The 72,089-nt window shown below is 37.4% G+C and overlaps 2 protein-coding genes across 2 annotated transcripts; one reads left to right on the plus strand and one right to left on the minus strand.

The window, feature by feature from the left end:
- Positions 1–3,358: 3,358 nt before the first annotated feature.
- RNF220 (ring finger protein 220) lies at positions 3,359–33,393 on the minus strand. The gene is made up of 8 exons (XM_089650236.1): positions 32,564–33,393; positions 14,644–14,796; positions 11,628–11,768; positions 11,333–11,404; positions 7,913–8,020; positions 7,219–7,317; positions 5,442–5,516; positions 3,359–4,289 (listed from the first exon to the last, which is right to left on the minus strand). The coding sequence occupies exons 1-8, from the start codon at positions 32,987–32,989 to the stop codon at positions 4,197–4,199; spliced, it is 1,167 nt and encodes a 388-aa protein (XP_089506362.1). The 5' UTR covers positions 32,990–33,393; the 3' UTR covers positions 3,359–4,196.
- A 1,409-nt stretch (positions 33,394–34,802) lies between these two features.
- On the plus strand, positions 34,803–48,076 carry LOC149408999 (uncharacterized). The gene is made up of 5 exons (XM_089650234.1): positions 34,803–35,135; positions 39,948–40,133; positions 41,737–41,944; positions 44,132–44,290; positions 45,120–48,076. Exons 1-5 carry the CDS (start codon positions 34,872–34,874, stop codon positions 48,002–48,004), a joined length of 3,702 nt encoding a protein of 1,233 aa, XP_089506360.1. The 5' UTR covers positions 34,803–34,871; the 3' UTR covers positions 48,005–48,076.
- Positions 48,077–72,089: the final 24,013 nt, after the last annotated feature.

Consider the following 72,089-nt stretch of genomic DNA (forward strand, 5'->3'; position numbering starts at 1 on the left):
GTAAGTCTAAACAAAACATGAAACAGAACAAGACAAAGAAAAATAAAAAGATAACGGTGTCAATTGGGAATCGAACCCAGGATTTGTCTTACAGGGACAACGTCTTTAACTACTCGACCATTGCGATCGAAAAATTTAAAAATGGACTTTTGAAAAATTCAATAGGTTACAAACCAATTCTTTAGAACACTTTAAAAAATCATTCAAAACAAAAATTAGTTGCAAGATAGTATAATAATTATGACTCAATGGTCGAGTGGTTAGGGGCATTGTCCCGGTAAGACATAAATCCTGGGCTCAATTAGTCGTTGAGTCTGTTATATTTTAACTTTTTTTAATTTTATTTGTCTTGTTCTGTTTCATTTTTCATATAGATTTGTTAGTATTATGTTATACTTCAATGATATATTACATTGTTGGGAATAACCTTAAAAAATTATATTATTTAATTAATTAACAATTCTATATTTGAGATGCGTATTTCGTTTGTTTAAATTTTTGACAGATGATTTTCCAAGCTTACTAACAGTGTAAACTTCTGACGACCATCTAATTTATCGACAAAAAAAATATAATTATATTGAAAAGTACATTAAAACCTTCTAAGGCCGTTCCTACACAGAAATACTTTCAAACTGACGCAACCACAAGTAGCCTACCCGTATGCTACTCTTTAAAGCTGACTTCTGTACGCGGCGCTACTCCAATTATACTGACATCGAGTGCAGCTGTAAAATTAATACTGTCTCAAGCCACTCTAGCGACGAAGACAGTAAAATTGTCCAAAGAAGCGAAGTTACCAGTCCACAATGGAGTGCTGATACCTATCCTGATGTGTGGCAGTGAGGTATGCACTCTAGCAGAGGAAGGATGGTAGTAGTAGACTGAGGAGTACGTGCGGTAACACCCATGCACGATAGTGTGAGAAATGTGGAGATACGCAAAGAATGCAAGGTTGATGTAAGCGTAATGAGTGAGATTAAGAAACGGACGCTCAAATGGTTTGGGTAATGTGCCTATATATGTTTGCGATGTTATTGATTGAGACAATACAGAATTTTGTGAGACAGTAATGTGTCTATTTATGTTTGTGATGTCTTTGATTGAGATAGTACAGAATTTAAAGAGATGGTAATGTGTCTATTTATGTTTGTGATGTTATTGTTGTGACCAGTAATGTGTCTATATATGTTTGCGATGTTATTGATTGAGACAATACAGAATATTGTGAGACAGTAATGTGTCTATATATGTTTGTGATGTCTTTGATTGAGATAGTACAGAATTTAAAGAGATGGTAATGTGTCTATATATGTTTGTGATGTCATTGATTGACACAATACAGAATATTGTGAAACAGTAATGTGTCTATATATGTTTGTGATGTCTTTGATTGAGATAGTACAGAATTTAAAGAGATGGTAATGTGTCTATATATGTTTGTGATGTCATTGATTGACACAATACAGAATATTGTGAAACAGTAATGTGTCTATATATGTTTGTGATGTCTTTGATTGAGATAGTACAGAATTTAAAGAGATGGTAATGTGTCTATTTATGTTTGTGATGTTATTGTTGTGACCAGTAATGTGTCTATATATGTTTGTGATGTCATTGATTGACACAATACAGAATATTGTGAGACAGTAATGTGTCTATATATGTTTGTGATGTCATTGATTGAGACAATACAGAATTTTGTGAGACAGTAATGTGTCTATATATGCTTGTGATGTCATTGATTGACACAATACAGAATTTTGTGAGCCAGTAATGTGTCTATATATGTTTGTGATGTCATTGATTGACACAATACAGAATTTTGTGAGCCAGTAATGTGTCTATATATGCTTGTGATGTCATTGATTGACACAATACAGAATTTTGTGAGCCAGTAATGTGTCTATATATGTTTGTGATGTCATTGATTGACACAATACAGAATTTTGTAAGACAGTAATGTGTCTATATATGTTTGTGATGTCATTGATTGAGACAATACAGAATTTTGTAAGACAGTAATGTGTCTATATATGTTTGTGATGTCATTGATTGAGACAATACAGAATTTTGTGAGACAGTAATGTGTCTATATATGCTTGTGATGTCATTGATTGACACAATACAGAATTTTGTGAGCCAGTAATGTGTCTATATATGTTTGTGATGTCATTGATTGACACAATACAGAATTTTGTGAGCCAGTAATGTGTCTATATATGTTTGTGATGTCATTGATTGACACAATACAGAATTTTGTAAGACAGTAATGTGTCTATATATGTTTGTGATGTCATTGATTGACACAATACAGAATTTTGTAAGACAGTAATGTGTCTATATATGTTTGTGATGTCATTGATTGAGACAATACAGAATTTTGTGAGACAGTAATGTGTCTATATATGCTTGTGATGTCATTGATTGACACAATACAGAATTTTGTGAGCCAGTAATGTGTCTATATATGTTTGTGATGTCATTGATTGACACAATACAGAATTTTGTGAGCCAGTAATGTGTCTATATATGCTTGTGATGTCATTGATTGACACAATACAGAATTTTGTGAGCCAGTAATGTGTCTATATATGTTTGTGATGTCATTGATTGACACAATACAGAATTTTGTAAGACAGTAATGTGTCTATATATGTTTGTGATGTCATTGATTGACACAATACAGAATTTTGTAAGACAGTAATGTGTCTATATATGTTTGTGATGTCATTGATTGACACAATACAGAATTTTGTAAGACAGTAATGTGTCTATATATGTTTGTGATGTCATTGATTGAGACAATACAGAATTTTGTGAGCCAGTAATGTGTCTATATATGTTTGTGATGTCATTGATTGACACAATACAGAATTTTGTAAGACAGTAATGTGTCTATATATGTTTGTGATGTCATTGATTGACACAATACAGAATTTTGTAAGACAGTAATGTGTCTATATATGTTTGTGATGTCATTGATTGAGACAATACAGAATTTTGTGAGACAGTAATGTGTCTATATATGCTTGTGATGTCATTGATTGACACAATACAGAATTTTGTGAGCCAGTAATGTGTCTATATATGTTTGTGATGTCATTGATTGACACAATACAGAATTTTGTGAGCCAGTAATGTGTCTATATATGCTTGTGATGTCATTGATTGACACAATACAGAATTTTGTGAGCCAGTAATGTGTCTATATATGTTTGTGATGTCATTGATTGACACAATACAGAATTTTGTAAGACAGTAATGTGTCTATATATGTTTGTGATGTCATTGATTGAGACAATACAGAATTTTGTGAGCCAGTAATGTGTCTATATATGTTTGTGATGTCATTGATTGACACAATACAGAATTTTGTAAGACAGTAATGTGTCTATATATGTTTGTGATGTCATTGATTGAGACAATACAGAATTTTGTGAGACAGTAATGTGTCTATATATGTTTGTGATGTCATTGATTGAGACAATACAGAATTTTGTGAGACAGTAATGTGTCTATATATGCTTGTGATGTCATTGATTGAGATAGTACAGAATTTTTCAAAATTAAAATCTTTACATTTTAATTTATAATAATTGTATTTTAATATTAAAAGCTATTTTATAAGTGCCTAAAAATTATTTGTACAAAATAAATTTATTAAACAATCAAAAAAAAAATGCATGGCGTTGCGACCTGTTAACTCAACGAGACAACACCAACTGAAGATACTCTTAGTATCACCCTGGCAAAATACCACCATTCAGAATGGAAACAAGCCCTACTTTAAACGGCTAGGCCCAGGTACTTCGCCCACCGGCGAAATTGCCGTAAAAGATGAAACGGAGCGCAGTAAGTTTGCCTGTGGTGTGATGTTTGGTGACGTCCTGGAAATAATATCCCTCAGTCATCTCAGGGGGAGCTGTGTGTCGGCAAATCATTTCAACAGTCGAACTGTTGAACACAGCAACGAGTCAATGCCAACCCAGTTCCTCGGAGCATCTTCCATTGAAATACCGGCAGAACGAGGACACCATTCCTACCTAATGACTGTGCTACAAAGATTGCAATCCGAGGGTATCAAACAGAATCAGGAGATTAGTTTGGAGCTCCAGACCGGAATGGCTACCAAATGTACGTAATGTGATGGATACATCGTCTGCCGGATGAGGGGCGGAAGGCGCGAAGCACGTCTAGATGTATATCCTACGCAGGTGGGAGGTGGTTGTGATGGCGTTGCACTGCGGACAAGTCTTCTTGGCCCTGAGAGATTCGAGCCAGCAATTCTGCAAAAAATGAACTATATTGTAATACATCTTGTGATCAAGAGAGTCCCACTGGAGAAGTAAAAAGATCTCTCTGAACCAGTCTCTCAATCCTCACCCCCGCGAACCCGGGCATCTCTGCCAAGTCGCCAAATGTAGCAAACTACTCGAGGTGACCTAAGGCAGAAGTGTGGGTTATCCATTGAATGTCCGACCCTCGGAATCATATTCTGACAGTGCTCGCAAATATCTGACCATAGATGATGGATTTGGTCAATATCGGGCTTTATCGATTTTTATTTTTTTTTATGTGACACCTCACAAGAGCGTCCCTGCCTGTGCAGTGTACAGACAGGGGAACTATGTCACCACCCAGTTGGGCGGCATTGTGAGGCGGAATAAGGTAGGGGCTGTAGGATGGGATTTGTTAAAGCGTGCCTTGAAGAGGCTCGGATTATAGGAGGGAGGAAAAACAGATGCCGGTAGCTCGTTCCACATACGAGCCGACTTATACAAAAACGAGTCGTAAAAGCGGCCCGTTCTCATGAAGCCAACGTCAACCGTGAACGGGTGTTCAGCTCGTGTCCGTCGAGTTTCGCGCACGTGCACCGGTGCATCGGGAATCAATGCTGCTAGCTCCTTGGAGCAGGCTCCATTGAAATACCTGTAGAACAGACACAGCATGCCTACATTGCGTCTATGCATTAGAGAAGGCAATCGGTCTGTTAACAACGGATTGTCAATCAGACGGATCGCTCTCCTTTGCACAGACTCAAGCAGGTTTATTAAGTATTTTGGGGCACCAGCCCAAAGGTGGCTCCCAAATTCAATAGTTGGGCGGACTTGAGACTTGTGCAGGGTAAGCAGCTGGTCACTGTTGAAGAATCTCCTAGCCCTGTACAAGACGCCCAACTTCTTGGAGGCCTGATTTACTCGGGCTTCTATGGATCCCCGATTGTCCGTGCTAGGCCTCCTGGACCTGTGTAATCTTTGGGGGTGGTGTACGAAGGGTCTTTTAAGGAAGGAGAGGAAGTTCTGGGAAGGTCAGTTTATCCAGGAGTAAAGGAAGTATGAATCCATCCCTCGATGGGTCAAGTCCGGCTGGAGAGATCAAATGATCTGAGCGTTCTCTCACTGCTTGAAGGAAGAAGAGTGAGCAAGCGTGTTACGTACCTCGCAGTGCGCGTGCCAGCACTGAATGGACACGACAGGTTCAGTGTAAGGACCCATACAGATCAGGCACTTGGTCTGAAACAAAAACACCAAATTTTTATTAATCATTCTTCTATTCAATTTTTTATTATCTTTTGTCCTGCCGAAAATAATTTCCTTCCGGGCCTGTCTTCTTTGGGGACGCCGTGTGGAGGGTCCTTCTTGAGGAGAGAAAGGAGTGAACATGGGTCTTAAAGAGACCTGTGTTGCAGAAAATGTGGACCGGGGCAAGAAAACCATTGCCCTATTCCTGGACCTGGCCAAGGCTTTCGACACAATACCTCATAAAATACTCCTACAAAGACTGACAAATATAGGAACAGCGGGAAAAGCTTTTCAATGGATACAGAGTTATATTTGTAATCGATTACAACAAACTAGAATTAATGTGGATATTAGCACTTCATTAGAAAATAATTTTGGTGTGCCACAAGGAAGTACGCTAGGTCCTCTTCTCTTCACTATATATATTAACGAACTGTGTAATCAACATAATCAACAACATATAGGAGGGAAGTAACACAAGAGGCTGGCAAATATTTATACAGCCGAACTGTTGAACTCGAGAACGAATCATAGAAACGAACCATGTGACAAATGTTGGACGCGCGTTTGGCGTGTTTCCCGACTATGCACGGATGCCTAAAGGATCAATAATGCTAGTTCTTCAGATTATCGTCTTCATCATCAGCATCCCCACCGGTTGTGGGCTATCTGCAGTATCCTGAGAGGCTAACTTGATTCTGGCTTCGAGCAGCCCCCGCCCCTGAGCTGGTCACTTGGAGTTACAGGGTTAGTTACAGTTAGTTAGTTAGTACAGTTACAAGGGTAGTTGGGAAGATTGCTTCCGTTGAATGGATTTGTAATAAACGGCGCTCTACTGCAAGCATTAATGTTTCAAAGACCCCAATCCTGTCCGATTACGTCTAAAAGGGATCCAAATGATAATCTAGTCTCCTTCAACGGAAGCAATCTTCCGAACAGGCCTTCCATTGATATGCTTGGTGTAACTATAAGTGACCAGCTCAGGTACGGGGGCTCCATCGAAGCCAGAGTAAAGTTGGCCTCTCAGAAGCTGGGCGTACTGTACAGGGCCCGCAGATACTTTAATAGTACACAACTGCTGACCCTGTACAAATCGCAAGTGCGCCCTACTGTCGAATTTGGCAGCCATCTCTGGTCCGGAGCCCCTAAATACCTGAAAACAACCCTTGACTCTGTGCAAAAACGTGCGGTCCGTTTGATAGATTCCCCAATCTTAACAAACGGACTGCAATCTTTAGAGCACAGGCGTCAGGTAGGTATGCTGTCCTTGTTCTATCGGTATTACAATGGAAGATGCTCTGAGGAACTAGCGTCATTGATCCCTTCGGCACCGGTGCGTAGTCGGGATACACGCCAAACGCGCGCCCAACATTTGTACACAGTTGACACTTGTCACATGAGAACGGGTCGCTTCTACGATTCGTTCTTAAGTTCAACAGCTCGGCTGTGGAACGAACTGCCGGCCTCTGTGTTTCCTCCCTCCTACAACATGGGACTCTTCAAGACCCATGTTCACTCCTTCCTCTCCACAAAAAGACCCTCCACACAGCATCCCCAAAGATGACATAGGCCCTGAGGGAAATTATTTTCTTCAGGGCCTCCTGTGGGGGGTTTATAATAAAAAAAAGCCGATGTGAGATAGTGACGGATGCCGTGCGTGGTATGTGCGGTGACTGCGTGCGTGGTGACTGACCTCAGGTGTGGAGTGGCTGTGCGCCAGACGCTGCTCCAGTTCGCGCACGCGCTCCTTCAATGCCGCCACCACCATCTCGTGCGCGCCCGAGCTCTGCGGCTACAACAAACAAACAAACAATAAAAAATAAACAAAGATATTATAGGTAACATTAGCACAGGCCTAAGGTAGGTATTAACAAAAATAAAACTAAATTTGTTCAAAAGCATAATTATACATGGTGTCTGGTAATTAGTGGTACAAGCGAGAAACTCATAATATTTGCATCCCATTTTGATTTTTTTCTGTTTTCACCTTTTTTAGCAATTAAAAAAAAACTTTTTGAGTTCAATGCATTTTAAAAAACAATAAACAGTCGATAGTAATCCTGTGCCGACATCCGATCGAGCTGAAACTCGGCAGACAGACTCGTTGTCGATGACAATGCATTCTATCAACTTTCGGTGTCAATCACGTACACACACGCGGACATGTATTTATTTCTCTGAATCGGACTCCAATTTCTGGGAGAGAGGGTTCAATCCTCAGCCAAAACGTCCATCCTACACGATCGGCATTTGGCAAGGACGGTAGCGCGGTTGATTCCAGTCCCTGATATATAATATGGCAAAGAAAACTTACATCTACTTAATAATTTCAAAAACGGGTTTCGATTTACTCAAAAACGAATGCTGAAAATTACCAAAGCAGTTACCTCCGAGAGCTGCGGCACCTCCTCTGCGGGGAGCGGGGAGGGGAAGGAGGAGGGCACCGGGCACTCGGGGACCTCCATGGCTTCAGGCTCCGCGTTGTCAATGCCCTCCTGCAACATAATCATAATGAATTTTCCAAAAAACTATTAACGTCCCATGTGATAATTGTTTATTTTTTCGTAAAAAGATTCCCTTCCCTTGCCTGTCTTACAACCTGGTGGCGGTATAGTTCCTCTGTCTTTACATTGTGCAGGGGCACCCTTGTGAGGTATTACACCAAATGAAAATGAAGCAGGATAAGAAACGGGAATTTCTTTCTGTAGCTGGCCCTACAGAACTGCCCCTTAAGTTCTTTGTCAGTGCTTATTCCGGTCAGTTCATCTTGTCACATGTTTTCCGATTCTTCAACGTTCCATTTCCATAGTCAAAATGTCCTCAAACTTAGTTTTGAAGTCTGTGTGAAGTGCGTTTAAATGTTGAACGTCATTATTACACTGGACGTTTTTCAAAAACAAGTTGGGGAACTAGGAAAATTCGCGGCTTCCAATGTGCAATGTTTTGCTTGAATATATTAATTCTGACGAGAAAAGGAACGTAGACTCTATTTGTATACCTCAATAAACAACTTTACGAAATATAAAAATACAAATATCAAATAAGTAATTTAATTATTAGTATTACATAAACTGTGTTATTTGTGTTAGGTGTATTGTGTCATTTACGGAACTCCTAAATGTTGACTTGAGGTAAATAAGGGTCCGTTCGTATGTACTACCATTTAAATCTTGTGGACCCCTTAATTTTTTTCTCGCTGACATGGACCCCCAGCAAGCCGATATCGACCCCTGGGGGTCCATATAGACCACTTTGGGAACCTCTCGTCTAGGCGTATAATATTGCGATGTTGAATTGTTACAGTAATATTACGGCAGACACAGTTTTAGTTACTTCGCGTTAAATGAAAATTCTCCTAATATTACCAGTTTAAGTTACAACAACATCAATAATGCCATTAATATTAGCAGTCTAAGGGGGTATTTCACTATGTCGGGCTAAATATCTGACTAGCTATCCGTTGGCTGGCTTTAAAGATCAGAATAACTCCGTTATTCAACGGCGACCGTTTCACCATTGTTTCGAGCTTCCGGATAGATAACACTCGAAATAGTCTGGCAACATCGCAAAATGTTTGCAGTTACCCAATCTACTACAACGCCTGTCATGTTTTGCCGCAATGTCTATGGAATGCTAGCTTCAACGCCAATTGACAAGTTTCCCGCCACAGTCCGCACACCGCGAAGTGTGCATTTTTTTGATTATGTTATGTTGATTATCAGGTCATTTTAGATAGATTCGTGTCGAATTAATACATTGTTTCTTATTTTGAACACAATCAAATAATTCAGGATGGATCATACAAGCATTCAAATTCATTCGAATTAAAATTCATCATTAAAACTCGCGGCCTTCGCATCGCCGCCCTTTCACCTGCTTCTGTAAATCAAAAACCTCGGTATCCATAATAATTCGGAACAAAATTCGACTCACTTCTCCGCTGTCAAACTCGGATTGTTTTGACGCCATATTTGATTCGAGGAATAGCGCCTAACGTGAAGTTCGAGCACTGATTAGTCAAATCGAACTTTAACCCAAGCGTTAGCGTTATTCAGATATAGTGAAAATTCAGATTAGTGCTTAGTCAGAACATAATCAGAGATAGTGAAATGCCCCCTAAGTACACCCAAAAGACACGAGCCACCGCTGGTCCCAACCGTCTGGAGCCAGTGAGACTATGGCTGAGGGAGGGGAGGGACCTGGCTATTCAGATCTAGTCATAAAACACTACTAAAGTCATTTAAGTAACATTTCAACAATTCTACACGGAGAAAAATGACTATTGCTAATTGGATATATGTACATGTCCCGAAAAGTCTTCTGGGCGGAAGAAGAGAGGCTCTTCTCCGATTACCTCTCACCCCAGAAGATGGGTGGAAACTTGAGTTGCAAACGGCCAACGTGGGAAATGCCCATCTCATACAGGACCCCACCGAGAGACAGCCTGGGTTCTCAACCTGCTCCGCCATCCTAGCCGCTGTGCCCACATGATGCACAGGTGGGGCCTTAAAGAGTCGGCGATGTGTGAATGTGGTGCGGTGCAGACCACCGAACGTGTGTTCGGGATTGATGAGGTCCACATGCTTGCGCACGCCGAGATTTGAACCTGGGAACTTCGGACTGCTAGTCGAACGCATTACCCCTCCACCAAGGAGGCCTTCAAAATATACATACTATATGAGTCGTGTAATTTCTATACCCGCTATATCAACTTTCATTGATTTGGAGAAAACCGCAAAAAAACTGTCACATCTTTAACGTACATAAGTAATTGCATTACAATTTTTTATATAATGAATTGGAGTAATAAAATTTCGAAAAGCATTTATTTTTCTATACACGGTGTCCGGAAACTCGTAGTACAAGCGGGAAACTGGAGAATCTACACCACATGGGGAACCCAAAAAAACATAAAGTTTTTTGATTTGAGCATTTTCAAAAAAAAAAAAAAAACCAAAAAAAAATATTTTTCGGCTATTTTAGGGTTAAAGTTTTTTCTGGTGTTTAGGGTTGAATAACAGATGTTTTAACCCTGCAGAGCAGAAATATTTTATGATTACACCGGGTTAAATGAAGGGTGATTTCAAAATAATGCTTCAAATCCGAGTTTCTTCATTTGTTTTACTTTCAAATAGTTTTAATTAGTTGGGTACTTTGATCTTCAGTAATAATTTATAAGAATTTGATTAAAAAAAAAAAAAAAAAAAAAAAAATCAACTTCAAACTCGATTTACTCGATAACGAAAGCTCAAATAAAAAAAAAATATACTACAAAATCGACTCCAAATGTGATGTAGATTCACCAGTTTCCCGCTTGTACTACGAGTTTCCGGACACCCTGTATATGTCTAGCAATAATTAAGTAATTTCGATAAATAAAATGGATAAAGCGGATTTTGATACTCACTTCGTGATTTTGAAAGTCAACTGAGCCGACATGGCGGGTTTAGAAACACACGCGTAGATCATTTTGACACACGAGCGTGGCGTCAGAGCGGCGGCCATATTGTATTTTGGCAAAATAACGGCTTGTGATTGGTTGTATCCGATAAAGCGCGTTTTGATAGTAACTTTCAGTATGATATAGCGGATTTGGTTTCTCACTCGCAGTTTTAACATGGTTTTTGGTTGTGATAAGGAGGGTTTTGAAACTCAATTTTAGGCTCCTCTTGTTGCTCGCAAAAATGTGAACAAGATGTCATACTCAGATCATTTTGTCAAAAAATCGGATATAGCGGGTATAGAAATTATAGGATTCATTTATAATATATATATTCTAATTATCAAGTCTCAATTTGGGTACGTACCTCTTGAGCAATTCTCTCGGGCGAATACTGACTAGGTCCGTACAGCAGGGTATCCTCGTCCCCATCGACCACCTGGAAAGTGATACATTAAAAATAATTTATTTAGATATTATCGTTGCCCTGACATCAAAAAATCTTCACCGCTGACAAAAATATATATCTCAGTGGAGACCTTTTGCAACCAATCCTAGGAAACACTTCCTTGCAAATAGAGTAGAGGAAGCATGGAAATAGCTTCCACAACACGTCATCCATTCTACTAATATAGAGTATGAAAGAGTACGAATGGACCCACCAGCTCTGAATCGGTGGAAGCTCGGCGCACCCTCAGCGCCCCCTGTGGCAGGGCCCCCCCCTCGGCCAGCTGCAGCGCTCCCGCCCTCACGCGTTCCACCGAGCACCAAGAGTACACAGTGCCAAATCCTGGCTGGTCACCCTGAAAGGAAACAGATGCAATACAGTCACCGACTAAACTTAAGATGATCACTGATGGACGACATACAAGACACGAATTCAAAAGAGATCTGATAAAATAGTCAATAAACCAAATTTAATATTAAACAAACTAACTAACGACGCAGAGAACAACTCTGTCACACCACACACTCCTTGTCTAATTCACATTCATACATACTCTTCTATTAATCTGGCTCTCGACATGGCCCAACTCAAGTATTTGATTCACTTGATCGTGCCATGTCTTCCTCGGGTGTCCCCAACTTCTTCTACTATTCACATATTTATTTATTTATTTAACCACTCAGAACATTAGAATGTCAAAAGACGTAAATATGATAATAGCGGTCAAGACATTAGAACGTCTTTTCACGTAAACGCGCGAGATTTTACAAAAATCGATTTATTTCCATCACTAGTATACGGATTGCCATGATTTAAAAAACAGAGTATCGATAATGAATAACGCTACGCGTCTGTATTCAACAAAATCTATGGAACGTAGAAGTGCATTATCTAAGCCGATTGAATCTGTCATCTTCTTCGTTCATAATTTATTGCGTTTCTAAATAATTTATTAAAAATATTTTAGTTTGGACGGTCAATATTTTGAGGTGACTAATAGTTTTTAATTATATTTCTTCAATATATAAAGTGTTATTTCTTTATGATACTCAGAAAAAAGTACATTTTTCACGGCTTTGAAATAATGGTAAGCGATTCTTACATATTTTTGACGTTTTCATCAAATATATATTTAGAAACGCAAATATTTACTTATAACAACACAATGCGATAGTGGATTTCATAATCTTTCCAAAACATTTTTTAGAATGAGGCTACGTTTCCCAAGACGTGAGTTATGATGCTTTTAGCAAAACTCGTAAATAACACAAAAATTATCACGTTTTGACAGTTCTCAAAGGAACACATAGTAAATAAATGTCTTTGTCTGAGAGGTTAACGCCCAGAGGGCTTTTACATGATTGGTAGTATAATTTTAATTTGACAGATACTTTGAAACATAAAAAATAAGAATAAAATTACATTTGATAAAAGCTATGCAACAAGTCATACAAACACAAGAAACAAAAACAGAAAATTACAGCTATTTGTAGGTTTACATGATGTGTTTAGGAGTATTGTTGAAATAAATGTTTTAAATGATCCACAAAAGGTTGGTATTGAATATGTCAACATCACCCAAGTAATGATTTCCCATGGTGTGAAGTCGTTGTATCGGAGAGTGGGCAATGTAGTTACGCTTATGTGTGCTGCTGTAGAATATTGTATTTTGTCGTGTTGTTACTGTGGGTGTATGTATGTTTATAAGTTGCAGGAATTCACAACAGTCGAATTTAGTATTTTGAATAAGAACGTTAAATCGTTTATTTTACGTCTATCTTCTAATGTATGTATTTTTAGAGTATTTAATAAAAAATCGCATTTTAAGTCTTCGACAGGGATATTTAATTTAAAATTTATAAAATGTAGAAATTTTTTTTGTATTCGCTCAATGTTGTTAATGTGAATTTTGTAAGATGGAGACCAAACTACTGAGTTATATTCAATTAGACTTCTTACTAGAGATATGTATAATAGTTGTAATAATATTTATAATATATGCCGCCATATGGGTCATATATTCTCCTCCTTTCTTCGTTCATTCGCTCTACATCCCCAAACCATCCAAGTGTACCTTTCTTAATCTTATTCATTATGCTTACATCAGACTTGCATTCTTTGCGAATCTCCACATTTCTCACACTGTCATACATGGTTTTACCACACATACGCCTCAGGGATCTCATTTGTACAGCATTCAGTCTACTTCCATCCTTCCTCTGCCGGTTCCGTGCCTCAATGCCATACATCAGGGTAGGTACCAACACTCCATTGTGGACTGCTAGCTTTGCTTCTTTAGACAGTATTTTGTTAGCGCCAACTTCGTTCAGTCCTCCATTAATGGAGTTACCTGCATTTACCCTTCTTTCAATATCTCTGTCAGCCTTCGTATCTCTCTAGAACAGGGGTTCCCAACCTTTTTGTACTCTAGAGCACATTCTAAAATATCGGTAGGGTGGCGGGCACCATCTATTTTTAATCGACAAACTCGGGGCAGCAATTGTAATCAAAATGACAACAACGCGGTTCCAGGCGGGGAATGCTATTTGCACATCACTCCTTGTACACGCCAAAAACCCGAAGTGAGCTGATAATCGCCGAACCGATCGGGATGGTACGAGCACGTGACTACTGTCAGTTTGGCTGTCGGGGCCATATTTATTGCTTTCTCTGACAGACAGAGCTGGCAGAGTCATGTGCCTTTTTTTTGGCGCCTTCGGCGTTCATCGTCTCAGTTCGTGGCGTTCGTTCACTTCGGGTTTTCTGCGTGTACAAGGAGTGATGTGCAAATAGAACTCTCCGTTCCAGGCTAGCGTGAAGAGTGCAGTCTGGCTCGCCGCTAGACAGGTTGCGACAAGTTGTCAGCAAAGGAACCACTCATACACACAATATTGCAAACATATGAACGTATTTGGAGACCCCTGCTCTAGAAAATACTTCCCAAAACACAAACAGCTATAATTAATGCTCTTGGGACATTAACACAAAGCGAAAACTTAGGCATCACACCCCTGCTAAGTCACCGACCGTAGCTTGCCACTTGGGGTGACCTATGGCAGAGGTGTTGGTTATCCAATAAATGGTTCCCGAGACGGCGGTACCGAAAACCGTCTCGCAAATCGGAATGACCCATATTCACATTCGAAGCAGTAATATTGCCTTCGATTGAAATATCTTTTAATGGTGGTATGTATGTTGGTCGAAGGTTTAAATATAAGTATGGTAATTACCTCCACATCGACACTTTCTTCCTCCTGTTGGGAGCGGAGACATGCGTCCACGTGACTCTCAGCTCCAGAGCCCAGGCGTTCACCGCAAACGGGACAAGTCACGCCGCGGCCGCGAGCCACACGCAGCCGGCGCGATCTGTTGCGTCTCACACGCTGGAAAAACACACAATAACGTTAAAAACACACTATTCTTATTTATTAGTACGTCGAGTTCCCTGGTGGTCAGTCAAGGTTCCTCCAATACTTGCGATCCTGCGCTGCACGGAGAAACTTTCAGACTATCTGCACCGGCTAAATTGTTCAAATCGATTCTTCATAAATACACACTACCACAAGTGGAGCCATCTTCATAAATACACACTACCATAAATGGATCCGTCTTCATAAATTCACACTTAGACAATTGGAGCCATCTTCATAAATACACACTACCACAAGGGGAGCCGTCTTAATAAATACACACTACCACAAGTGGAGCCGTCTTCATAAATACACACTACCACAAGTGGAGCCATTCTTAACGGCTGAACAGCACGGATTTAGAAAAGGTCGAACTACAGAAACCAACTTATTTGTGTTTACGGATAACGTAACAAAATCGTTGTAAATGAGTAAGATTAAGAAAGGGACGCTGAGATAGTTTGGACATGTAGAGCGAATAAAGAAAGAAATGAGCGTAAGGAGAATATATTTATATCTCTAAATAGTATAATATAAAGTCGCTATCCATGTCTGTCTGTTTGTGCGCTTAGTTCTTCTAAACTACGCAACAGATTTTGATAAGGTTTTCACTATCATTAAGAGAATTTCTTCCAGAAGGTTTACATATATAATACATGCATATTATATTTTTAGAAAGTAGAGAAAAGTCGATGTTTTATAATCAAGACGAAAAAATATATTTTCGGGCACTACATTACTAACGCTGGCTAAACCTTATGAGATACATCAAAATAATGTACTACGGAATTGTATATCTAAAAAAGAACTACAGAAAAGTAAGCGATGATTAGTGATGTAGACCCGGGAATATTCCCCGACCTGAGATAAATTCCCGAAAACGGGGAATTTATTTTATTTTGAATAAAATGGTTTCTACACTTCTCTTGTATGCTTTATTGAGTGTTAGCAGTTATCTAAGATGACATCCTCTGATCTAGGGACTTCCCTAACACGATAAAATCACGCCAGTGACCTGGTGGAAGGGGATGTGCGGATGTTCTGATTTGTCACAGGTTGCCATAAGAATATTGACTGCTCCCATTACTTCAGCAGCCACTGAGAGATCTTTTAGCACGTTTAGTCGCATTCATACAACACGGAGGAATCGTCTAACAACTCAAATAACGTTTCAAACCTATCTGGTACTCGCAAACGCAAACATCCAATTGACTGTGCTGAGGAAGAAGAAAACGTAGATAATCCTGAGTCGGCAACAACGAAGAAGGAGAAGAAGAAGAAGAATATGAAGGTGAAAGTGGAAGCGAAGTTGATAGTGTTAGTGTCCAATCGGTATCATCAGATGAACAGTAACGATCTGTGAAGTTGTGTCATTTTTTTTTATGATTGATTTTTTATATGTACCGTTTACTAGCATAAATTGCATTTAGGCTACTAATACTGTACAGTGTACAATTATATAGAGATACTACTCACTTTAAAATAATTTTGATCGGTGTTTTTTTTTATAATAAAAAAAAAAAAAAAAACACATAAATTTGTTTTTGACCACGATGGTTTTATTTTCACTCTACCGGTTTCGGAAGATCCCTTCCTTCGTCAGGAGAATATTTAAAACTAATCTACTACACAAAATATTGACACATAAATACAAAAATGTTAAGTGTTTGAGAGAGATGTGGACAAAGTGGAAGGGGTAATTACGGGAATTCCAGGAAGAACAGAGCGGTTAACTGGAAATATGTCAAGAATAGGACTATAAGACAGATTAATTTGGTTATTTATTATACTGGAGTTATTATTGATGGCTTTTCTGATTTCAAGTGCTTCTAAATTATCTAATTTATTGCCTTTATTACTACGGTGAAGAATTTTAACCCCTGTATCTTTACTAAAAGTATGATCGGTGGAAATGAGATGATTGGCAAACTCCGAAAAATTATTGTTATTTAAACATCTTAAATGTTCCGTGATTCTAATATTTATATTTCTAGTTGTCTTACCTATGTAGAACGATGGACAATCGTTGCAACATAGTTGGTAAATGCCTGAGTGGCTAAATTTGTGATCTTTATCTTTGGTATTTTTAAGTAATTTTCCCAAGTTGTTATCAGTATAGAACGCGGGTTTAATGTGGGTAGGCAAATTTTTTGTACTAAGTGTTTTTTTTGTTATTTTTCTCTTGGATCCTATTCCTATATATATGGGAATAGTTTTTATGGATCTATCCTGCTCTATATGTACCATATGTGTGTATATTTTATTTTTTATTTAATAAATATTATTCTTTTTGAGGTATTATGTTCTTAAAATCAAAATTCCCAAAATTCCCCGTCCAGGGGAATATTCCCCAGAAATAAATTCCCGGGAATTTGTACATCACTAGCGATGATATATGTCTATCTCCTAAAGATAGCCCCCAGCAACGCCGGGTACATGTCAGCTAGTAAATAGTATAAAACAAAGCCACTATCTGCGTCTGTCTGTTTGTGCCGTTGTGCGCTAAGTTCTTCTAAACCGGAGGTTCCCAAAGTGGTCTATATGGACCCCCAGGGGTCGATATCGGCTTGCTGGGGGTCTATGTCAGCGAGAAAAAAATTCGGGGGTCCAAGAGATTCAAATGGGGTACATACGAGTGGACCCCATTTACCTCAAGTCAATATTTAGGAGTTCCGTAAATGACACAATACACCTAATACAAATAATACAGTTTACGTAATACTAATAATAATAGACTGAGAAATTACTTATTTGATATTTGTATGTTTATATATCATAAAGTTGTTAATTGAGGTATATAAATAGAGTCTACGTTCCTTTTCTCGTCAGAATTTATATATTGAATCAAAACATTGTACATTGGAAGCCGCGAATTTTCCTAGTTCCCCAACTTGATTTTGAAAAACGTCCAGGGTAATAATGACGTTCAACATTTAAATGCACTTCACACAGACTTCAAAACTAAGTTTGAGGACATTTTGACTGTGGAAATGGAATGTTGAAGAATCGGATATCATGTGACAAGAAGAACTGAGGGCAGTTCTGTAGGGCCAGCTACAGAAAGAAATTCCCGTTGCTTATCCTGCTTCATTTTCATTTGGTGTAATATCTCACAAGGCGCCCCTGTCTGCACAGTGTAAAGACAGAGGAACTATACCGCCACCCGGTTGTTGGACAGGCAAGGGAATGGAATCTTTTTACAAAAAAAATAAATGACTATCACATGGGACGTTAACAGTTTTAGGAAAATTCAATATTCGGCAGGCAAGGGGTCTACGGGGCAAAAAAGTTTGGGAACCTCTGTTCTAAACTAAGCAACGGATTTTGACAGGGTTTTCACCATCATTCAGAGAATTTCTTCTGGAAGGTTTATACAGGGTGTATCGGCACGTACCCGACAAACTTTAACCAGCTATTCCTTAGCATATTTGGAGTAAAAAATCTTATGGGCACTTTGCTGTCCGGTAACGTTTTTTTTTAATAAAAAAATTATTATTCATATTTTCACCACATGTCACCACTGTTTTATCCTTCGTCAAAGTTTGAAAACCCATCTGGCAAATATTTTATTCGAATTCCGTTGAATAATGCACGTGTGTACCTATATTGGCGCACACTTACAATCACAACGAAATGGCACGGCACCATTCGTCTCATTTTTAACTATTATTATTTAGTGTGTGCGAAAGAGCGAAGACGCTTTTTGACATACTTGCTTATAACAGCTGTTGAACACGAAACGCAATGCCAATGACAGTGATGTAGTGTGGAAATTTTATTTATTTTTTGTTTTTAATTGAAAAAAAAATGCTACCGGACAGCAAAGTGCCCATAACATTTTTTACTCCAAATGTGCTAAGGAATAGCTGGTTGAAGTTTGTCGGGTTAGTGCCGATACACCCTGTATATATAATACATAGATATAATATTTATTGAAAGTAGAGATAAGTCGAAGCAATGCCGGGTACACGTCAGTTAGTACCTTAACTCTTTGCACGCGGCCGTATCAACTGTTGTTACGGCAAAAAGTCCATACTCACACGCGGCCGTATCAACAGTTGATACGGAAACTTTGAATGCCGATATTCCAGCGGTCTTTTGACATAAATTTATTTCCCGCTCGCTTGAACATTTGTAGAACTATCACGATGCTGACATCTACAAGAATTTCTCGAAAATAAAATTGTGTTTCATTTAAAAACATCGATAATCAAGTGAGCCTCTTTGCGCCTTCGAGTGCCATAGTTTACAATTTTGTCAACGGATGGCGTTAGTTCAATTTTGTTATTATTTTGTGACATAAAATTTACGTGTCCAGTTTTAGAAAAAGTTTTCATAACAAAAAATGATAAGTGCTCATAGTGTTCCACTTGTATCTATCACCTAATTACACACACGCCGAGTGAATGGCGGGACCACATTCAAAAGATACGGTACGTCTTTGTATGAAATTTTATGATTTTGTTTTTATAAACATCCAAGAGTGTTGACACACGAGGATTTGTTATCATATTGTGGAGAATAATCTGTTCTGTCTATATAGTCCAATAAATCATGCCAGAATGCTATAATTTGACATTTAATTGCGTGCATAGGTATTTGAAAATATGTACCGCGTACGGGTATAGATAAAACGGAGCAAATTAACGCGTTCAAAAGGTTAATATAGAAAAAATCGAAAAACTCCAAAAGTACTTGATAGATTTCGACAAAATTTTTAAAGTTTGTTCTTATGAGTGCCATGAGTGATTAGAGAGTTGTTTAAATGGTGGACGAAGTCGGGGACGCCCGAGGAATACTTAACGCAATATCTCTGCATCGGAATGACATACGGAGTGGAATTAAAGTCAATGTAATGTAGTTTTTTAACAGTAACATTGTGGTATACAGTAGTGAATGGTGGAAGAAGTCGGAGACGCCCGAGAAAAACATTTACAATAGCGAAGCACTGCGGGGGATCCCATAGTATTTATATATTTTAACAGTAACATTGTGGTTGGTATACGGTAGTGAATGGTGGAAGAAGTCGGAGACGCCCGAGAAAGACATTTACAATAGCGAAGCACTGCGGGGGATCCCATAGTATTTATATATTTTAACAGTAACATTGTGGTATACGGTAGTGAATGGTGGAAGAAGTCGGAGACGCCCGAGAAAGACATTTACAATAGCGAAGCACTGCGGGGGATCCCATAGTATTTATATATTTTAACAGTAACATTGTGGTTGGTATACGGTAGTGAATGGTGGAAGAAGTCGGAGACGCCCGAGAAAGACATTTACAATAGCGAAGCACTGCGGGGGATCCCATAGTATTTATATATTTTAACAGTAACATTGTGGTATACGGTAGTGAATGGTGGAAGAAGTCGGAGACGCCCGAGAAAGACATTTACAATAGCGAAGCACTGCGGGGGATCCCATAGTATTTATATATTTTAACAGTAACATTGTGGTATACGGTAGTGAATGGTGGAAGAAGTCGGAGACGCCCGAGAAAGACATTTACAATAGCGAAGCACTGCGGGGGATCCCATAGTATTTATATATTTTAACAGTAACATTGTGGTATACGGTAGTGAATGGTGGAAGAAGTCGGAGACGCCCGAGAAAGACATTTACAATAGCGAAGCACTGCGGGGGATCCCATAGTATTTATATATTTTAACAGTAACATTGTGGTTGGTATACGGTAGTGAATGGTGGAAGAAGTCGGAGACGCCCGAGAAAGACATTTACAATAGCGAAGCACTGCGGGGGATCCCATAGTATTTATATATTTTAACAGTAACATTGTGGTATACGGTAGTGAATGGTGGAAGAAGTCGGAGACGCCCGAGAAAGACATTTACAATAGCGAAGCACTGCGGGGGATCCCATAGTATTTATATATTTTAACAGTAACATTGTGGTTGGTATACGGTAGTGAATGGTGGAAGAAGTCGGAGACGCCCGAGAAAGACATTTACAATAGCGAAGCACTGCGGGGGATCCCATAGTATTTATATATTTTAACAGTAACATTGTGGTATACGGTAGTGAATGGTGGAAGAAGTCGGAGACGCCCGAGAAAGACATTTACAATAGCGAAGCACTGCGGGGGATCCCATAGTATTTATATATTTTAACAGTAACATTGTGGTTGGTATACGGTAGTGAATGGTGGAAGAAGTCGGAGACGCCCGAGAAAGACATTTACAATAGCGAAGCACTGCGGGGGATCCCATAGTATTTATATATTTTAACAGTAACATTGTGGTATACGGTAGTGAATGGTGGAAGAAGTCGGAGACGCCCGAGAAGGACATTTACAATAGCGAAGCACTGCGGGGGATCCCATAGTATTTATATATTTTAACAGTAACATTGTGGTATACGGTAGTGAATGGTGGAAGAAGTCGGAGACGCCCGAGAAGGACATTTACAATAGCGAAGCACTGCGGGGGATCCCATAGTATTTATATATTTTAACAGTAACATTGTGGTATACGGTAGTGAATGGTGGAAGAAGTCGGAGACGCCCGAGAAAGACATTTACAATAGCGAAGCACTGCGGGGGATCCCATAGTATTTATATATTTTAACAGTAACATTGTGGTATACGGTAGTGAATGGTGGAAGAAGTCGGAGACGCCCGAGAAAGACATTTACAATAGCGAAGCACTGCGGGGGATCCCATAGTATTTATATATTTTAACAGTAACATTGTGGTATACGGTAGTGAATGGTGGAAGAAGTCGGAGACGCCCGAGAAAGACATTTACAATAGCGAAGCACTGCGGGGGATCCCATAGTATTTATATATTTTAACAGTAACATTGTGGTTGGTATACGGTAGTGAATGGTGGAAGAAGTCGGAGACGCCCGAGAAAGATATTTACAATAGCGAAGCACTGCGGGGGATCCCATAGTATTTATATATTTTAACAGTAACATTGTGGTATACGGTAGTGAATGGTGGAAGAAGTCGGAGACGCCCGAGAAAGACATTTACAATAGCGAAGCACTGCGGGGGATCCCATAGTATTTATATATTTTAACAGTAACATTGTGGTATACGGTAGTGAATGGTGGAAGAAGTCGGAGACGCCCGAGAAAGACATTTACAATAGCGAAGCACTGCGGGGGATCCCATAGTATTTATATATTTTAACAGTAACATTGTGGTTGGTATACGGTAGTGAATGGTGGAAGAAGTCGGAGACGCCCGAGAAAGACATTTACAATAGCGAAGCACTGCGGGGGATCCCATAGTATTTATATATTTTAACAGTAACATTGTGGTATACGGTAGTGAATGGTGGAAGAAGTCGGAGACGCCCGAGAAAGACATTTACAATAGCGAAGCACTGCGGGGGATCCCATAGTATTTATATATTTTAACAGTAACATTGTGGTTGGTATACGGTAGTGAATGGTGGAAGAAGTCGGAGACGCCCGAGAAAGACATTTACAATAGCGAAGCACTGCGGGGGATCCCATAGTATTTATATATTTTAACAGTAACATTGTGGTATACGGTAGTGAATGGTGGAAGAAGTCGGAGACGCCCGAGAAAGACATTTACAATAGCGAAGCACTGCGGGGGATCCCATAGTATTTATATATTTTAACAGTAACATTGTGGTATACGGTAGTGAATGGTGGAAGAAGTCGGAGACGCCCGAGAAAGACATTTACAATAGCGAAGCACTGCGGGGGATCCCATAGTATTTATATATTTTAACAGTAACATTGTGGTTGGTATACGGTAGTGAATGGTGGAAGAAGTCGGAGACGCCCGAGAAAGACATTTACAATAGCGAAGCACTGCGGGGGATCCCATAGTATTTATATATTTTAACAGTAACATTGTGGTATACGGTAGTGAATGGTGGAAGAAGTCGGAGACGCCCGAGAAAAACATTTACAATAGCGAAGCACTGCGGGGGATCCCATAGTATTTATATATTTTAACAGTAACATTGTGGTTGGTATACGGTAGTGAATGGTGGAAGAAGTCGGAGACGCCCGAGAAAGACATTTACAATAGCGAAGCACTGCGGGGGATCCCATAGTATTTATATATTTTAACAGTAACATTGTGGTATACGGTAGTGAATGGTGGAAGAAGTCGGAGACGCCCGAGAAAGACATTTACAATAGCGAAGCACTGCGGGGGATCCCATAGTATTTATATATTTTAACAGTAACATTGTGGTATACGGTAGTGAATGGTGGAAGAAGTCGGAGACGCCCGAGAAAGACATTTACAATAGCGAAGCACTGCGGGGGATCCCATAGTATTTATATATTTTAACAGTAACATTGTGGTATACGGTAGTGAATGGTGGAAGAAGTCGGAGACGCCCGAGAAAGACATTTACAATAGCGAAGCACTGCGGGGGATCCCATAGTATTTATATATTTTAACAGTAACATTGTGGTATACGGTAGTGAATGGTGGAAGAAGTCGGAGACGCCCGAGAAAAACATTTACAATAGCGAAGCACTGCGGGGGATCCCATAGTATTTATATATTTTAACAGTAACATTGTGGTATACGGTAGTGAATGGTGGAAGAAGTCGGAGACGCCCGAGAAAAACATTTACAATAGCGAAGCACTGCGGGGGATCCCATAGTATTTATATATTTTAACAGTAACATTGTGGTATACGGTAGTGAATGGTGGAAGAAGTCGGAGACGCCCGAGAAAGACATTTACAATAGCGAAGCACTGCGGGGGATCCCATAGTATTTATATATTTTAACAGTAACATTGTGGTATACGGTAGTGAATGGTGGAAGAAGTCGGAGACGCCCGAGAAAAACATTTACAATAGCGAAGCACTGCGGGGGATCCCATAGTATTTATATATTTTAACAGTAACATTGTGGTTGGTATACGGTAGTGAATGGTGGAAGAAGTCGGAGACGCCCGAGAAAGACATTTACAATAGCGAAGCACTGCGGGGGATCCCATAGTATTTATATATTTTAACAGTAACATTGTGGTTGGTATACGGTAGTGAATGGTGGAAGAAGTCGGAGACGCCCGAGAAAAACATTAGCAGTAGCGAAGCAATGGGTTCACTAGTAATACCATAAACTGACTTGATTCACAATCGTTTGTTATTGTAGCCACATTCGCCCGTCTTCTCAATCTCGTACCAAATTACAATTTATATTAATATATTACATTACCCTCGCAAATTATTTCACTAAACGCCGCACTTTTAGGTACAGATTATAGAAATTACACATTCAACAACAACTATTTACATGCAACAAATAGGTTATTAGCACAGACATAGGAATTAATAGACGAGAAGATAATGGCGAGGGGTAAAATCAACTGTTGAAGAACGAAGGGGGTAAAGCTGACTGTGATTCGTCAATAAATCAATCTGACAGTAAATAGGCATCTCGCATTATAATATCACCATTTACTTCTTAAAAGTAAAATCTGCTTTTGAATGAATAGACATTTTTACATGGGAGCGCAAATTACTCGCCACGTTATGAACAAATTTGCGAAGTCCAAATTCGGCAAAAAAAATCGGTTCTATTTTAAGAGTCGAATATTTCGTTTAAGTATTTAGTTAAGACACTTTTATAAATGTTCATAATTTACTTCCCAGCAACCAACCAGCTTTGTGTTTCGCGTCCAGACGTTTCTCGATGTGATAGTAACAACTGATTCATATTATACGATGTGAATATGCTTAAAATAAAGTAAAATAATGCTTATATATGGAATGTAATACGACAATTGGGTTTATTCTCTTTTTCACATCTATTTTTACAAGTTTTCATAGTACAAGTCAACATTTTGCCGTGTTATTTCGTAAAATGAACCGATGATGCCTCGACCATAGTTCGCACAAGAATGATGACGTCACGTTTTCAAATTTCAATTGAGGTCATACGCGAGCCCAGCCGGCTCCAATGGAACCGGTATGGGGAGTGGGGATAATACGCTTTTAATCACTTAGGGCAGGTCTACTAATATTCATATGTCTATGGTTATTAGCATATTTAGATCGAAACAAGTGTCACTCCGTACAAAAAAAGTCCAATATGGCAGCAAAGAGATTATTTTAGAAGGTAAATCGTGAACTTTGATTAAATAAAAATGGAATTATAATGCATTTTTATCACATATCCCGATGTAAATCGTTGTTTCTTGTAATAATTAAGTTGAAACGAAGTGTAATTTCCATAAACTGTGTACATTACAAGTGCAGTGGTTACGGAAATATTTACCCTACCCTTAAAACGGTACCCGTGAGTCAATTTGACGGTGAAAAGGTAATGGACATTCAGCTAAAGGCGGTAAATGCTAAAACAGAAATCTGCAATACCAACAGTTTTCTCTGTTTTCGTCGACTGCCTAAACGTGCGACGGTTAGGTAAATATTTACCAGTTGTATTTATTATAAAAAATACATATACATAATAAACATAATTACCAAAAAAAATATGTCTTTTAACCTTTCCTTAGCTGTGGTGTGTATTTATTACACATTGCTTCTAATTACTTTATTAACTCTATAAATATAATAAATTCTGGGTTCAGATTTTAGGTATTCTTCCGTTATGCATGTATGCACTGAATTAAAAAATTATATTTTACATAGTTTTCAAATTCAATTGAAAATCATAAATTTTTGTTAAAAATCGGAAATAAATACACCAATACAATCAACCGTGTGACTCTGCTAAGCGAAGAGTGTGCGAGGAAATGACACGCTATTGATGTCCCGCTTTATTTCGCTATGCGGGAACATGAAAAATCCACACGTCCGCAGTTGTATTTTGATTTAGACCATCGATACCTATGACCGCACAGCTGTGTGTGTGCTAGTAATGCTAGCCGCCAGCCAGACGGTCGAGGAACGTCGTTAGATGTGAACCCCTCGCACTCTTTTTTAGCATCTGCCGATGGTTTTTTCATGTTTTCAGCAAATTAAATTACAATTATTATCACTTTTGATATAAAATATAATAAACATAAGCGATTAGCTATGAATATTCATATTTTTCCAATATTAAATCGCTTATTTTGAGATGTGTATTGACTACAAAGCACCGTAACGCGTGGATTTTTTTAGCACAGTAAGGGAAAGGTTAAAGAAGCTAAGAGCTAAACAAATATATAATATATTTCTACTAAAAAAAAAAAGTATTCTGTGTTGGCCATTTGATCTCTTTTTTTAATGTACCTCAAAAGAGTCCCAATTGCTCCCAACCTTATGGCTAAAAGATTGCATGACGTCCATCACTATATGTACAATGCATTAGACCAATGAATGTGATACTGCGTTAGAATGTGCACATACTGTAATTGGAAATGCCATTATTAATTCCAGTATTTATTTCAATAATATACATGTACATTTATGCCAGCCTTACAAAATATCAAATTGACAAACTTCAATCAGTGTTTAATGCAGCAGCACAGCTCATAACCGGGGTTTCTAAATATTAGCACATTTCAGAACACCTTCGTAACCTTCACTGGCTCAAGTGCCCTGAAAGAATCCAGTACAAACTGTGCTGGATGGTGTTTAAATCCATCAATGAAATGGCCCCACCCTACATCTCTGAACTATGCGTCCCGGAAAACACTGGTCTGAGGCAGTCAACTCTTAGATCAGCAACATCATCAGCTGTAAGCAGACTGATGGAATCCAAATACTAAGTTTGGTGATCGCGCTTTCGGAGTATCTGGGCCGAAGGCTTGGAATAAACTCCCTCCGGAACTAAGATCCATAACAAGTCCAACAGAATTCAGGTAAAAACTTACCACTTCTAGAGAAATTCTAATTACATATATCCAATTTTCCAATTATGTCCTAAAAATCCTGTATCTAAATTTCGCTAATAAACAATAAGTTAATGTTAATTGAGTGTTAATCTCAAGTGACCTACCAGGTAAGTATTGTACTGTATATTATCTCCATATATAGTTAGTAATAACATAGATCGTTGTAGAAGTGTATTATATATTTGTACAGCACCCTTGAGGTGATTTTGCACAAAAACTGCACCTATACAAATCATCTATTTATAATTATTATTATTATGGTATGTTCCTTATTGAGAGTGTTTAGGAAAGGAGAAGCAAATTTTATGTTGGGTGGTACTTCAGTACGAGAATTTGATAAGAGTTATTACATTTTCAAGTTCTGTGAAAGATTTTTTCAAGTTTTGTTTTTATTTCAGTTTTGTCAAGCAACTAGCCTACAATGATATAATAACAGAACTTGAATATGACTTTCACAGAACCCGAAAATGAACGTTGAAATTTGATGAATTGTTCAAATTCTCCGAAACAACCCGTCCTAAGACAATTGGAGCCGTCTTCATAAATACACACTACCACAAGTGGAGCCGTCTTCATAAATACACACTACCACAAGTGGAGCCGTCTTCATAAATACACACTACCACAAGTGGAGCCATTCTTAACGGCTGAACAGCACGGATTTAGAAAAGGTCGAACTACAGAAAGGGTCAATCCGCACCAAATCATCCAGAAAATTTTGGATTTGTCACCCACCATCTCAGATTTTGATGAAACTTTAAATTTTTAATCCTTCCATATAGATAAGAAAATATACCAAATTTTACCTTCCTACCTCAACTCGTTTTTTTTTTATGGGCAGTTGAAGTTTGGGCAAAATAAGCGTTTTTACATATTCCGAGCACTCCGGAAGAGCTTGTACCTTCAATGAAAAAAAATTGTATCTTTGTCATTTATAGTGCAAATGCAATGAAAATTTTCAATATTATCAAGAAAACTATGCTGATTGCAGAAAAAAATAAATAAACCCTTTACATTTATCTACTTGACTTTAAAAAATTACCAAAAGTAATTTTTTAAGTAATTTTTGGGACGGAAAAGGTACTTTACAAAAAAGCAATATCTCGGGAAGGTACAGTGTTAATGAAGTAATTTTTTTTTTTATTCTTATCTACAAATAGCATAGAATCACATAAAAAAATAAAATTCATGGCATTTTACTTGCTTCAATAAATAAAATCCATTTTAAACTTTTTTCAAACTTTTTGTAATTTTTTTTTATTCTTATCTACAATAAACATAGTACAACCTAAAAAAATAAAACTCCTGGTATTTTGTGTGCTTCACAGTGTAGAAAAGTTTTTAAAATAAGAAATCTTTATCATACAGAATTGTTCTAGGTTTTTTTAAATCTAGATACAAAAATAAATAAAATCCATTTTAAACTTTTTTCAAACTTTTTGTGATTTTTTTTATATCTATTTTTAGTTTGTAATTGGGCAAGTTATAGTTTAGGTAATATAGGTTGAATGAATGGACTAATATCAAAGAAACAGTCCTAGAGACAAGTCACTACATGGAAATGATGTATCTGCAACAAGAACAAGACAGAACATGAAAATTACTATCTGCCTCATCACTAAGTTTGCAGGATACTACATGCTTTGTTTCCTCTGACATGCTTAGTTCTGAGTCAGCTTCAAAGCAGTGATCATCTATATAAATACAGTAGTTGTTTCATGTTATGGTGTACGTTGTTAAAATGTCTCTAATCGAAACAAGTTTAGTTAAATGTAGTGTGGGACAACATAATGGTACTGAATGTCACAAAAAAAGTTATACTAAGTCAGAGAAATTAACGAGTGTGGATTTGTTAAGTGAATTTGAAAAAAAGCTTATTCAACAAAGAAGTTTTGTATCTATAGACTTGGTTTTCAACATTTGTGAGCACCACAGAATATTTAACTTAAATAAATATGAAACATTTCAAAAAGCTTGTTTTGACCCGTTCCAAAGCCACAAAAGGAAAATTACAAAAACTTTAAGAACAGTATCCTTGGAATTTTCAGAGAACATTAATACCATTCTAAAAGTAACTAATAAAGCAATCCCTGGACAAAAAATTTGTAATGCATGCAGAGCAAAAATTAGTAAGAGCCAAAACCTTAACAATGAAATTGAAGAGCTTAACACTTTTCAAGAAGACATAAGTGAAGTTGAAAATGTTTTAAACAAAGAATTTTTTTTACAAGAAATCAACACTTCTTTAACTGACATTGGAGAATCTCCATTTAAACTACATGCAATACCATCCCACAGTAAGTCTAGTCACAAGCTAAAACAATACCAGGCACTCGAGGTTTCCACTGCTTTGTTCCTCTGTCTGAAAATGAAGTTGGCACAAAAAGGATAAGTTCAGATTCAGATTATGCTTTGATTTTTAACTTCAGTGGGGAACGAAATCGCTCTGAGCAACTAAGTATGGTACAAATTTGTACAAACTCTTATGTAGCTTGCGTATATGACAACCATTGGTTTTTTGGACTTGTGGTTTCCAAAGATGAAGACGAGTGTGATGTATCAATCAAGTTTATGCATCCTTTTGGCCCAGCTCCATCCTTTTACTGGCCACATCAAAAAGAAGATATTTGTTTTGTTCCACTACAAAATATTTTTAATATCGTTGACCCTCCCACAACAAAAGGTTCAGGAAGAGCTTACTACTTTCTTGAAAAAGACGTTCATCATGCTGATCAAAAGTTCAACCATCTTATGGGTCAGATCAAGAATAAAAGTAAAAAATGAACTTGAACATTTATTTGTAAACAATATTATTGTAATGTACTTTCATTTAACCTAATCCTACATTGCCTGTTTTATTTTTATTGTATTTGTTTTTTAAAGAGTTAACTTTGTATTGAAAAGAGTTAAAAAGTTGATCTTGTTATAAAATATTGCTATGGTGTATGCATTCAGGGTAAGGAACAAGGTACATTATTTTGTTGGTGCCTTAAGCTTACATTGCAAGCTTACCAGCATGTTGTAAAGGACCGAATAAGTTTGACTTTTTTTATTTGCAAATACAGTATCTAGATTTTAAAAAACTTGGAACAATTCTGTATGATTAAGATTTCTCATTTTAAAAACGTTTCTACACTGTGAAGCACACAAAATACCAGGAGTTTTATTTTTTTAGGTTGTACTATGTTTATTGTAGATAAGAATAAAAAAAAAATTACAAAAAGTTTGAAAAAAGTTTAAAATGGATTTTATTTATTTTTGTATCTAGATTTAAAAAAACCTAGAACAATTCTGTATGATAAAGATTTCTTATTTTAAAAACTTTTCTACACTGTGAAGCACACAAAATACCAGGAGTTTTATTTTTTTAGGTTGTACTATGTTTATTGTAGATAAGAATAAAAAAAAATTACAAAAAGTTTGAAAAAAGTTTAAAATGGATTTTATTTATTGAAGCAAGTAAAATGCCATGAATTTTATTTTTTTATGTGATTCTATGCTATTTGTAGATAAGAATAAAAAAAAAAATTACTTCATTAACACTGTACCTTCCCGAGATATTGCTTTTTTGTAAAGTACCTTTTCCGTCCCAAAAATTACTTAAAAAATTACTTTTGGTAATTTTTTAAAGTCAAGTAGATAAATGTAAAGGGTTTATTTATTTTTTTCTGCAATCAGCATAGTTTTCTTGATAATATTGAAAATTTTCATTGCATTTGCACTATAAATGACAAAGATACAATTTTTTTTCATTGAAGGTACAAGCTCTTCCGGAGTGCTCGGAATATGTAAAAACGCTTATTTTGCCCAAACTTCAACTGCCCATAAAAAAAAAACGAGTTGAGGTAGGAAGGTAAAATTTGGTATATTTTCTTATCTATATGGAAGGATTAAAAATATAAAGTTTCATCAAAATCTGAGATGGTGGGTGACATGGCCTGGATGATTTGGTGCGGATTGACCCATATATAGATCATTGTAGAAATATATTATATATTTGTACAGCGCCCTTGAGTTGATTTTGCACAAAAACTGCGCTATACAAATCATCTATTTATTATTATTATTATTATGGTATCTTCCTTAATGAGAGTGTTTAGGAAAGGAAAGGCAAATTTTATGTTGGGTGGTACTTCAGTATGAGAATTTGATAAGAATTTATCTTCCTAAATGTGATTTGTCCGCCGTGTTTCCTTCTCAGAACTTCCTCTGCTTCCTGTGAATAAAAAGCCCCTCCCCACAGTCTAAAGTCATGGTGTTTGAAAGAGAGAGTAGGAAAACAGTGTGCAATATAGTTGTTGCTGAGGAATACTTGTCGCAGGTGGATGAGTTTGTGTATTTAGGAAGTATGTTCTAGAGAGATGGGAAGGCTGACAGAGATATTGAAAGGGTACTAGCCGTCCACAATGGAGTGCTGGTACCTACCCTGATGCATGGCAGTGAGGCATGGAACTGGCGGAGGAAGGATGAAAGTAATGAAATCCCCGAGGCGTGTGTGTGGTAAAACCATGTATGATTGTGTGAGCAATGTGGAGATTAGCAAAGAATGCACGTCTTCTGTAGGCGTAATAAGTTAAATTAAGAAAGAGACGCTTGGATGGTTTGGGCATGTAGAGCGAATGAGCGAAGAAAGGAGTGTAAGGAGGATATATGATGCAAATGTGAATGGTAGCAGAAGTCGGGGACTCCCGAGGAAGACATGTAACGATCAAGTGAATCTGATACTTGAGTTGGGTCATGATAAGAGTAGGAATAACAGAAGAGTATGTATGAATGTGAATGAGGCAAGGAGTGTGTGGTGTGATGCAGTTGTTTGGCGGTCCGTCCTCTCTGGACGAAACGGTGTCATAGTTGGTTAGTTAGTTACTCTCAGGCATGTATATTTAATTTAAAGCACGAATGTCTGCTCAGAAGATTCTCATTTCTGAGCACAAACTACCTCATGTTTTATATTATGTTTTAGTTTTAATATTCTTGTTTTGTCCTGTCCTGCTGTTATTTTTATCCTAAGTTTTGTCATCACTTTGTATAAACAGTATTGTATTTAGTGTTATAATATTAGATCTGTATTGGGTAAGGCAAACTGTAGGAATACTTTTAAGAAAATGACCACTAATACTAAATTACCGTTTGTAAGTTTGTTATAGTAAAGCGCACTTGAAGTGAAATGACACTAAACTGCGCTATATATATATATTTTTTTTTTCGTTTATTATATTAACTCCACACAGGAGGCCCTGAAGAAAATAATTTCCCTCAGGGCCTATGTCATCTTTGGGGATGCTGTGTGGAGGGTCTTTTTGTGGAGAGGAAGGAGTGAACATGGGTCTTGAAGAGTCCCATGTTGTAGGAGGGAGGAAACACAGAGGCCGGCAGTTCGTTCCACAGCCGAGCTGTTGAACTTAAGAACGAATCGTAGAAGCGACCCGTTCTCATGTGACAAATGTCAACCGTGTACAAATGTTGGGCGCGCGTTTGGCGTGTATCCCGATTACGCACCGGTGCCGAAGGGATCAATGACGCTAGTTCCTCAGAGCATCTTCCATTGTAATACCGATAGAACAAGGACAGCATACCTACCTGACGCCTGTGCTCTAAAGATTGCAGTCCGTTTGTTAAGATTGGGGAATCTATCAAACGGACCGCCCGTTTTTGCACAGAGTCAAGGGTTTTTTTCAGGTATTTAGGGGCTCCGGACCAGAGATGGCTGCCAAATTCGACAGTAGGGCGCACTTGCGATTTGTACAGGGTCAGCAGTTGTGTACTATTAAAGTATCTGCGGGCCCTGTACAGTACGCCCAGCTTCTGAGAGGCCAACTTTACTCTGGCTATAAATTCTATGTTATTATTATTATGAGAGCCTAAAACAAGTTTTTAGTTTAGACCTGGATTCTGTTGGGATTGTAAAATATATAAAACTGTGTACAAACCTCATACACCTCGCTGCCAGTGCTTCCCGAGATGTCCACATCTTCGTTCAGCCCGTTAGAGCTGGAACCCGAAGAATTGGGAGTGCCGGCGCTCTTCCGTTTCCCCGAACATGAGATCTTAGACAGTTTCTCCATCTCTAGTCCCAGATGACTCTGCAGTTCATTCGCTCTCAAGGTACAAGAACAAATTGGACAACACGGAAGTCCACTCGATTTCTTTCTATTCCTAACGCTATTTAGAATCAAGCTGCCATCGTCCAGCAGCAACTGATTGGTGTCATATCCATTGTTATTGCTCAAGCCGTTGATATTGCTTAAACCATTGATGCTATTGCTTAAGCCGTTGTTGTTATCGAAGTTGCCATTAGCGTTAAAGCTGGTGCCGGCCATTCCTGGATCGTCCGCCGACATCTTCGACGAAAACATAACAAAACGATAACAAACTTGAAAAATAGACAGACATTACAAATTGAAATAACAAAATGTTTTGTTTTTTAAGAAAATTGCAGAGTTTTTAACTGTTCGTTTTGAAATAATTATTAGATTGTCAATGTTTTGTAGCACGTCTTTGAAGATTGAACTCTCAACGTAAAAATGCTATACAAATGTGTAATTTGAATTAGTTTTATCGCTTTACGAATCTGACAGCATCTCAGTAATTAATGAACGAAAATTGTCAAATTATCACTTTTTTGTTGACGAAATGTCCGACACGCACTCTGAAGAAGTGATTTGGACGATTCGTGAAACGTTTCAGTTGTAAAATAAAGTCCAATTGTGCAAAATAAAAACAAGTAGTCGAAAAACAGACAGCCGAAACGTCGGACAATCAAAACATTGCGACATTTTTATTTTATCAATGGCGGTTCAATGCATGCTTTTTTCACACAGCCAAAGTTCGGTAGGAACTAAATTACAGATTTTAATTTATTTTATTTATTAGAGATAAACGTATGTTTACAAGAAAGGGCTTTTATGCGAAGCACAAAGGATCACAAATTATTGAAAGCCATAATTATTAGCCCGAAACATAACTATAAATAGAAACAATAAATGCAGCCGACAAAAATTGAACCCGCACCATCTTAAATGCATTAATTTATTGTATTGTTTTAAATTACTTGGTTAGTTTAGAAAGCGAAATATTTAAAAATATTATATATTATTACTGTGGCTCCGAAGCTGAGACTAAAACTTACATCAATTTTTTTCTTTAATCGGTTTATATTGATAATTTCCATGACAAAACTGACAGTGAAATTGAAATGTTAGTCCATCGTCACACGGGTCGGTAAACAATCGACATAAATCGAATGCCGCAAGACCCAGCGCAGAAAAGTTCTTTGCTGTACTGCGCTGCAAACCGTTACCCGTTACCTTACTAACTAACCATCACGCCGTTTCCCCGCAGGGGTAGGCAGAGAGGACGGACCGCCAAACAACTCGGTCTCATTCACATTCATACATCGTCTCATACATACTCTTATATTATTCTGACTCTTGCCATGACCCGATTCTAGTATCTGATTCACTTGATCGTGCCATGTCTTCCTCGGACGTCCCCAACTTCTGCTACCATTCGCATTTGCATCAAAATATATCCCCCTTACACTCCTTTCTTCGCTCATTCGCTCTATATGCACAAACCATCTAAGCGTCCCTTTCTTAATCTTACTCATTACGTTTACATCAGCCTTACACTCTTTGCGGATCTCCACATTCTTCACACGATCATGGTTTTACCACACATACGCCCCAGGTATCTCATTTCAACAGCATTCAATCTACTTTCATCCTTTCTTTGCAAGTTCCATACCTTCATGCATTACCTTACTATGAACTTAATTTTCTACGCAGGGTGTTGCAGCATTCAATTTATATCGATTGTTTACCGACCCGTCGGACGACGGGTTTAATGTAATTTATTTCAATTAAACGATAAATTGTTAGAATACGGTATGCTATGGTATTATTTTTGATCCGCAAAAATAGTCCTTATTGTTCTCATGTTGTAAGAGCTAAATTAGCATACTAGTAAATTATTTTATTATCGATGCTGTATCTAGTCTCTACCACTCAGAATAACAATAAAGTACTATCTATTTCAAAAATGCCATGCAATAATAAACTCTATAAATAAATGTTTTAAAGTTTATTACAGCGTAACGTAGTTATAAGGTTAAACGTTTTGATTCTAAGTTTTGGTTCTGTCAAATTTATCTATGGAGCGTCCTGTCAAATCAAAATGTCAGGTTAGAATGCAGTTTGACGTTATTTATTATTGTTATTATTAAATAAATCGCTTAAAATGTTGAGCGGCAGGCAGGAGAAGACAAAGCGGACTAAGATAAAGAAGGAGAGAGTCGAGAAAACGCAATCCGCGGTTGCGGCTGCGCCAATGCTGGTCGCTGAAGATGACACCGAGAAGGACCTGACCTACTACATTAGGGACCGGGTGGAGCTGATGAGGCAGATATTCTCCATCCTGAAGGACAGAGAACTGGTCGCAATGGCCCCCCAGTGTCTGAGGACTGTCAAAGTGGATGATTTACAAGAATTATGTTTGGATGAGGTTTGTTCAACTGTTCACTTGTTTGTTTATTTGTTACGTGGTTTGATTGAGTACAAACCTTACAAAGTTTCCTTACTTTACTTGATACGCGCAAATTATTTCAATAATACTTACTTTCAATGCTGAAAAAACTAAATTTATAACCTTTAGTCTGTCGTTTGCTACCCAACCTACTTACAATATAAAAATAATAATTCACTCCTGTCTAAGACCTGATTCTTGCTGTAATTGCCCAAACTTTGCACAAGTCACCAATATAAAATATCTGTGGGTCTTGATTGATCAACATCTACGTTGGGATCATCACATAGTCCGCCCAACTCCCCGCATTCGCAAGCTATCTTATGTGTTTCAATCTTGCAGAAATATCCTTCCTCCTTCAACACTTAAATCAGTATACTATGCTCTCTGCTAATCCATATCAGCATACGGTATCATCATTTGGGGTGACTGTGCTCAAACTATTATTGAACCTCTGCAAAAAGCTCAAAAAAATGGTAATACGTGTTATCAATAAGCGACTGACAAAATATTCCTTAATCAGACTTTTTGTTGAGTATAGTGTCTTAAATATACGTCAACGATTTATAAATTTTCAATTAAATATCCCTGTCGAAGACTTAAAATACAATTTCTTACTAAATACTCTAAAAATACATACATTAGAAGATAGACGTAAAATAAACGATTTAACGTTCTTATTCAAAATACTTAACTCTAAATTCGACTGTTGTGAACTCCTGCAACTTATAAACATACATACACCCACAGTAACAACACGACAAAATACAATATTCTACAGCAGCACACATAAGCGTAACTACATTGCCCACTCTCCGATACAACGACTTCACACCATGGGAAATCATTACTTGGGTGATGTTGACATATTCAATACCAACCTTTTGTGGATCATTTAAAACATTTATTTCAACAATACTCCTAAACACATCATGTAAACCTACAAATAGCTGTAATTTTCTGTTTTGGTTTCTTGTGTTTGTATGACTTGTTGCATAGCTTTTATCAAATGTAATTTTATTCTTATTTTTTTATGTTTCAAAGTATCTGTCAAATTAAAATTATACTACCAATCATGTAAAAGCCCTCTGGGCGTTAAATAAATAAATAACTGCTTTTAAAATTTATGCTAACACATTTCTTGTACAAATATAATAAAAAAACACTCTTACAACACTCTGACACCACCAGAAATATAATCAAACGACATTAAAATGTACCTAAACCTCATACTACTTCAGCACAAAGACAATTCACCTTCCTAGCTCCCAAAAACTTCAACCTTCTCCCTGATAAATCCTAAAAAAAGAAACTTCACTCCATACTTTATTTTTATTTTTCATATATTCAATAATATTGTTATTGGGTTTATAAAAACAGTTTATTTTTAAACAAGTTCTGCTGTGTAATTATTATTACGCGTGACAGCTGTTTCGCCCTCTGAAGGCATTATCAAACTGTGGGTAGCCCACTTACAGACGATACATTTATATTATTTCTAGGTAGGTATTTTAATTTCAATTACTGATTTCTTAATTGATTTCAATTAATATTGCCTTCCGCACAAATAACAACTTAGGATCATCTCTTAAAAACTCAAAAAGTAAAGTACATACTCAAATTACAAATAATTAACATTTATAAACTCCAGTGTGACGAATGCAATGCTGTTTATGTTGGACAAACTGGCCGGTTCTTTAATACTAGGTTCAAAGAACATATAAGATCTTTTAACCCTTTCAATACCAGACTTTTTCCAGCCAACGAAAAAAATGTTTGTCTACATTATTGAGTTCTGTGATTTTTTTCAATATTTTTACAAAAAATTTTTTATTTTTTTTCCATACGGTTTTCGAAATATTTCATGTTCCTGAGGAAGAACATTGGGGCTTAGGGGGTGTAAGTCAAAGAACGGGTAGTACAAGGAGCATACATAATTTTAAAGTGTTTTTAATTGTTTAAATAGAAAATAAATACACAAAAATCAATTCTATTAATCTGTAAAGCCAAGCATATTAAATTGCAATTTAATATTATGCTAAAATAATTTTAGTAAAAAAGAAAAAATCAAAATATATATATTTTTTTAAAAACGGACCAATACCCTAAATTAACGTAAGAAAAACAAATTCAACCAAAAATATTAGTGGTGAAATAAAACAAAACAATTTCTTTCTCTTTGGAGACACACACCGACATTCGTGCTTTTGCCCGTGTAAATTTCAAAATCATAGACGAGCCCACTGGCTCCCGCTCGGGAGAAGACTTTGATGCCCCACTTGTGTGGCTTGTTTTTAATTTATTGTTTCAAATTACTTCTCCCTTTGAACGGTATCATGAGCTCGTCTACAGAATTGAATTCCTCATGTTCGATCTTGGCCTTATTTTCAAGGAGGGCATTTACCATCGGCCTTATTTTAAATAATTTGTCGTAACCCTCTTGTCCTCTTGGAATCAACGAGCTATTGTCATTTAAATGAAGACACCAGCGTAACTTAGTGAAACGATTTCTAGGCATGACATCAACGATGAGAGAGAGCCTCGTATCATTGGCCCAGTAAAGGTGGAATGCCGGATACTTAAGGATACCCATCATGATGTGGTGTTGACGCTGGTGCTATTTTCTTGAACTGAATACAAATTTGTCTGCTCAACAAATTTTTTTATAATATTTTCATCTATGAAACATAAAACATATTGTAGAGCAGACATATCCAGTGGTGGTTTTGAGAAAGTAACATCACAGTAGGAGTCTACATGGTCGACATCTTTCTTGATCCACTGTAGATCGGTTCTCCGTCCATGGGAAGCTGAGGCTTCACTGGGCTGTCCTTGTGGCACGGTGCAGGACTCTGGCTCGTCTTCCACTGGCTGCTGCCTCTCTTCCAAAGTCTATAATTAAAAATATATACTTAATGGTTTCATTTAAAACCCAAATTTGTTCATACTTAAATCTACTTCAAACGCAATAATCGCAATGATAATCGCAGTAATATAACAATAAGAAATAATGACAAAAGTACTTACATGGACTTCCACATCCATTCCAAGAGCTTGGCTCAATGCCTCCACATTGGTTTCCTCTGCAGCATCCTGGAAATATTCAACTGACCAGCCCTCTTAATCTTCATCTTCCAACTCCAACTCCACGTCGGAAATATCTCCTTCCAGCATCACGGTGATCTTCTCATGTGTCAAACCACGATGCTCCATCTATAAAAATGAATAAAATAAGTTAAAGTCTACCGGAAAATAATAAAATAAATTAATATATCTTGAAAGAATCAAATAAAAACAAGTAAAACAATATTAAAGGCCAAAGAAAGATTTCTATGAAAAACATCCACGAACGACCAAAGTGCCAGCTCAGGAACATGAATGTTATTACCGAAAACCAAATGAAAAACTAATGTTATTGAATGGAAATCATATTTACATATCAGATTAGACATGTATATACAATATAATAATTATTTTCAACAGAAATATGCGATATCTTACCTTTAAAATAATGTTGAAATCCGAGAAATTTCAAACCGTTAAAAACTGCAAAACACGCGTTTTTAATTCGAAATAACAGTAATAGTATGTGTTTCCAGTACGACATTTGTTCTATTCCTTATTAGCAATATCTTCCTTAAGCGATATGCAAAATACGGGGTTATTTGGTTCGTAAAATCAAGAGAAATAATTTTTTTTCCTTCGTGTTCCTCCAGAAGAACTCTGGTAAGGAAAGGGTTAAAAATAATAATAAAATACAATTACAATTTGCCAAACATCCCCTAGATGAAAATTCGTTAGGAATTAGTTCGTTATTAGGAGTTAGGAGTTCTACCGAGCCGAACCCTCTGATATGAAAATATCTGGAGTCGGTGAATTATTTTCCCATTTGATCTCTGGTGAGTTTACGTGTTGTACTTGTATTGTTTTGCATTTATTTTGCTTATATAATGCACTTACATAATGTGGGTTGACTAGATGATCATTTGTGGAAAAGTGTGTCAACTTGTCGAATTCCGCCTCTCGATTATACGCACAAATGTAATGCCTCTCGATTATACGCCCAACAAAATTTTTTTGTACCAGAGTCTCACTCTCGAGGACGTCATCACAATCTTCTATATAGTAGAGCAAGCCGCACTAATTTATTTATGAACTCACCTGTGGAGAGAGCTACGTGCTTTTTGAATGCGGTAGATAAAAAATTAGATTTATTTTTTGTGTCCTATAGCGCATTTGCGAGATTTTTGGCATTGCATATACACTGCATAAATGGTACAATTATAACGTCTTAGACTATATTACCTGTAATTGTTATAAATAAATGTACAAATTATATATATAAATAAATAAATAAATAGCACTTGGTACAAGAAACAACTATTTACGAATAAGAACTACCGATATTGCCTTCATTTTTCTCACCACACATTTTTTATTGGCATCTTTATGTATGATCGCAAGATTCAACTAGAACTAAATGCAATCTAGACAGCGTCTTAGATAAATATATCTTATTTTACATCTATTGACTTTATCTGCTAAGTCTAGGATGAATAGCTCAATGATAGTTCAGTTGGTAGAGCGGTGCCCCGGCAAGGCAAGAGTCCTGGGTTCGAGTCCTAGATGTGACAGAATCTTTTTCTGTTTCAAATATTCAATTACGAATCGCTAATATTGTCTTCAATAATTAAATATTACAATTTGAGGTTTTACTCATTAAGTTATTTGAACCTGGGACCTTCGTATTGTCAGGCCGTCATTATTTATTTATTCTGTGTTGGTCGTCAGGTGCTGGGCATCAGCTCCACACGGCTGGCGTCCATCCTGGACGGCTGCTCCTGCCCCTCGGACACCGACAGCTCCGACTGCAGTCTGGACGATGCGCCGTCACTCGCGCTGGAGACCATCTCGCTGGACAGCATCTCGTCGGACGAAGGGCAGCCGCCGCTGGCCCAGGTGTCCACCAAGACCAAGGTAACTGACAAACTCATAGTTTCACTGCTTCAACGTCACGCTGGATGACTAACCAATTCCTAGATATTCACTTTAGACAAACATACTTTTATTAGAATGTTTAAACTTGGAGAACAAGAGTCCCAACTGCTCCCAATCGTCTAAAGCCAGTGAGACTATGGCATCCCCAATTAGGGTCTGTTGTGAGACTGAAGGTAGTGGAGGGGAGAGGAGGGGGTCAAGAGGAAGGTTTGTTGAATTGTGATTGTGTTGAGTAATCATGGAACCATTTGCATCACGTTTCACCTCTTCCTCGCACTCCATAAATGCTGGCGTCCCACAGAGATCGGTTCTGTCTTCGACTTTGTTTTTGTTGCACATCAATGACCTTTTGACATGTGCACCGATTCATTGTTACGCGGATGACAGTACAGTTCATGATAGCTTTTTGTTTGACAAGCCCCCAAAGGGCACACAAACTCTATCTCGAGAGTATTTCCTCCTGGGGTAAAAATAATCTCGTCGAATTTAATGTTTCAAAGACCCAATCCTGTCTGATTACGTCTAAAAGGGATCCAAATGATAATCTAGTCTCCTTCAACGGAAGCAATCTTCCGAACAGGCCTTCCATTGATATGCTTGGTGTAACTATAAGTGACCAGCTCAGGTACGGGGGCTCCATCGAAGCCAGAGTAAAGCTTGCCTCTCAGAAGCTGGGCGTACTGTACAGGGCCCGCAGATACTTTAATAGTACACAACTGCTGACTCTGTACAAATCGCAAGTGCGCCCTACTGTCGAATTTGGCAGCCATCTCTGGTCTGGAGCCCCAAAATACCTGAAAAAAACCCTTGACTCTGTGCAAAAACGGGCGGTCCGTTTGATAGATTCCCCAATCTTAACAAACGGACTGCAATCTTTAGAGCACAGGCGTCAGGTAGGTATGCTGTCCCTGTTCTATCGGTATTACAATGGAAGATGCTCTGAGGAACTAGCGTCATTGATCCCTTCGGCACCGGTGCGTAGTCGGGATACACGCCAAACGCGCGCCCAACATTTGTACACGGTTGACATTTGTCACATGAGAACGGGTCGCTTCTACGATTCGTTCTTAAGTTCAACAGCTCGGCTGTGGAACGAACTGCCGGCCTCTGTGTTTCCTCCCTCCTACAACATGGGACTCTTCAAGACCCATGTTCACTCCTTCCTCTCCACAAAAAGACCCTCCACACAGCATCCCCAAAGATGACATAGGCCCTGAGGGGAATTATTTTCTTCAGGGCCTCCTGTGTGGAGTTAATATAAAAAAAAAATAAAATTAAAAAAAACTCAGTACCACCCTGGCGTAAGACCTCCATTCAGAATTTAAACGTTACTTGAAATGGGTTTGGCCATGTTCGGTGACCAGATCCGAATAACCAGGTACTTCCCCACCTTCTTCTTCCCCATCTCCTTCTTTTTTCCCATTACCTTGAGCCTCACAATGTACCCTAATTGAGGATGCCATCGTCTCTCTGGCTCCAGACGACTGGGAAAAATTGGGAATCTTTTGTACAACTTCCTATAATAAATAAAATATTCCTTCAAATCAAATGATGCTGTTTGTTGAATGTGGTGTATTTGCAGAAGAAAAAACATCACCGGCGCCACCAGCAGGAGGAGCTGGGCGGGCCCGCTCCGGTGGGGCCGCGTGGCGAGAAGGCTGAGAGAAGGGGCCGCGGCGAGGACAAGGGCGAGCGCGGCCCCGCCGGCATGACAGTCCTAGAGCTGCTGGAGTTGCAGGCGAGGGCCAGGGCTATTCGAGCGCAGCTGCAGGCCGTACACGCTAACATAGGTCAATTCAATTCTTGTGTATATTATTATTTACGAAGAAAACAGTTATTTATAAGATAACTAGCAAATACAAGTCCCAGATTGTTCAGCTTTATGCAGAGTTTTTCTAAATCAGACATAGGCAGTAATTTTGTTCCTATTTTGAATGTCAAGTATCTAAAAGAAAGAAGAGAAAAGGGTGACTTGATTGAGAGTTTCAAAATTTTATTTGGACATTATACAGGGTGTATCGGCACGTACCCGACAAACTTTAACCAGCTATTCCTTGGCACATTTGGAGTAAAAAATGTTATGGGCACTTTGCTGTGTGGTAACATTTTTCTTTAATAAAAAATTTATGATTCATATTTTCACCACATGTCACCAATGTTTTATCCTTTGTCAAAGTTTGAAAACCCATCTGGCAATATTTTGTTCGAGTTTCGTTGAATAATGTACGTACGTACCTACGTTGGCGCGCTTTTACAATCACAACGAAATGGCACGGCACAATTCGTCTCATTTTTAACTATTATTATTTAGTGTGTACGAAAGAGCGAGGACACTTTTTGACACACTTGCTAATAACAGCTGTTGAACACGAGAAACAATGCAAATGACAGTGACGGAGTGTGGATTTTTTATTTATTTTTTGTTTTTAATGGAAAAAAAATGTTACCGGACAGCAAAGCGCCCATAACATTTTTTACTCCAAATGTGCTAAGGAATAGCTGGTTAAAGTTTGTCGGCTACTTGCCGATACACCCTGTATAGTAGTGGAAGTATGGAACTAACTTCCACAACATGTCATCCATTCTACTAATATAGAGTAGTGGAAGCATGGAACTAACTTCCACAGCATGTCATCCATTCTACTAATATAGAGTAGTGGACGAATGGAACTAACTTCCACAGCATGTCATCCATTCTACTAATATAGAGTAGTGGAAGCATGGAACTAACTTCCACAGCATGTCATCCATTCTACTAATATAGAGTAGTGGACGAATGGAACTAACTTCCACAGCATGTCATCCATTCTACTAATATAGAGTAGTGGAAGCATGGAACTAACTTCCACAGCATGTCATCCATTCTACTAATATAGAGTAGCGGACGAATGGAACTAACTTCCACAGCATGTCATCCATTCTACTAATATAGAGTAGTGGAAGCATGGAACTAACTTCCACAACATGTCATCCATTCTACTAATATAGAGTAGTGGAAGCATGGAACTAACTTCCACAACATGTCATCCATTCTACTAATACAGAGTAGTGGAAGCATGGAACTAACTTCCACAACATGTCATCCATTCTACTAATATAGAGTAGTGGAAGCGTGGAACTAACTTCCACAACATGTCATCCATTCTACTAATATAGAGTAGTGGACGAATGGAACTAACTTCCACAGCATGTCATCCATTCTACTAATATAGAGTAGTGGAAGCATGGAACTAACTTCCACAACATGTCATCCATTCTACTAATATAGAGTAGTGGAAGCATGGAACTAACTTCCACAACATGTCATCCATTCTACTAATATAGAGTAGTGGAAGCATGGAACTAACTTCCACAACATGTCATCCATTCTACTAATACAGAGTAGTGGAAGCATGGAACTAACTTCCACAACATGTCATCCATTCTACTAATACAGAGTAGTGGAAGTATGGAACTAACTTCCACAACATGTCATCCATTCTACTAATATAGAGTAGTGGAAGCATGGAACTAGCTTCCACAACATGTCATCCATGGACAAACTGGACACACTGATCCCTAGATTCCTTCCCACACCTCATACGTTTTTCCTTCCCATTATAAAAATAGTACATAATCTGCCATAAGTTATTTCCCCAGAATAGCTGAATTATATAAATTATATATTCAGACAAATGATTCATCACATTCAAATGACAAATGAAATGTATAATTTAAAAACTTTTTTAAATTTGCATTACAAAATAATAAATTTGAAAGCATGTTCGTCACCTTTCAAAACTTAGTTTTGGGATACGTTCTATCGGAAAATAGGACAATCTGATCATTATTTTTGGTTAGGGTGTTAATTTTAAGGTTCACACGCCCCGTCTATATAATTAAAGGTCGATGATCTCTCCGTAATACAAATTTAAATATGAAGACTTCTGTAAGTCTGTCGGGGCTGTGTAAAAATAATATGGTGCTTTGTGTTACAGGCTCCGATCCGGAGGAAGAGCAAGGAGTGTCGGCGGTGGGAAAGAGAGAGGGGGGAAGCGCAGAAGAAGAGGAAGATGAAGACGAGGTGGTAATTAAGGAGGAGCCCCCGGAGGTGGTGGAAGTGGTCAGCTCCAGCAGCGACGAGGAACATCCACCAGGTCAGTCGCATGCTTGGTGTAACTAAGTGACCGGCTCAGGCACGAAAGCTCCGTCAAAGCCGGAGACAAGTTAGCTTCTCGGCAGCTTTGACGGCCGGCATAGTCCAGTGGTAACGCATTGGACTGCCATTCCGAAGGTCGCGGGTTCGAACCCGGCGTGCGCAAATAAATTTTATTTGATTAATTTGTGTTATTTCACAATTAATTAATTAAAATAATATATAGTATATTTGCGGCACGTTCCAGAGTGGAAGATACTACCAGTATCGCCCTGGTGTAAGACCACCATTCAGAATTGAAACGTTGCTCCAAATGGCTTTAGCCGTGTTTAGTGACTAGATCTGAATAGCCAGGTACTTCCCCACCTTCCTCTTTCCCTTCCCCACTTACCTTCAGCCTCACAACATCCCCCAATTGGGGATGCCATAGTCTCACTGGCTCCAGACGGGAGCAATTGGGACTCTTGTGAGGTATTCACTATAAAAATAAAAAAAAAAGCTGGGCGTACTGTACGGGGTCCGCAGATTGCACACAACTGCTGCTACAGCAACGCGTGGCGGGGTACAGCTATAGTTTAGAAATAGAATTCAAATATTTTGAAAAAATATCCACTCACATGTAAACTTCAAGATTTTTTAATTAGTGTGACAAATTTGTAAATATTCGTTTTATCATCTGTAAAGTTTTCATATTGTGGCTCGAAGAGTTTTACCAAACCAAAATTTTTAATCGCATTTATCTCTATTTAGGGGCAACTTTAGTCTTAAACCACACTCATAGCATCAATTTATACTCCTTCAAAATCCTTTGATAAATTTTTTTTTTTCAGATAAAAAAAAGTCATCAGGAAATGCCAAGAAGTTGTCAACATCACTCGTTTCTTCTAAAGACAAATCCAAAAATGACCATGTTAAAGCGGCTCCCACTCTGGTTGTCTCCATGCCCGTCATAGCCACTCAACATCCCCCCAGGAAGATCAAACTCAAAAGGAACAACCTGCTGGTCTCTGTCACCAATGTAGCCACTGGTTCTGGTAAAGCTGCTCAAGAAGAAGTGAACATTTCTACAAAGAGTCCTGTTATAGATCTGGATAAAGCAGAAGAAGTAGATGCTAAAAGGGACACTCCAAAGGATGCAGACAAAGACAATGCAACGAAACAAGGCAATGGCAAAAGAAAGGCGGATAAGGATGATTCAGAGTTTGTCGACGGTGCCAAATCATCCAAACCCAAAGGAGAAAAGGACGGTTCAGTTCCATTCGATGGCAGAATCGACGGGAAGTCAATTAAGGACAGGTTGGGGAAGGTGAGGAAGCCTAAGAACAAAGGGACTGGTAAAGCCAGCAAGAAGAAGAGCAAGACCAGCATTGACGAAGACGAAATCATGCTCGAACTCTCCGACACGGAAAAAAACGATCTGTTAGATAGTTTCGATTCCAAGTCCAGCAGCAGCGAAGAGAGCTCTGATGAAGAACCGGAAGTTGATCCCGGGAAAGACACTGTTGATAAATTGGCAACTAAAGTTGATGAAACTATGAAAACTGACGGAAATGATGAAGTGGTGAAAGCTGGTGGAGATGACGAATTGATTACGGTAACTGATGAAGCCAAGAATCCTGATGATGTGGTTGAAGGTAGCATCGTTGATAAAGCTATTGTTGAGAGTCAAAATGTGGGTGAGGTCCGTTCGTCTTCCGTTAGTGAGGTTATTGATTTGGACAGTGGAGGAGAAGTTGACAAAAATGCGGCAGAAAGAGAAAGAGTAAAAGATGTTTCGACTTCTGATGTTGTAGATGATTCTAAAGGTGCTGAAGTCATGGTTGAAGAAGATGTCAAAGCTGGGAAGAGTCCCGATAATGTGGATTTGGTCAAGAGTTTAGCCGTGGAAGTCGAAGTAAGTCCGCGTGAAGAGATCGAAGAAACGGAAACCGCTAAAGATAAGAATCCAAGCAGTAAAAAGAAGAAGAAGAAATCTAAAAAGTCATCCAGGGAATCCAGGAGGAGCAACGAAGCCACCAGCGTTGAAAAGACCAAGAAAAATCATGAAGATCGTGAAAGTATGGGTAAAAAAAAATCCCAAAATAGTGCAAAAGACTTAGAAAATTTACAGCCGAATATTGCAGCAAAGGAGGCTTTAATTGGTGATAGTTTAAATATTAGAATAGGTTTAGAATCAATAGAACACAATGAATCAGTTGTTAGTTTGGAAATACCAGAGGAAGAACTCTCTGAAGGAGAATGCAGTTACAGCTCCGATGGTATCGAAATCACTGAGTTGAAGCAAGAAGTGGTTTGTATATCGGATGATGCCATCAGTGTGGACAGCGTGGAAAAGGGGAGACCGAAGAAGAAAAAATACAGAAAGCGGAGGAAATCTCAATCTAGCCAAGGCAGCAGCAGTTCAGAAGATTGCGGAAAAAGGAAAGACCCTAATTTTGAAACAGACGAAATTGAAAATGCCGACAATGCCAATAACACAGAAGAGGAATTAGGTAAGTATGATGATGATAAAGAAGTTGAATCGGTTTGCGTAGTACAAGAAGATACATGTAAAGAGAAAATAGACGTAGTCAGTTTAGATGGATTTAAAAAAGATTCAGGTTTTGGTAAAGCAGCTTTGATTCAGAGAGATAATTCAAAAGCTGCCATCGAAATAAAAACTGAAAAGATGGATTTAGAAAAGGACAGCATTAACTCAGATTCAACAGCTGATGCAATGAAAGATGATGATTACCAAGTATTTGAAATTTCCGATGACTCCAGCGATGAAGAAGTTACTAGGATGTCCAAAGAACCGACCACTGAAGAAATAATCGAATTAAGTAAAAAGATAGACTCGGAAATTGACCGGGAAGACATTGTATTCGAAAGAAGAGTAACCGGAGAGATGGTGAACGTGGAAATGAGACAGGAGATACTGAAAAGCGTGGGTGTGAGTGCTGAAGAGCTATCAGACAGTTCGTGGAAGGAGCGTTGGCTCAAAAGCGACAAGGTAAGGAAGGTGTTGGCCACTTCCAATCTGTGCAACGCTCTGAGAAAGAAGAACAAAGAAGTCAAACTGAAACTCATCGAAGAGGCTAAAGCCGAACAGGCGTTGATCAAGAAACAGAAACAAAAGGAGGAAAGCAAATTAAAACAAAGATTAGACAACAATTTGAATGTTGAAGACGATGCCAATCAGCATGTTTCAGATGCTCCTGAAATCGAAGTTAAAACAGTAATTAATGATCAGAAATATGTAGAAACAAAAGACAGTCACGAAGGTACGGAAAGCGATGTCAAAATAGATGAAGGAGTCGAAACAAAAGACAACTGTAACGAAGGTATCAAAATTGCAGATGAACCAAAAGAAAACTGTTTGGAAGGTGCCGAAATTGACGACCAACCAAAAGACGGTGCTTTTGAAGGTGAAATAGACGTGGAACCAAGCAAATTGATGCCGGTTGAAGGTTCTGTTGATCTTTACATGACCCTTGCCAGCTGCACCAAGTATGTAGACCCTGTTGTTGATCATATTGAAGAGAATAGGAAGAAAGCCATGGCGAAGGACGCCAGACAACTGATGAAGATGTACAAGAAACTGGTGAAGATCCACAGCAAGGTGGCTGGAGAGAAGAAGAAGAAGAAGAAAGATAAAAAGGAGAAAAAATATGAAAAGGTGAAGAAAAACTCTAACAATGATCTGTCTAATATAACCAAAACGTCCCAAATCTAAAAGCGATATTAATTTGTATGAATTATTTATTAACTGTATAATTCCGTTGTAAATAAAATTTCTTTTTATGTCCGTTGCGTGCTTCATTTTGTTGTTTACTTAAAAGTTGAGATCCCTGAGGAGTTTGCGTGTTGGTCATTGGAAAAGAGTGTAAGACTTGTGCAAGATTAATAGTACTCTATTGCTAACCCTGCACAAATCACAAGTGTGACCCACGGTTGAATTTAGCAGCCACCTCTAGTCCTCACAACCCTTGACTGCAGAAACGGAATATATTAACAAACGGATTGCAATCTTTAGGGCATGTGTCATCATCGGCAATGTTGTGTAGAGGGTTTTTTAAGGAGAGAAAGATGTGGGAAGGAAAAGGGTATGAAGGGTGGGTATCAGTATGTCCACGAGGGGGTCGAGAGAGTCTGGCTAGAAAGGTAACAAGATCTCCCTCAGCCAGCCTCTCCAAATCCAGCCTGTAGGTGGGCAGTACGTGCCAGTTGGTGGGCTGTGCATGCCAGTTGGTGGGCAGTGTGTGCCAGTTGGTGGGCAGTGTGTGCCAGTTCTTGGGCAGTGTGTGCCAGTTGGTGGGCAGTGTGTGCCAGTTGGTGGGCAGTGTGTGCCAGTTGGTGGGCAGTGTGTGCCAGTAGGTGGGCAGTGTGTGCCAGTTGGTGGGCAGTGTGTGCCAGTTGGTGGGCAGTGTGTGCCAGTTGGTGGGCAGTGTGTGCCTGTTGGTGGGCAGTAGGTGGGCAGTGTGTGCCAGTAGGTGAACAGACGCATCTGTCGCTAAGACCTAGACAATCCTCACCCCATGAACCTATGGCAGAGCTGATTATCCAATGAATGGTTCCCGGGGCGGCGGTACCCGCCTCACAAATTAAAGTATTTCTCAATAATAATATTAGATATCCATTTTTTCTTTTCTTTTTCGTGTATATTATTTTTTGTTCTTGTTAGCAAGATCTCTTTCCGAATGAAAAATATATGTTTTTTCAATGATATTTAACCATACTCATCAAGATTAAGGGTAAACGTCACATGCATTATAATCTACGCATTCATAGATGGCAATAACTTTATGTTTTAAAAGTTATTTAACCATGTATGTCTCTCCACCTTTTTAACACTAGCGTTTGCTCATTAAGATTAAGGTTAAACGTCACATGCGTTATAATCTATGCATTCATAGATGGCAATAACTTTATGTTTTAAATGTTATTTAACCATGTATGTCTCTCCGCCTTTTTAACAAGAGCGTTGATTGAGAGTATACATCACATGCGTTATAATCTACGCATTCATAGAGGGCAATAACTTTATGTTTTAAAAGTTATTTAACCATGTATGTCTCTCCACCTTTTTAACACTAGCGTTTGCTCATTAAGATTAAGGTTAAACGTCACATGCGTTATAATCTATGCATTCATAGATGGCAATAACTTTATGTTTTAAATGTTATTTAACCATGTATGTCTCTCCGCCTTTTTAACAAGAGCGTTTGCTCATTAAGGTTAAACGCAACGCTCGTTGTATTCTACGTGTTCACAGATGGCGTTAATTAATTAATTTTGTTTAAATACGCTTTTGCAAGGTATTGCTTTACAGTATTAAGACAAATTATTTGTTTGCGCCCGCATATACGCAATATGAATATGAATAAATAGTTTTGTCCATATAAAAACTCAATTCTATCGAGAAAGGCATACAAATACAATATTGGATTGAATCATCGGTAAAATATTGTATTTGTGTGCCTTTCTCTAAAGAATTAAGTCTTTAAACGAACAAAACTATTGATTCATATTCATATTGCGTATATACGGGCGCAAACAAATGATTTGTCTTAATATTGTAAAGCAATACCTGGCAAAAGCGTATTTAAACAAAATTAATTAATTAACGCCATCTGTGAACACGTAGAATACAACGAGTGTTGCGTTTAACCTTAAGATTGAGGGTAATGCTGCTGCCACACGCAAAGCTCACATCAAAAGTTAATGTACAGCGCATCATCTTTTCTACCGACACACGACGCTATCAAATATTTCTTCCTATGGTAGGAGAGGGGGTCAGTTGAATTCGAGAGCGACCGAGGAACATAATTTCATCTGTCAAAGTGACAACTTTACTTACTGACAGCTTGAGCACGTTTTCGAAATGGATGATACTTGTCGCCTATTGCTGGATCTGTTGGACAGCTCATCCTCAGATGATGCAACAATCTGCGCGTAAATAGCGCATTTTCACATAACCTGACATAACCTCTCCGTCGAATCAGGAAATTCGCAGTTCGCACGCCGATCGACGAAAGCGACATATAATAAATTATTGTAAAATAAGCTCAAGTCGATTTCCAAAAATGTCGAAGGCAAAGGCGGCAAGGACCAACACCAGGGCAGGGAACGAGAAGAGAGCACGAGAGCTGACGAGAGCAAACCAGATTACCCAGGAAAACAATTGAAAACAATCAACAAACGAACAAACTAAAAGCTTCTCTATGTAGGTATCAGGCCGTCCAACTTTATCAAAAAACCGAATGATATTACCATATAAACATACTGAGTTAAAAATATGATTAATTTTGAAAGGGCGAAAATTTGTTTACTTCAAATTCAAATATTGATTATATTTATATTTTAAATATATGTTAAGTATGTTTGCCAAATAAAGTTTTTTTTTATGTTTCTAAATTTACTAGCACACATGACGATATGAGCTAACATAATAAATAAGAAATGCATTATTAGGCTGCTTATGTCATGGCCATAAATGAACCTACACCGTCAAGCTGCTGCCACACGCAAAGCTCACATCAACAGATAATATAAAGCACAATAGCGCTCGCCATACAATCCCATACAGACCCGACACACGTAAAAAGATAACGCGCTATAAGTGTGGTTCTGAACTTCGCTAACCGAATTTATTTTACGTAACCGCTCCCGACGCGATATTTGAAAAGTTATGCGTCCCCCTCTCCGCCGTAAAAAGGAGAGTGGGTCATTTTAATTACGGAGCTACCAACTAAGTTCCGTGTTCCCTTTGACAGCCATGACATAAGCAGCCTAATAATGCATTTCTTATTTATTATGTTAGCTCATATCGTCATGTGTGCTAGTAAATTTAGAAACATAAAAAAAAACTTTATTTGGCAAACATACTTAACATATATTTAAAATATAAATATACCTAATCAATATTTGAATTTGAAGTAAACAAATTTTCGCCCTTTCAAAATTAATCATATTTTTAATCTCAGTATGTTTATTTGGTAATATCATTCGGTTTTTTGATAAAGTTGGACGGCCTGATACCTACATAGAGAAGCTTCTAGTTTGTTCGTTTGTTGATTGTTTTCAATTGTTTTCCTGGGTAATCTCGTTTGCTTTCGTCAGCTCTCGTGCTCTCTTCTCGTTCCCTGCCCTGGTGTTGGTCCTTGCCGCCTTTGCCTTCGACATTTTTGGAAATCGACGTGAGCTTATTTTACAATAATTTATTATATGTCGCTTTCGTCGATCGGCGTGCGAACTGCGAATTTCCTGATTCGACGGAGAGGTTATGTCAGGTTATGTGAAAATGCGCTATTTACGCGCAGATTGTTGCATCATCTGAGGATGAGCTGTCCAACAGATCCAGCAATAGGCGACAAGTATCATCCATTTCGAAAACGTGCTCAAGCTGTCAGTAAGTAAAGTTGTCACTTTGACAGATGAAATTATGTTCCTCGGTCGCTCTCGAATTCAACTGACCCCCTCTCCTACCATAGGAAGAAATATTTGATAGCGTCGTGTGTCGGTAGAAAAGATGATGCGCTGTACATTAACTTTTGATGTGAGCTTTGCGTGTGGCAGCAGCTTCATGGCTGTCAAAGGGAACACGGAACTTAGTCGGTAGCTCCGCAATTAAAATGACCCCCTCTCCTTTTTAGGGCGGAGAGGGGGACGCATAACTTTTCAAATATCGCGTCGGGAGCGGTTACGTAAAATAAATTCGGTTAGCGAAGTTCAGAACCACACTTATAGCGCGTTATCTTTTTACGTGTGTCGGGTCTGTATGGGATTGTATGGCGAGCGCTATTGTGCTTTATATTATCTGTTGATGTGAGCTTTGCGTGTGGCAGCAGCTTAAACATCACATGCGTTATAATCTCGCATTCATAGAGGGCAATAACTTTATGTTTTAAATGTTATTTAACCATGTATGTCTCTCCGCCTTTTTAACACGAGCGTTTGCTCATTAAGATTGAGAGTAAACATCACATGCGTTATAATCTCGCATTCATAGAGGGCAATAACTTTATGTTTTAAATGTTATTTAACCATGTATGTCTCTCCGCCTTTTTAACAAGAACGTTTACAATATGAATAAATGGTTTTGTAATTTTGAATTCATTGTTAGTGTATTTTCATAAAACAATTCAACTTGCCATCTATGAACACATAGATTATAATGTACGTTACCTACGTATTTGACCTTAATAAAGATATCAGAAACAAAATAAATAAATTAACATTAACTTTACATAAGAGGCCCTGAGGAAAATGATTTCTCATTGGGCCCATATCATTTCTGGGGATGCTGTGTGGAGGGTTCTTTTTGAAGAGAGGAAGGCAAGACCCATGTTGCAGGAGGGATGAAACACAGAGGCCGGCAAATCGTTCCACAGCCGAGCTGTTGAACTCGAGAACGAGTCGTAGAAACGACCTGTTCTCATGTCAACCGTGTACATATGTCAGGCGCGCGTTTGGAATGGTTTTCACGGTGGTGTTGTGAGGGAGAAGAGTAGAGGAAGATTTCAATGTTCCCGAGAGCAGAGGAAATCATTTCCCTCAGGAGCCATGTGAACTTTTGGGATGCTGTGTAGAGGGTCCTTTCAAGAAAAAGAAAATCTTATTTTTACATTAACTTCCCACAGGAAGCCAAGCAGAAAATGTCATCTTTAGGGATGCTGAGTGGAGGGTCCTTTTAAGGAAAGGAAGAAAAAGATTTTTTTTTACATTGACTCCATACAGAAGACTCTGACGAAAATTACTTACCACAGCAGATGTCATCTTTTGGGATGCTGTGTAGAGGGTCCTTGTGAGGAAAGGTAAAAGATGGAGTTCTGGGAAGAAAACACTTGACCCAGGGGAAAATAATATCTCTCGTGGCCTGTAGTATCTTTGGGAATGCTGAGTGAAGGGTTTTTTAATGGTATGGAAGAATGAATGTGCATGTTGTTCCACAGTCTGTTGAACTCATGAAGGAAAAAGGACTTGTTTTCAATTGACAAATGTCAACTGTGTACGTATGCTGGTCGCGCGTTTGGCGTCTTTCCCGATTGTGCACCAGTGCCGAAGAGATCGATGACGATAATTGATCGGAGCATCTTTCATTGAAATACCCGTACAACAAGGAGAATAAACAATACACTTTAAAAGATCAGATTAACCATTCAAAAATGAAAACGTTGATTTTCAAATGACTTTCGCCGCGTTTTGTCACTAGATATGAGTAGCCAGGTGTTACCCAACCTTCCTCCTTCTCCTCCCTGCTCCCCTAGCCGCACAATCAGATCGGAACAGCTAGATACTCCCCTAAACAATTCCTTCAAAACCACAACATACCACAAATTGGTTAACTATGCCATAGACCCACTTGCTCTGGACTCATGTACGTTCGTTTCTCACCTAAAAAAAATAATAACACATCGAGATTTCAGTTGAAAGCATCAACATCGTGCATCCCACTCTTACCCATTTCCATATGTGAACCGGAGCGAGAGAGCAATATTGAAAACACCCATTTCTTCAGCTGTCGCACTTTTCACGCGCTTTTCCAAGCAGTTGGAGCGAGACAACTCGTTAGTGAATTTTCTTTATCCCCGCCCACTTTGGTGTCAGACCACGCCCCCTTCATTCCAATTTCAAACAGTTTGACAGCTCCCAGCGCCCTCTAGCGTTGAAATTCCACAAACAAACGCGCGTTTTCCCGGAGTTTCCCATAAAAATTGGTGAAAATTTGTGAAAAAACGTTAAAAAAATTGTCGTTTAGTGAATTATTAGTAAAAATTTACAAGATTAATTCGCAATTTGTGAAAATTGTTTAGAAAAAACTGTTTTGTGAAAATTAAAAAAAAAATAGCAATTTAAATGAGTGTTGTGAAATGAAATCAAAATTGCTTTTAATTTAAGTTTAAATTTCAAAATTGGAACTGATTGTTGTTTGATATAATAATAAGTGATAAAATAACTACCTACAATATAATATTTTAACAAAAAAATATTTTTAAATTCGAATTACAATATCCCGTGATTTTTAACGGATCTGCTCTAGTTCTATATACATACTTGTATAATTCTGTGTTTGAATTTTACTATTGTTTCTGTAAAAAAATATTCGTGTTAATTTCTACAGTATATTGTTGTTAACAATTAAAGTTTTTGGTTTTGCAAAGTGAGTTGGATTTTAAAAAACGCTTGAAAATAAGGTAAGATAGATCATTTGTATTCACCCTTCTGGCCTCTGGCACATTGCACGTAATATTTCTTAAAGAAGTGTATTTGCGCTCTGCAATAAAATCCAAAAATGGTATATTTATGAAGAAATGGGTTTTGTTTTTTCATCTATACACTGATCTCAAATTACTGATGACGAAAATAAATCATATATTTTATTAGGAAAATGCTTTATAAATATTTTGACTTCCTCACTTTTTTGTCGTTTCATATAAAAATAATTAATAAAAAAATTACAATGTTTCATAATTTTATCTCAAATTGCAGTCGAAACTTCGAAGTTCTGTGGTTAGTTTCTTTATTTATAAATAGGCTTACTCTGACACACATTGGTAAGGGACACATATTGATTTTCTACTATATATGAGCTGTTCTGAAAAGCGAACTGATAGAATCTACGTGTAATAGTTGTCTGTTCCTAAAACCGTACAAATTAGCCCAAACTAGGCGGTAATACAATAATATGCATAATTAGTAAAACTAATTTTCTCTACATAGTATAAAACAAAGTAACTATCCGCGTCTGTCTGTTTGTGCGCTTAGTTCTTCTAAACTACGCAACGGAGTTTGATAAGGTTTTCACTATCATTTAGACAATTTCTTCCGGAAGCTTTATATATATAAAACATGGATGTTATCAGAGGCGGATTTGCAGTCTTGGCCGCCCTAGGCCCTAAGGCCCCAGACCATGTAGCCGCCCCTTTCTCAGTACCCATCATATTGACCAGGAGTATCCAAACTTTTCAGTAAGTTCCTAGGGTCAAAACCGTTTTCATTTTCCTGCCATTATCATTCATGGTTCATGGGGTGAGATTTGTCCAGGTCTTGGCGGCGGATACGTCTGCCCACCTGCTGCGTGGCGGGCCGGATCGAGAGAGACTGGGTGAGGGAGGCCTTTTGACCTTTCCAGCCGGACTATCTTGACCCATCGCCTTGCACCGCAGTTGGAGGGATGTATTCATACGTATGTCACTCCTGGACACACTAATCCCCAGATTCCTACCCACCCACCCCTCATACATTTTCCTTTTCAGAACTTCCTATCCTTCCCTTCCTTAAAAAGACCCTCCACACAGTATCACCTAAGATGACATAGGTCGTGAGGGAAAATATTTTCCTCAAAGCCTCCTGTGTGGAATTAATGTAAAAAAATACGTTTGCTAAATTCGCTAGTTCAATTACTGTATAATTGTCGATTGTCGTGCGCTGTGTGCTGTGTGTGAACACGCTCTTGCATATCGCTATTTCGTACGTAGAATATTTAGGTACTTAGGAAGTAATTTCTTGTTATCATCTGTGACTTTTTTGTCACGATTGGCCGCCCCTAATATCTGGCCGCCCTAGGCCCGGGCCTACATAGGCCTAAGGGCAAATCCGCCTTTGGATGTTATATTTATTGAAAGTAGAGAAAAATCAAGCATCGCCGGGTAGAGTCGTAATATATACATAAACTAGCTGACATGTGTCCAGGGTTGCTGGGGATTATCCTTAGTAGATAGACATATACCGTGGTCAACTTTTCTGTAGGCTTTTTAAAGATCTACAATTCCGTAGTACATTATTTTGATGTATCTCATAAGGTTTAGCCAGCGTTAGCCATGTAAGGGCACGAAAATATTTTTTTACGACTTGATTACAATACATCAACTTTTCTCTACTTTCTAAAAATATAATCTGTATGTATTATATATGTAAACCTTTCGGAAGAAATTCTCTAAATTATAGTGAAAACCCTGTCAAAATCCGTTGCGTAGTTTAGAAGAACTAAGCGCACAAACAGACAGACGCGGATAGTGACTGTTTTATACTATTTAAAGATTTAGCCTGTTTTTGTTTGTGCTCTCAAAACTCGAAAAGTATTCGACCGATATCGCTAAAAATTTCAAAGTTTGTTTTTATTAGTGCCAGGAGTGGTTAGAGAACAGTTTGAATGTTATAAGAAGTCGGGGACGTCTAAGGAATACTTAATGCAATATCTGAGATACGCAGTCGAATTACAGTCGATGTAATGTAGTTTATTAACAGTAACATTGTGGTATACAGTAATGAATGGTGGAAGAATAAATAAAAGTATAAAGAAAATGAATAGATAAAGACATTAAAAAAACACGAGGAATAATTATTCGACTTCTCCTTTCCATTATTTGGGCAACTGTCCACTAACTCCATTTATTGGTGGCTGACGCATTTGGTTGCTCTGTGTTGGCAGGCTAATCTGGAGACGTCATGTCGGATAAAGGCAGACTCTAAAATCATCTTCTCCAGTCCTCAAGTCCAGTCCTGTCCAGTCCAGTCCTCAAGTCCAGCCTTGTCCTGTGGCGGCTCGTGACTTTTGGGTGCTGTAGTGTGCTAATATTAAATAAAATGGTATTAACAAAGATTTAGATTTTTTGTAAGAAGATTTTCAGGAAATTTCAGTTTGGCAGTGCACTGCACTGATTTCCTGAAAATATTCATACAAAAAATCGATTTTAACTACAACAACATCAATAACACCTTTTTATTTTAATGTTAGCGCTCTATCACACCCAAAAGTCACGAGCCTCCTGCTCAGTCCAGTCCTCAAGTCCAGTCCTGTCCAGTCCAGTCCTCAAGTCCAATCCTGTCCAGTTCAGTCATCAAGTCCAGTCCTGTTCAGTCCATTCCTGTCCAGTCCAGTCCTGGCCAGTCCAGTCGTCAAGTCCAGTCCTGTTCTCAAGTCCGGTTCTCTTCCTATAATAATAATTATGTATCGCCATTTTTGTGAAAAATCAACTCAAGGATTCTGTACAATTTATTAAGAGTTCTTTGGCTCTATCCAATTTTATTATTAACAGATACAGAAAACTTACTCACTGGTAGTGGCAGGTCACTTCAGATAAATACATGAAAAAAATCTCTGTCCGTTTGATTCATTAGATTTCCCTCTCTTCAAATGAATTGCAATCAATGAACTCAGGCGTCAGGTAGGTATGCTGTCCTTGTTCTACCGGTATTACAATGGAAGATGTTCCGAGGGACTAACGTAATTGATCCCTTCGGCACAGGTGCATAATCGGGAAACACGCCAAACGCGCGTCGCTTCTACGAATCGTTCTTGAGTTCAACAGCTCGGCTGTGGAACGAACTGCCGGCCTCTGTGTTTCCTCCCTCCTGCAACGTGGGTCTTTCAAGACCCATGTTCACTCCTTCCTCTCCTCAAACACACCCTCCACACAGCATCCCCGCAGATGACGTAGGCCTTCTTAGGACTTCTCTCAGGGCTACCCTCCATTACTAACGATAATACATTTATTGGAAGATTAGTGGCAAGAGTAGATTTGATATTAATTTTAGAAGATTGGTGGCAAGAGTAGAGTTGATGTTTCTTTTAGAAGATTAGTGGCAAGAGTAGAGTTGATGTTTCTTTTAGAAGATTAGTGGCAAGAGTAGAGTTGATGTTTCTTTTAGAAGATTAGTGGCAATAGTAGTGTTGATGTTTTCTTTATATTCCTTGATAATAAATAACCGACATTTCAAATATAGAATCGCTTACTTTATCGCTTGCCTCGTTTGATTAGTACATATCAGTTCCAATTATGAAAATTAAATAAATTTACGCATTACACAGGAATATTTCACTTTACTTTACGCATGCACACATTCACCGACAATCGAAATTAGTAAGTTTAATAAATAAATAAATTCAACCTGTAACAAAATTTTTACCCCAATTTCGTAACAATATAGACACAATGCGATATATTTAGGTACCTGCCTACCCCCGCGGGGTGTCGGCCAATTAGTTAATGAAATCGTTACGCAACTATTATTTGTACAAGTCGGTGGCGAGTTGCAAGAAAGAGGGAGGTAACACAATAGGCAGGAACGCGAGAAAGTTTAGCTGTAACAAAGGAGACATTCGATTAGCTTTGTTGTCTGAACAAAATGCCATACAAGTTGTGAAGGTTGATTTGCTGTCATAAATGTATGAAATGTGTAATTATTATTTACTTCCCGGCTTTGCAAAGCAAAGTTTTTAGAAATCCGATGTAGAAAGTAATTTTTCTCTTATTGTGAATAATTTATTAATTATAAAATACCAATTGACATTTACCCGGCGTTACTGGGGGTTATCCTTAGGAGATAGAAATTTACCGTTGAGGACTTTTCTGTAGATCTTTTTAAGATATACAATTCCGTAGTACTTTATTTTGATGTATCTCTTACGGTGTAGCCAGCGTTAGCAATGTAAGTTCAAGTTCCAACTTACTGGAACTTGAATATATGAGACTCTTCTATTATTCTGACTCTTGACATGGCCCGACTCGAGTATCTGATTCACTTGATCGTGCCATGTCTTCCTCGGGCGTCCCCGACTTCTGAACTTACAGAGAAAGGATGAAAGTAGACTGAATGCTGTTGAAATGAGATCCCTGAGGCGTAATTGTGGTAAACCATGAATGATCGTGTTAGAAATGTGGACATCCACAAAGAGTGCATATCTGATGTAAGCAGTAATGAGTAATATCAAGAAAGGAACGCTTAGATGGTTTGGGCATGTAGAATATGTTTTATAATTTGAGACACGAACAACTAAAGATTCCACTGGGTATTTAACACTTGAGGTGTACCTCAAGAGGTAAGATTAAACAACTAGAGCATCACATATCCGTACTGGGTATTTGCTTGTAGCGAGGTAATCTGTTTAACTGCACAGAAGCTAGGTAAAGAAGGCTATATAAATCTTTTTTTAAATTTTTTTTTTATTTAGTAGCTATATTATACATTTTTTTTTACATTTTTATAAGAATATATATATAAAAAATAGATGTTGATTATATTCATACTCCTCCTCACTAGGAGATCCTGTGCTGAGGGGGACTAGGTTTTGGATAAGTTATTCAGCGACTTCTATGGTATGACTACATGTTTTGGGTAAGGGTTTCCAGAAACTTCTACGACGATGTTTTAAATATGCTAGTAAGTTCTTTTTCCGGTAATTCCTTAAGCCAAGATTTAATGTTCTTAATGCAGTTGTTTTTTGTTTTGATTTGTTTGATACTAAATGGGAGTTTGTTATATACCTTTACTGCTAAAAATTCAGAGCTTCTTTGTCCAAAGGTAGAGTTACACTTTGGTATAGTTAGTATCTCTGTTTGTTTGGCTCTGGTTTTATGAGTATGTGAGGTGTTTTTCCGGAGAATTATTTTTGAGGTGTTGTACCAAAATGTTTTTGGCATAGATTTTCTGTATGCTTGGAACGTCAAATTGTTTAAAAATTTCTGTTGTTGACGTCTTTATGGGAACCTTTAGTATGGTCTTTATGATGCAATTCTGAGTTACCTTCAGCTGTTTTATATGTTTTGATACTGCTGAGCCCCATCCTATTATTCCATATTCCAATTTGGAGTGGCATAAAGCATAGTAAACTCTCTTTAAATCCCTAGCTGACAAAATGTTCCGTAATTTTTTTAAGAAGTAGATGAGTTTAGTTAACTTTTTTGAAGTTCGATCAATGTGTGAATCCCAGTGTAGTTTATCGTCAATTTCAATACCAAGATATTTTATGCTTTTGGTTTGAGTTATAATCGAGCAGGAATATTGAGGAAATTTTTTTTGACATTCATGTAGTTTGAGTATATGCTCATTCATTGGTTGTCCTCTTTTGTTTTTGGAGAAAATTAAATATTTGGTTTTATTCACATTTAATGTAAGGGAGTTTGCTTTAAGCCAGTTTTGAAGAACAGTTAGGCCATATTCAGCCTCCTTATATGTGCTTGTCCAATCTTGTTCATGGAATAAAATTACAGTGTCATCTGCAAAGCTCATTATGTTTCCTTTGATGGGAAGATTCATAAGGTCATTTATGTAAATTAGAAATAGTATAGGTCCTAATACGCTTCCCTGGGGGACACCGTACTTAATTGGTAGAGTTTTGCTCCTTCTTTTACCAATTTGTACAAATTGTTCTCTTCCCGTTAAGTAACTTCTAAGTAGGCTTAGGGTTGTTTCGGTTATTCCATTTTTTTTTAGTTTCAAATACAGTATTTCGTGGTCAATGGTATCGAAAGCTTTTTGAAGATCAATGAAAACTGCTAGGCATTTTTTGCCTTCATCCAATTTTCTAATAATTGTATTTGTTACATTAGCTATAGCGTCACCAGTACCCAGGTTTTCCCTAAAACCATACTGCGTAGATGATAATATTTTATTAGAATCCAAAAATGTAAGCATTTGTTTTTTTATAACTTTTTCTAATATTTTTGATAGTGTAGTTAAAATACTAATTGGTCGATAGTTTGATACATCATTTTTGGGACCTATTACTAATACAATGTAAGTCTACTCATACTTGTTGATAATATACTGTATGTACTTGTATCTCCTTCTAGTATTAATTTTATACTTTCTGTGTCACTTTATGATCAATTGCTACAGTTAATTGTTATTCTGTGACATGTAATTATGGTGTATGGTAGATTTATACCGTTGATATTAAATAAATAAATAAATTTTAAAAATCTGGGATGAACGGTCAAATCTAGGTACATATATTCATTGGCTTTAAACCGCAATAAGCAGTGTAATTATATTGTATGAAATCGATCACTCGAGTGGTTAAATGTTTCAGACTCATTAAATTCAGGGCATTAAAATATATATATACATATATACGTATGGAATTCTGATGGGGACCCTAAGTATAATTTTCAAAAATTCTCTTTTTGCTATGAGGGTTGGTTTTAGAATAGATTCGTATTAACTTCCACGTATAGTTAATATACTTAGAATAGAATCTTATTAACTTACCCGTATAGTTCATATACTTAGAATAGAATCGTATTAACTTCCCAGTAGGTATAGTTCATATACTTAGAATATAATCGTATTAACTTCCCCGTATAGTTCATATACTTAGAATAGAATCGTATTAACTTCCACGTATAGTTCATATACTTAGAATAGAATCGTATTAACTTCCCCGTATAGTTCATATACTTAGAATAGAATCGTATTAACTTCCCAGTAGGTATAGTTCATATACTTAGAATAGAATCGTATTAACTTCCCCGTATAGTTCATATACTTAGAATAGAATCGTATTAACTTCCACGTATAGTTAATATACTTAGAATAGAATCGTATTAACTTCCCCGTATAGTTCATATACTTAGAATAGAATCGTATTAACTTCCACGTATAGTTAATATACTTAGAATAGAATCGTATTAACGTCCACGTATAGTTCATATACTTAGAATAGAATCGTATTAACTTCCCCGTATAGTTCATATACTTAGAATAGAATCGTATTAACTTCCCAGTAGGTATAGTTCATATACTTAGAATAGAATCGTATTAACTTCCCCGTATAGTTCATATACTTAGAATAGAATCGTATTAACTTCCCCGTATAGTTCATATACTTAGAATAGAATCGTTTTAACTTCCACGTATAGTTAATATACTTAGAATAGAATCGTATTAACTTCCCCGTATAGTTCATATACTTAGAATAGAATCGTATTAACTTCCCCGTATAGTTCATATACTTAGAATAGAATCGAATTAACTTCCCCGTATAGTTCATATACCTAGAATAGAATCGTATTAACTTCCACGTATAGTTCATATACTCTACTACGTATATTGCAGATGAGATTAAACTAAGTTAATTTTAATTAATTTCTTTTATTTGTTTCCTATTATCTTAAAAACTATTGGACTGCTTTAGCTAAAAAAATTAAATTTTGGTGTTATTAGTGCCAGGGGGGTTTTAAATGTTAGAAGAAGTCCGTGATGCCCGAGGAATACTTAACGCATTATGTCTACACCAGAATGATATACGATGTGGATATCACGATACTGATATCAAATATATGTATAGTAAATTGTATTTCTTAGTCCTCTTCACTAGGGTGATCTGTACTTAGGCGAACTGAAGTTATTCATTTCTGTTGTTTCTGTCGATTTTTCATTAATCTCTTTCAGCCAGATTTTTATTCTTGATTTGTAATCATTCAAATTTTCTATTCACTTTATATCAGGGGGAAGGATGTTGTGGAGTTTCATCGCAAAACATATATAATTTATTTGTCCGAATTTGGTTTTATGACCTGGAATATTTTTTATGCAATTGTTATTTGACCTTGTTTGATGAATACGCGGTATTGTAGAGGATTCAGTATTTTAGAATAGTTTCAATAATATATTTTTAGAATATATTTGTTGTACATTTGGTACATCAAAACTATGGAAAATTTCAATCGAAGGCGTTCTTATGGGTACTTTCAGTATGGATTCCTTGTTGAATTGTGTTCAGGTTATGTATATACTTAGATACAGCAGTTCCTAGTGAATGTTCATGATACTACTCGAAGGGAGGCCCGGGGAAGATATCAATCAAATAATTATTTGTGGTTAAATTAGACGTTAGTGATGAAAGAAGAAAATACATAGAATGTATGACTTGGAAGTGATTGGTTGCCAACACGACAAAACATCAATACCACCTTGGACTGTAAGCACCGGTTTATTTTACCTAAGACAACTCAAGTCTGTCCGAAGAAACCTTCCTACAGAAGCAACAAAACTACTTATCAACTCTTACGTAGTCTCACGTCTCCATTACTGCAACGGCATTTATGCCAGCCTTCCAAAATATCAAATTGACAAATTTCAATCAGTGTTTAATGCAGCAGCACGACTCATAACCGGGGTTTCTAAATATTCGTACATTTTAGAACACCTTCGTAACCTTCACTGGCTCAAGTGCCCTGAAAGAATCCAGTACAAATTGTGCTGGATTGTGTTTAAATCCATCAATGAAATGGCCCTACACTACATTTCTGAACTATGCGTCCCGGAAAACACTGGTCTGAGGAAGTCAACTCTTAGATCAGCAACATCATCAGCTGTAGGCAGACTGATGGAACCTAAGCGCAAGACAAATACTAAGTTTGGTGATCCGAAGGCTTGGAATAAACTCCCTCCGGAACTAAGATCCATAACATGTCCAACAGAATTCAGGTCTAAACTAAAAACTTAAAAAATTAAATATACCATTCCTGAGAGAAATGCCAGTTATATCCAATTATGTCCTAAATCCTGTATCTAAATTTCGCTAATAAACAATTAGTTAATGTTAATCTCAAGTGACCCACCAGGTAAGTTTTGTACTGTATATTATCTCCATATATAGTTAGTAATAACATAGATCACTGTAGAAATGTATTTTAATTGCCCTTGAGGCGATTTTGCACAAAAACGGCGCTATACAAATCATCCAATTATTATTATTATTATTTATGCCGGATATTAGACCGCTTCACCCTAGACTGAACAATTCCAACTTGTAAACTAACAGCGTGGATGGGATAACATATGCATAAAATAGATTATTTTTTTGACAAATATTCATCAAAGGTTTATTTAAAATAGGTCTTCGTGGCCGAGGAGTAAGGCTCTCGACTAGCAATCCGAAGGTCGCGGGTTTAAATACCGGCGTCCGCAAATTCATTTTATGACAAAAAAATAATAGGTAGTAATTGGGAATAAGCCGACGTAGCTCAGTGGTCCAGAGAACCTGACTGGACATCAGAAGATGCGGGTTCAATTCCCGTCGGCGGCATTTATTTTTACTCAGGAGATATTTTAAATTTGTATGGATATTTCAGGCGACTAATTAATGCTTATAATAATTTGTTGTCCTTTGTGCTTATGCATAGAAACCATTTTATTTGATTATTTTCAAAGAACTCATTTAAATTAATATATATTATATTTTCGATACGTTCCAGTGTGGAATATGACCGTAAGACCACAATTCAGAATTGAAACCTTGCTTGAAATGGCTTTAGCTGTGCTTGGTGACATCTCCTTCCCCTCCCCACTACCGTCAGTCTCGCAACATACCCCAATTGGGGATGATAGTCTCGATGGCTCCAGACAGTTGGGAGCAGTTGGGACTCTTGTGCGGTTTCACCTGCCACTTTTAACTAACCTTTAATTAAAATATTTAACTCGATACTTTTAACATATTAAAAAAAATAATCGCTATTTTTAACTTGAGTTTAAAAAAAAAACAATGTTCTGAACTAACTTTAAAGTTTTTTAATCCGTTATTTTAAAACCCACCATTTTTAACACACTTAAAATACTAACCTATTATTTATAACTCACTTTTTTAAAACCCAACATTTTTAACACACTTAAAAAAATTAACCCATTATTTTTAACATACTGTTTTAAAGCCCACAATTTTTAACAAACTTAAAAAATTAACCCATTATTTTGAACTTACTTTTCTAAAACACACTAAAAAAAATTAACCCATTATTTTTAACATACTATTTTAAAACCCACAATTTTTAACGCACTTAAAAAAAATTAACCCACAATTTTTAACACACTATTTTAAAAACCCACAAATTTTAACACACTTAAAAAATTAACCCATTATTTTTAACGAATTATTTTAAAACCCACTATTTTTAACACACTTAAAGAAATTAACCCATTATTTTTAACGTACTATTAAAAAAAAACACTATTTTTAACACATTTAAAAAAATTAACCCATTATTTTTAAGCTACTATTTTAAAACCCACAATTTTTAACACATTTAAAAATTAACCCATTATTTTTAACTTACTTTAAAAAAATAAAAATTTAGTATCCGCTATTTTTAATTTACTTTTTTGAAGGTTCACAGCCTACCGCGCTTTCATTGTACGTACAGGGGGACCGGTGATTGGTGCGAACAGTACATCGAACAATATTAATTTGGAAATACAACAAACGTACCTAATAAACCAGACAGCTTTTAATATCTGTGAACAAACAACCGATGATTCTCCCTTCGTCTATAGGAGGCAGGACCCAAAGCTAATATTTACTGCCGATGGGATAGAATGGACTAGATTGGTCCTTCTCTTCTCTGCACGCCTCTCATTGGGCTGTTCACAGTGGAGTGTTGATTCCAACCCTAAGAGACTTTTACATTTTACAATTATATTAACATTGAACGAAAAATTACAAACTCTGATCACCGGGATTCATGTAGACCATGTACCGGACAGCAGATGGATATACCTAAATAATTATTGAAAAATTAAGAAAATGAATATTCTGATATCACATTGTACGATGAAGAATCCTTTGAGGCTTATTTCGCACGATGAGTCATCTTGCTAAGAATTTAAAGCACCGTACACGTGTCATATCGCCAGTTCAAGGATGAATTACTCGCACGACAAACCGTGGGACCTCAGTATATGTTTAGATTTAAGAATAATTACTCCACATTAACACGTGTAGAAATTGTTAAATTGGAACCCAATAAATACGCCAACAACTGGCTCAACCAGTCAGTTGTCCGACGACTTTCGCAAGTTGTGTTTCTATTCAAATCCCTACCCAAGGTACCCCCAGAGGAAACTGGCATTTACAGTCAATGTCACTGGCGTAGGTGTCCAGTACAGACCATATATATATAATGGAGTTATGCCTGTTAGTTCGATCATCTCCAGAATAGTTCCCACTAAAAAACTCAACACATAAACACGCTACAAGGTTCACAGAAAACCTATTAATCCCAAAAGCAAACAAAACTATATTTCAAAAAGGACCACACTACATGGCCAATAGTATATAACAACCTTCCACGTAGCATCAAACAGATAACCGACATACTTAAATTTAAATCATCACTAAAACATTTCTTTTAAACAAATGTCACTACACCTTAAGGCGATGCACTACGTCGTGTAATATTTTAAATTGAGCCGCTATCAATAACAACCCTTACGTAGATGGCGATAAGGTTTAAATTCCCGCTTAACACCATCTGCCTGTTTTGATTTATGCAAGAAAAAAACATGGCCAAAAAGTGCCTTTTATTTTATTTTGTGGATGTTCAGGCATAAATATATTTTTTTTCTCGATCATTTTATTAATTTGCCACATTATACAATAAAATCATAACCGAAAATGGGTTCGTAAGTAGGAGATTTTGAACTTTTAAGCAGTTTTCATAGGCCTTATACATTATTTTTTTCTGGGCTTATAAAAGGACTTATCTAAAAAATACTCGATTATTTCAAAGGCCAAGATGTATTCTACTCGCAGTATTTAATTAAAGCTTCTGAAACATTTCTAGACGACCAAATTTTCAAACCAAAAACACATGATTTTGCATTACTACGTATGGCATCGCCTTAAATGAATGCCTTACATAAATTAAATACCTCTGTTTTTATTTATTATTTACACACATTTGTTAACATGTAATTGTTGGGTTATGTAATATAATGTGTATTTGTTGGGTTAGCTGGAAGAAATAGGATGTAACCTATAAGCTATACCCTTATATTTGAATTTTAATTTGTACATTAACGATCAACTGTATTTATTAAGTTATAAATTGAAATTGTCCACTGAAGAATCACCAACATTAAAACTCTCCGTTAGTATTTTGGGCAATGAAGAATACATTTTATGGTAGTTATTCCCAGAATTTCTGAACTGGAAAACGATTCTAGTAATCTGGTATTGGTGGAAAATCAAAAATAAAACGTAACGGAATGGAAAAAATTATAAAAAAATATACAAACTACACGAACACATTATTTTTTACTGCCGCCAGTGCATTGTCATTTATAACGAGTCTATCTGCTGATTTTCAGCTCAATCGGATGTCAGCAAGTAACTTAATTCAAATAGATAAATGTATTTAATAAAAAGTCGAAAACTCTAATATTTTGAATGTACTATGAAAAGATAAATGGAACGCATCAGCATTTCATAATAGTGCTGGGTGTCCCACCCCAAATGAGATTTTCTGGTGTCCCACCTCAAATGTGGTGTTAACGTGTCCCACCTCAAACGAGGTATTGCGGTGTCTCACTTCAAATGAGATTTTAGGAGTCACACCTCAAATGAGGTGTTCCGATGTCTCACCTCAAATGAGGTGTTTCGGAGTCTCAACTCAAATGAGGTGTTGAGGTGTGTCTCTGTTTCAGATCAATCAGTTTAATTTTTACCATGATGCTTGTTTTAAGCGATACCGGTAATTCTTCACCGTGGTTATTACATATTTTAAAAATCACAAAGTGACTTCTTTCTATTTTTTCCGACTTTATGTCCGGGTTAAATCTTCCCCATAGGAAAAACTAAACCCTTCCACACACTTTTCACACATTCCTTCACACAATCAGCATTATATAAGTAAAACAAATACAAAAGAATACAAGAACAACACGTCAACTCACCAGAGATCAAATAGAAAATAATTCACCGACTCCAGATATTTTCATATCAGAGGGTTCGGCTCGGTAGAACTTCTAACAGGGCCTATAAATCCTACTGATCCCTCAACATAAATATTTAAAAAATCTTTCGTTATCCTACATGTATTCAAAATTACCGACTTTTGCATCTTTAGGTATATATAATTTTTTTGGTAGATCTAATACGCCTAAATTTTTGATGAAAGAGCTAGGTTTAATGCCAGTAGCCGAAATAACGAATGGTAATATTTTTATAGTCTGAGAATGCCAAATTCTTCTTATATCATTTTATAAATCTGTGTATTTTCTTATTTTTTCATTAACAGATTTTTGAATATTACAGGAATTTGGAATAGCGACATCAATGATATATGTTTTTTTTTAAATGTTGTCATGTAAAACAATATCGGGTCTATTATGACTAATCGTCCGGTCTGTTGGTATAGTTTCATCATAATATATTTTATAAAATTCGTTTTCTAAAAATGAATTTGGTTCGTTTTTTTTTTTTTTTTTTTTTGTTTGTTTTTGTGGTGTTATGCCGTGTTGCGCTAACTCCTTCTTTAGCCGACGTTTCGGACAGCGTTGCAGTGTCCATCATCAGGGTAGATCCGAAGATGTGCCCTGATGATGGACACTGCAACGCTGTCCGAAACGTCGGCTAAAGAAGGAGTTAGCGCAACACGGCATAACACCCCCAAAAAAAACAACAAAAATGCTTTTGGCCGTGAGAATCTAAAAACTTTCCTGAATTTGGTTCGTATTCATAATATGGTATTATATTACGACAGTCAATCAAGTTATGTTTAATTACCAAACTTTGGTGAATTATTTTTAAATCTTGATTGTGCCTAAATGTATACTCGGACGGTGCTAATACAGGGTGTATCGTCAAGTACCCGACAAACTTTAACCAGCTATTCCTCAGCACATTTGGAGTAAAAAATGTTATGGGCGCTTTGCTGTCCGGTAAATTTTTTTTTTTATTAAAAACAAAACATAAATAAAAAAACCACACTCCGTCACTGTCATTTGCATTGTTTCTCGTGTTCAACAGCTGTTATTAGCAAGTGTGTCAAAAAGTGTCCTCGCTCTTTCGTACACACTAAATAATAATAGTTAAAAATGAGACGAATGGTGCCGTGCCATTTCGTTGTGATTGTAAAAGCGCGCCAACGTAGGTACGTACGTACATTATTCAACGAAACTCGAAAAAAATATTGCCAGACGGGTTTTCAAACTTTGACAAAGGATAAAACATTGGTGACATGTGGTGAAAATATGAATAATAATTTTTTTATTGAAAAAAAATGTTACCGTACAGTAAAGTGCCCATAACATTTTTTACTCCAAATGTGCTAAGGAATAGCTGGTTAAAGTTTGTCGGGTACGTGCCGATACACCCTGTATAGAACATCCCGATATAATATGTTCTATAGTTTCCGGAAAAGCAAAACATTTTCTACATAAATCATCAATTTGATTTGTATCTTTGATTATATGCTTCCTATAATTTTTAGTATTAATGACTCTATCCTGAATGGCAAGCATAAATCCTTCTATTTCTGCACTCAACTACTTTTTAACTACTTACTCAACCATTTTTTTGACGAAAATTTGTCAACATTCGTTTAGTTGAGATAATTGAAGTGTTTTGTGTGTAAAATTTTATTTGACCAGGAATCTAATAATTTCTGGTTGGGATTTATAAAAATGTTGGCTTAAATTATAATTATACATTTCGAATTATGATTTATTGCATTATGAACATCAGTCTGGATATCAATATTGTGACCGTGCACGGGAAATCGGTTTAAAATCATCGGTAGTTACACCTATCGATCCGATATTTAAAGTTATCGATTTAGTTAGACCACCAGAAGGACAAGAAAACGTTTAGTGGAGCCCATCTAGTTGTCTTTGACTGGTTGATATTTACCCCGCGCAACAATACCTAGCACTAATAACCTATCGGTATAATGAACTGGCAGTTTTGCTCCATTTAATTCATTAGCAGGTTAACGGGGGAAGGGCGGGTAGAGTGGGGAGGAGAGGGGACAACTTGCCCCGTCACTACCTCACTACCCGGTGGGAGCCGCATCTCCCCTTTTTAACCTCTGCACGAATTTACCTGAAATGGATATCAGTTTAATTTCACATGATTTTAATTTTTGTGTGAATACCGAATAGATTACCAATTGTTCTCAAACTTCTAAAGCCTTGTGAGTCTATGGCATTCCCGATTTGGGTATGTTGTGAGGCTGAAGATAGTAGTGAGAGGAAGGAGATTTGGCGATATAATCCCCCTGTATTTACACTGTTAAGACAGGGGCGCTCTTGTGAGGCGTCACATAAAACAACACAATTGTAACGGGGCAATTATAACAGAATGTTAAAATGTGAACGAGGCAAGGAGTATGTTTCAAGACCGATATGTTTGGCGGTCCGTCCTCTCTGCCTACCCGTGCGAGAAAAGGGGTGATGGTTAGTTGGCCTCCAACATGGTTCAAATCTCTGATGGCTAAATCTTTCATTATTGCAGTAATAGCGGTAGCTGGAAGTCTAGCCCTACGTCGATACGATATTGACAATAAGTCATCTATGGTCAGTTAGCGATATTTGCGAGCACGGACAGAATATGATTTTGACAAAAGTTACGATTCAATGATACATGGATAAGAAATAATAATTTTAAATAAAATAATACAGGGTTTTCCAATAAGAGGTATTATTTTGAATAGCCCACTATTTCGGTAGATGTTACTTTTGAAGCTGTCATTTTTTAACATTTCACAAGTAAAAACTACGCCATTAATAAAAATGGAACGATACATGCTTCAACGACGCATTGAAATGATTAAAATTCACTTGAGTGAATCAAATGCAAATCATCTTGAGTGATGAGGCCCATTTCCACCTCGGTGGCTTCGTCAACAAGCAAAATTGTCACATCAGGCTCGAAAAACCCAAGAATTATTTCTTCATATGAAGCGGTTACTTTGTGATGTGACATTATAATTTAAAATTAAACAATAACTTTGTAAACATCACTTAAGTGATGTTTACAAAGTTATACCAAGAATTATTGTTGAAAAACCTTTCTATCTTCAATGTGTGACTGTTTGGTGCGGTTTATGGTCCGGCAAAGTCATTGGACCTTACTTTTTCGAAAATAAGGCTGGAGCAACAGTTACGGTGAATGGATTGCGCTAGCGAGAGATGATTAATGATTTTTTATGGCCGGAATTGAATGGTATTGATTTGGACAACGTTTACGTTCAACAAGACGGTGCTACCTGCCACACAAGCAACGAAACCATTGATCTTTTACGATTGAATATCAAAATAACACCTCTTATTGGAAAACCCTGTACATATGTTTACTCTATAATATATCTGAAGTAAATAATTTAGATGTAGTAAAATATGATATAGGAGCTATCCAGAAGAATATTATCATTCCTGACATTGGTTATTGTGTTTGAGGTATGTTATTATAACCTTCTTATAACTATATTCCGTGCAGTTGAACACATCTACTACTTCTGAGAAAGCATTGCCAACTGCATGCAATCTAGGTATAGGCGAGTATCTAATTAACTCAGTCCTGATATTTGTGTTGCAATTAAAAAGAGTTATTTGGGCTAATTACCCCATGAATTAATTAGTTATCTCTTTAGTGTCAAAAATTACATAACGTATACTCAAGTTAATATTTAAATTCTACATTGACAATTTACTTGTATTTTCAACTTTACATAGACATATGACATTTAGGAATGTCACTTCATAGAGAGATGCGACAGTGTTGCCAGTGTGTTCCGATTATTTATTTATTTTGTAAGAAACACACAGCTTTTACGTAATATACAATGATAGATATAAATATACAAGTTTACTGAAGTCAAGCCACAGAAGTTTCTTATGTTAAAGTTCATTGGAAATGAAGTTTTAATATCTTAAAATTAATTTGGTGTTAAAGGAAGGGGAGAGGAATAGGAAAATAGGAAGAGGATAGGAGATGCTCCCGATACATTCCATACTCTCATATTAATAATCGATCGATATTTCTTTAGGTTATTACCAAAAATGTCAATGTTGTAAAATTTTGTATTATATTGTGCACATATTCGAGGAATTGGGGAATTTTTAGAATATTTGTTCTACACGAGGGTAGATAAAATAAATCAGATTGTCGGGTTGATCTAGACGGAATATGAAGATTTATTAAATTGGTAAGTTCTGGTGAGTCCAGACCATTATTTAGGATTTTAAATAATAAGATTTGATCAAAAATTAGACGTCGTGTTTGGAGGGAGTTAAAATTATGAAATTTAATGGATTCG

The sequence above is a fragment of the Hesperophylax consimilis genome, unplaced genomic scaffold (genome assembly GCF_061612785.1).
Source record: "Hesperophylax consimilis isolate HC1 unplaced genomic scaffold, BYU_Hcon_1.0 scaffold_39, whole genome shotgun sequence".
Classification (NCBI taxonomy): Eukaryota; Metazoa; Arthropoda; class Insecta; order Trichoptera; family Limnephilidae; genus Hesperophylax; species Hesperophylax consimilis.

Coding starts and splice junctions, on each gene's coding strand:
- RNF220 (XM_089650236.1), bottom strand. CDS start 32,989: ATGTTTTCGTCGAAGATGTCGGCGGACGATCCAGGAATGGCCGGCACC. Junction 7,318..7,912: donor AGGTGCCGCAGCTCTCGGAG/GTAACTGCTTTG, acceptor TGTTTGTTGTAG/CCGCAGAGCTCGGGCGCGCA. Junction 4,290..5,441: donor GCTGGCACGCGCACTGCGAG/GTACGTAACACG, acceptor CATTTTTTGCAG/AATTGCTGGCTCGAATCTCT.
- LOC149408999 (XM_089650234.1), top strand. CDS start 34,872: ATGTTGAGCGGCAGGCAGGAGAAGACAAAGCGGACTAAGATAAAGAAG. Junction 35,136..39,947: donor AAGAATTATGTTTGGATGAG/GTTTGTTCAACT, acceptor GTTGGTCGTCAG/GTGCTGGGCATCAGCTCCAC. Junction 44,291..45,119: donor CGACGAGGAACATCCACCAG/GTCAGTCGCATG, acceptor TTTTTTTTTCAG/ATAAAAAAAAGTCATCAGGA.